The 70,782-nt window shown below is 36.8% G+C and overlaps 8 protein-coding genes and 2 long non-coding RNA genes across 16 annotated transcripts in view; 3 read left to right on the top strand and 7 right to left on the bottom strand.

Moving 5' to 3' along the window:
• LOC147524785 (uncharacterized) overlaps window positions 1–805 on the bottom strand; it is a 1,769-nt gene extending 964 nt beyond the window's left edge. The window contains exon 1 of the mRNA XM_086563734.1: window positions 1–805. This exon is cut by the window's left edge and continues 415 nt beyond it. Within this exon, the coding sequence (XP_086419860.1) occupies window positions 1–740 (740 nt within the window). The 5' untranslated portion in view covers window positions 741–805.
• Window positions 1–8,561, bottom strand: part of LOC147524784 (uncharacterized) — a 10,312-nt gene extending 1,751 nt beyond the window's left edge. The window contains exons 1-6 of one of the 5 annotated variants that reach the window (XR_015220869.1): window positions 8,331–8,558; window positions 8,153–8,244; window positions 7,987–8,057; window positions 6,447–6,712; window positions 6,239–6,301; window positions 4,989–6,144 (exon numbers count right to left, since the gene is read on the bottom strand). Coding sequence is in view for 1 of the 5 variants with exons in the window: in XM_086604302.1 (XP_086460428.1) it covers window positions 6,498–6,712; window positions 7,987–8,057; window positions 8,153–8,244; window positions 8,331–8,333 (381 nt within the window). In the remaining 4 variants the exon portion in view is untranslated. Of the gene's footprint in view, window positions 1–4,109; window positions 4,179–4,988; window positions 6,713–7,986; window positions 8,058–8,152; window positions 8,245–8,330 lie in introns of those variants that run through there. The other 4 variants (XR_015220871.1, XR_015220868.1, XR_015220867.1 and 1 more) reach the window with 4 other exon arrangements.
• A 2,219-nt stretch (window positions 8,562–10,780) lies between these two features.
• Window positions 10,781–11,164, top strand: LOC147524783 (pentatricopeptide repeat-containing protein At5g48910-like). The gene has a single exon (XM_086576421.1). It carries the CDS (start codon window positions 10,781–10,783, stop codon window positions 11,162–11,164), a length of 384 nt encoding a protein of 127 aa, XP_086432547.1.
• An 8,989-nt stretch (window positions 11,165–20,153) lies between these two features.
• Window positions 20,154–21,008, top strand: LOC147524782 (uncharacterized). Its single transcript, XR_015197269.1, has 3 exons — window positions 20,154–20,261; window positions 20,354–20,439; window positions 20,536–21,008. It is a non-coding gene; the product is annotated as an uncharacterized LOC147524782 (long non-coding RNA).
• Window positions 21,009–23,427: 2,419 nt separating this feature from the next.
• LOC147524781 (uncharacterized) lies at window positions 23,428–24,760 on the bottom strand. Its single transcript, XR_015197260.1, has 3 exons — window positions 24,564–24,760; window positions 24,357–24,488; window positions 23,428–23,755 (listed from the first exon to the last, which is right to left on the bottom strand). It is a non-coding gene; the product is annotated as an uncharacterized LOC147524781 (long non-coding RNA).
• Window positions 24,761–31,604: 6,844 nt separating this feature from the next.
• Window positions 31,605–35,037, bottom strand: LOC147524780 (uncharacterized). Its single transcript, XM_086604296.1, has 7 exons — window positions 34,854–35,037; window positions 33,999–34,369; window positions 33,606–33,833; window positions 33,168–33,522; window positions 32,958–33,085; window positions 32,697–32,832; window positions 31,605–32,163 (listed from the first exon to the last, which is right to left on the bottom strand). Exons 2-7 carry the CDS (start codon window positions 34,340–34,342, stop codon window positions 31,924–31,926), a joined length of 1,431 nt encoding a protein of 476 aa, XP_086460422.1. The 5' UTR covers window positions 34,343–34,369; window positions 34,854–35,037; the 3' UTR covers window positions 31,605–31,923.
• Window positions 35,038–35,507: 470 nt separating this feature from the next.
• LOC147524779 (uncharacterized) lies at window positions 35,508–46,932 on the bottom strand. Its single transcript, XM_086576412.1, has 5 exons — window positions 46,774–46,932; window positions 46,542–46,701; window positions 45,876–46,453; window positions 45,130–45,804; window positions 35,508–36,275 (listed from the first exon to the last, which is right to left on the bottom strand). The coding sequence occupies exons 1-5, from the start codon at window positions 46,930–46,932 to the stop codon at window positions 35,508–35,510; spliced, it is 2,340 nt and encodes a 779-aa protein (XP_086432538.1).
• A 122-nt stretch (window positions 46,933–47,054) lies between these two features.
• On the bottom strand, window positions 47,055–47,642 carry LOC147524778 (uncharacterized). Its single transcript, XM_086576404.1, has one exon. The coding sequence runs from the start codon at window positions 47,640–47,642 to the stop codon at window positions 47,055–47,057; it is 588 nt and encodes a 195-aa protein (XP_086432530.1).
• Window positions 47,643–51,535: 3,893 nt separating this feature from the next.
• On the bottom strand, window positions 51,536–60,723 carry LOC147524777 (DNA-directed RNA polymerase II subunit RPB7-like). 3 transcript variants are annotated; one of them, XM_086604290.1, is made up of 7 exons: window positions 59,027–59,151; window positions 54,521–54,657; window positions 54,266–54,431; window positions 54,134–54,184; window positions 53,581–53,646; window positions 53,425–53,493; window positions 51,536–51,855 (listed from the first exon to the last, which is right to left on the bottom strand). In XM_086604290.1, exons 2-7 carry the CDS (start codon window positions 54,634–54,636, stop codon window positions 51,790–51,792), a joined length of 534 nt encoding a protein of 177 aa, XP_086460416.1. In that variant the 5' UTR covers window positions 54,637–54,657; window positions 59,027–59,151; the 3' UTR covers window positions 51,536–51,789. The 3 variants fall into 3 exon arrangements, with proteins under 3 accessions (XP_086460416.1, XP_086460406.1, XP_086460413.1); XM_086604280.1 differs by lacking the exon at window positions 59,027–59,151 and adding an exon at window positions 60,581–60,723 and having other exon boundaries at window positions 51,655–51,855; XM_086604287.1 differs by having other exon boundaries at window positions 51,655–51,855; window positions 54,521–54,660; window positions 59,042–59,155.
• On the top strand, window positions 59,183–67,480 carry RPL3P (ribosomal protein L3 plastid). Its single transcript, XM_086604276.1, has 5 exons — window positions 59,183–59,703; window positions 59,787–59,996; window positions 61,208–61,312; window positions 65,844–65,957; window positions 67,013–67,480. The coding sequence occupies exons 1-5, from the start codon at window positions 59,359–59,361 to the stop codon at window positions 67,184–67,186; spliced, it is 948 nt and encodes a 315-aa protein (XP_086460402.1). The 5' UTR covers window positions 59,183–59,358; the 3' UTR covers window positions 67,187–67,480.
• The last annotated feature ends 3,302 nt before the right edge of the window (window positions 67,481–70,782 follow it).

The following is a 70,782-nucleotide window of genomic DNA, read 5'->3' as shown; positions in this document are numbered from 1 at the left end:
AACAAAGATGCAATTCCCGATGATGCCACCATGATGACAATAAGACCCATGCTGCAGGCCTTTGCAATTGTTTTATACAAAAAAGTTTTCCCTGTACCAGCTGCTCCATTCAAAAAGAAAAGTTTGCCCTTGTCACCATATACTGAATCAGTCACAACAGTGTAAGCATGAAGTTGTTCGTCATTAAGACGACTCACATCAACTGCAGTCTCTTCTCCTATGCCTTCATGCTGAAGTTGGCGTTGCTCCCAAATGAGCCTATTGCCAACAATTTTGCTCCAATCCTCTTTTTGCTTTGGCATGGGCGGGAAATCTTCCAATGTCTTCCCAAATTCTAAAAGGATTTGTTCCACCAGATATAAGCCGTAATCTGTTATTTGCTCATCAGTTGGATCTGGGATGCCATGTTTTGTTCGAAGCCAGTGTCCAAAATCATCACATATACTTGATGCAAATTTGCTCCAAAGTAGATCTGGTCGTAACGGATGACACTCTAAAAGAATTACATAAAACAACCTCCGCAGTTGATATCCAGTTTTCATTATCGCCGCCTCTTCTAGGCATTGTATCCACTCATCATCAGCTTCCAACAGCCCATGGGCAAAACATGCTTCTTTGTATGTGTTGTACACGGTATCACCGACTTTATAAAGATATGCAAAGGAGGTAGGCCCTTTTACAACAGTAAGTAACAAGCGTAGATAAAACCTCTCCCCGGCATTAGGGCTTGCAAAATACATCCTACCAATGAAAGGTCCCTGAGTCCTAGGAGTCCACTCTTGAGAGTTTTTGTGGAAAACATAGTGTCGTGGAAATTCTTGATAGGTATATGCTCGTGCATCTGGATCTTCAAAGACAACGCTTAAAAGAAAGTCACGATCTTTGAAGTTTGGTCTCTGGCTCGGGCAAGAATTGCATCCATGGGCTCTTTGCTATTGAAAACAACCCTATGCATGCCTTCCAAATGAAGCGCCAATCGTTGGACACTTGAAAACTCTTTATGCATTGGATTCTGAAATAGAGGTCATGCAGCTTCTGTTGGTCCAATATACCTTGCATCGATATATTGCTGAATCTCATCATTTGTTCCTGCCGCCACCACTGTTGCTTTGTCATAGCCTTTGTAGATGTACTTGTTAATATATTTAACAGCTTGACACGATGCACAAACTTCAACATTGATATGGCAGTCAAACATTTCATACAGATATGCATTGTAGGGAACAACATCTCCATTATCAACTTTAACCATTTTATTCTTCCTCTTCACAAAATATTTCTTGCTAGTGTCGCGCCTTCGGTAAATGGAGTACCATTTTTTATCCATAATTGTTTCCTCCACAAACTCTTTTAGATAGCCTTTGGTGCATCAACCATTTTCCATACATGAAGTACTCGGATCTCGATCACCACAGGGGTCATGAACCATGCACTTCTTCACTGTTTCAAACAATGCAGGGTGGGTGTCGGGATCTGGGAATTCAGCACATACAAATTTATCCACTTGCTCACTGTTTCAGATCTTGTCATCATACGCGAGAAATAAAAGGCAATGCATGTGTGGAAGACCGCGCTTCTGAAATTCAATGGTATAGACATATGCAACCACCCAGCCGAAGATATCATTCTTCAAGATTTCTTTCATAATTGTTTTTCGTTTCAGCTCGAATACCCATGCAACTATTTCAGGCCGAAGTGTCGAAGTTTGGTGTTCTTTGAGCGCATCTTTAATTTCCTACCAATTAGGGTTTGCAATCACCGTAAGAAAAATATCTGGGTGCTTATAGTGCCGGGTGATAGCCATTGAATCCTGAAAAATCTCGTACATGTGCCTTGGACTTCCAACATGCGAGGAAGGCAAAATGAACCGTTGGCCAATTTGATCAGGACTTAATCCCTCAAGTGCAACATCTATCAAGCACTTGTACACATCCGAACGGATGGTGTCTTGATTTAGTCTAATGTATCGCAGCCGGTTCTGTTCATATGCAGCCCAAGCATCAACCAAAAATTCATGCAACAATTTACACCCCAGCAAGATGGATGAGTACTCTATGGGTCGTTTAAACAAACGGTAGGCGTAATACAATAATTGGGTGAGTCTTGTATTGCTTGGAGCATTTCTCTTGATGTCCTACAACTTCAAATCAGGTGACCAACCCAAATCCCCATAAGGAAACAAAAGAACATAATGCAAAGGCAAATAAGCGGGATGACATTCGCTTATCCGTTCCAACTCATGCCATCCTCTCAAGTGAAGTAAAATATCACGCATGGCATCAACCTTACTCCCATCTCCAGGCAATATCACTGCAATCTCATCAGTTGTCGGAAGATTGTACCTTCGTCTATCCGAACGTGGATCATAGTGTAGATGGACCGGAACATTGTTATTCTCAGAAGCATTTTCAGTTAAAACCTCAAATGCTTGCTTATAAATATCACGAAACTTGTGGGTCTGCAGAAGAGTTTCTTATACAGTTTTCAACACTTCCCTTGACAAATTCGGATTACGATTGTGGCGGTGATCCAAAGCAGCTAGGGGATCATAAATATAAAGCTGTGAAAACTTAGGTTCCATCTCTGGATCAGGCAACAATGAACCGATTTAATGCTGCAACTCTCCATGAACAGTGAATGAGGTAGGACCACGTCCATGTAACACACGATCATTAAATTTGCAACCAAGATTGGTAAAGGCATTACACACGTTGTATTGCCGAATCTGCTCACGAAATAATCTTGCACGTTTATTAGATCCTTCGAATAAAGATTTAAGTGCCGGAGGCAGTGGAGAAAGAAGCGGTAGCTTAACTTTTCCTTGTAAACAGCAAGTTCCAAATAAAGGTCGATTGCGCCTTGATTTCGATAACTGTTCATCTTTCCAATGAAGGGCCGAACAAAATAGACAAAGAACATCCATCTTTCCTAAAAAGTGACGGCAATTTGGAACTGGAAGCGCATGGCCACTATGAGGATTAAGAATTTCTTCTTCACTTTCGTCAAATCCAGTCATATCATGATCACTGCAAAAATAGACCTATGATATATCACGCTTTACGATATGTTAAAACCTAACATAAGAGTGAAAATTTAAACACTTGACTTACATAGTGTTATCCTCATAACTTTGCATTGTTACATCTTTTGTGACTGGAGGTTGGTTTTCTCTGTGAGAGATATCATACATTGATGAAGAGGACCCAACTTCATACATTGACCTCGTCTTCTTAAAGGAATCTGCTATGTAATCAGACATAACATCTTTTTCTCTCTGTCTTCGATTTTATATAGATCTTTGACTGGGAGGCACAACAGATAACATATTGGGAACCGCAATAGAACTTCGATTAGGAGGCACAACATATAGCCTAGTGGGAACTGCAGTGGATCTTCGATTAGGAGGCACAACATATAGCCTATTGGGAGCTGCAGTAAATTTTCGATTAGGAGGCACAACAGATAGCCTTTTGGGAGCTGCATTAGATCTTCGATTAGGAGGCACAACAGATAGAGAAGGAGGAGATCTTCGATTATGAGGCACAACAGATGGAGAAGGAATACGTAGATCTTCGATTATGAAGCACATCAAATGGAGAAGGAGTAGATCTTCGATTAAGATGCACATATACCAGATTCGGGGGCGTAGCATATCTTCGATGGGGAGGCACATATATTGGATTGGGAGGCGTAATAGGATGTCGTGCTATGGAATTGACTGTGTGAATTAACGACTCCTTTCCCCTCTTTCATTTCTCCAGTTTGTGGTAATGAAGTTGCGACCTAAGATACGCCCGTTAATATGTTGATAGATATGTAACTGGACAAATATATATGTGTGTGGGTGTGTGTAAATCTATGTAAAAAAAACACAATTTCGTTACTCCGGACTATGTTCAAGTGATATTTAAAAGTGGTTATGACACAAAGTGAAATCACATAATAGTATTTCATCTTTGTTGCAATTAAACTCTTGCCGCGGCCTGAATTAAACTCTTTCACCATGATTGCCTAGGAAGGAAATTATGCAGAAAGTTAAATAGTATCATAACTGAAATGATGGTTTAATAAGGAGAGTTCTAAGAACAAAAGCGGGTGAAATATTTTACCTGGAATATTGGTTTATGGGAGCTCTAACCAAATTCTGTGAAACTCAAGAGAAGCTCATGAATATCCTCCTGAACAAAACCATGAATACCATGAACAAAACCACACCACTACAATCCTCTCACTTGGAAGTAAAAAATAAAATTCAAATACTACCTAAAAAATGGTGTTGACTAACAACATGAAGTAAAACAGTTTTCTATTTAGGTTTGATAAATAATTGACAAATATCTAATGAAAGCAGCACCAATATAAAGCAGTCCAAATTGCTCCCCATGACCCATGTCCACTGTGAGACTGAGTACCTCCTTAACAGTGGTTATAAGCATAGTGACAAATCCAAATAATTTATACCACACTGAATAACATCTGACTTCCAATACCACTTTAAATTCTCGCCTAAAGACATCAAAACCGAACCTAGACAAAAAATATAAAACCTTCTCCTAATTCGGAATTGTAAACCATGGGAGCGAGTTATCGATGTTCACCAGTAAATGGTTCCCCCTATCGGTTAGCGGGAATTAATAGAGACGTAAGTCTACGAGAGGTTACTTGTGATTTCAAGATAAGAAATTTCACTTTTCAGTTTTTCGAAGGATAGATATTTACAACATCCTTGTTTCTTACTATCTTTAGAAGGTAATAGCATTTCTATATAGCAATAAAAAGTGCAATCGACCGAAGTAAAATGGTGATAGGAAGCAAAGTGAAGCAGAGGCCCAAGCTCGCCATGTTGAAAAAGAAGAGAAAAACAATGCCATGGGCCTACTTGAAATGTGAGTGAGAAATGGAAAGAGCAAAGAGAAAGCTTAAAAGCAATCAAACTATTTGATCAATCGCACACTAAATTCCAAGATATACAATGAACTACAAAGATGTGAAAAATAAGGCATTCTGCTTTGGAAAATTCATATTAACCAATTCCAAGTAAGAGAAAGATATAAAACCTACTTCCGATTCATACTCACATTACAGTTTTCATTAGTGAGCACTTGCAGAAGAATATGTAGAACGAAGAGACACAGTACTTATCATTATCATAACCACTGCTTCAAAACCACTGTTTTTCCCCCCTACTACAAAGACTACCTATGAGTATATTATAAGTAACCACATCAAGCAAATATCCTCGGTCTAAAACTTTGGTTGCAAACTCAATCCTATTTGCCTTACATGGCCCGCTAATTAACGCAAACACATCAGGCTCTCTGTATAACTCCAAAATCTCCATGACCCGAACAGCTTTTGAGACATTTCTTGAATTAAAGAAGCCTTTCATGAGTTTTGTACAAAAAATAACATGTGGTTTGTAGCCATTACTCACATTAGACTCAAGAATATAAAGTGCTTCAGTGTAGTTACCTTCTTTGCAAGATCGGTTAAGGAGTTTTATAACATGAGTCTCTTTGGAATCAAATGAGTGGTACTGAGCTGAACTTGGTGTCTTAACTCTAGGTGGGTTTCTTGAAATGGTGTCATTATGGTTAAAGTTGTTGCAGCGGGGAAGAGTAGTGTTTCAACTGGGTGTTGTTGAAAATAATGCAGTGAGGGAAGAAGTCGGTAGAAATGACGAAGGGTTCAAACTCAACAGCCGTTAGATTTTCTTAAAATAGATCTGGACCGTCCTTTGTTTGTAATTTTGTCCTGTAGTGCTAAAAAAACCCTTAGCTTATTATATAGATAGATAAGCAAAAGTGATCCGCCACAAGTGGTGAAGCCCCAGCCCACCCTACTTTTAACTCACAAAAAACAGAGCCCCAGCACAGTACGATGATCGCGGCTATCACCAATTTGTATGGTAGAAAAAAAACAAAACACCTTCTATAAGAACAATTAATAATATAAACACAAAATGTAGAATTGAAGATTAAAAGTCATCAACCTTAAATCTGTGAGCAAGTAAAATGACATTGAGCAGATACTGCGAGAACGCAAAGGCACCAAAACACTATAAAACTTTCATCCCCGTATGGCCATATCTGACCTCTCCAAGTTACTGCCATAAAGCATGTCTTGCTATTCTCCTGAATTTAACTGGATGTACAAAAATGCACACACAAAATAGTAAAAACTAATAAGAAAAGAAAGGCCACTCGGGTCTTAGCATTAGAAATAAGAAATCTCTGACCAAGCCGGTGAGATTTGGTCGTTGATGCCGCCTGCTGGGATCTTGCCTCATCCATGACAGCCTGCTTAAGAAACCACCAATATGCAAATTTTAGGCAAATTGAGGAAATATATTTAGGAATTCAGATAAAAAAACCGCTGCAACAATGCAAATAGATGCTTCCACATCATCACTTGCTTTTAATCTTAATGAGCAACCAATCCCATCTCTAGTTTAGCTTCAAATAGGTCCACTGCCGATCCTTCCATTTTACCAATATCTAAAAGCCCTGCAGTTTGTACGTTTGGTTCACCAACTTTGTGGAGGGAAGTTTGTACATTTGTTTCACCAACTTTGTGGAGGGAAGTTTGTAGATTTGGTTCACCAACTTTGTGGAGGCAGTATGGAATGCTTGGCTCCAGCTCTTCAACTCGCTCACAGCACAAAACTTGATTCTCCATGTCTCCATCTTTCCCAAGTTCCTCATAAACAGCCCTACAAATCTAAAGAGTGTTATCCAGCTATTATACGAATTAAATCAGATAAGAAATATGAACTGAAAGATTCTAAATATATCATCTCTGGTTTCAAAAAGAAAAATGTTTAAATGGTGGTGAACTGGTGATCAACTGCATGGTTTCAAAGGTCAGTTAGACAGTATCACAGCGACACCCCAGTGGGTGTTACTGGTAGAACCGTAGAACCTGTTATGGTGTAATTAACACAACCCAAAGAATAATTAAGATCTTAAAAGCAATGTAACAAGAACGTTACAAACGAAATTAAATAACTGCAACAAAATAACCGAATAACACTAAGAATTTAACGAGGTTCGGCAATATTGCCTACGTCCTCCAAAGCACACCAATTTCACTATTTAAAGATGGAAGCTCCTACAATTAGCTCTCTGCCTCTCACTCAAAGCCTTGATTTCCTTAATTGAAATCAGGCACAAAATCACTCAAACAAATATTGATTCTCACCCTCAATCTGATACAATTCACGAATGATAAAGCACATATTTATAGGCTTTTCATTTACCTTCAAATAGTTGCAAATAGTTGTAGCCTTTATTGTTGAATTTGAATCCTTATATTTAGGGTCTTGTATTGTGACTTTTGAGCTTCTGCCAACCTCCTTTGTTGAATGAAGTTTTACCACATGATGAATATAGCCTATCACTAATCTTCAATTCACATTGTAATGATTCAGCTCCATACGTAACTAACATAACCATTACACGACTCCTACGCGCAATACAATAGAGAATACAATAATGCATAAAGGCCAGGCCAGCTTTGTGCTTCAAAAGGCAGCTACGACTCCTACGAGCAATACAATAGAGAAGGGGGTTTTGAGGTATGACGTAACACAGACACCATTATGCCTCTAACAGCTGTTATAACCATGCGTCAAACAGCTACAAAGTACTTTTTTTTTTGGCTCGGTAAAGTGAAATATCATTAATAAAGGAGAAGTAGGCTGAGAAGGCCTACATTACAAGAAAGAAACAAGAACCAAAAACATTTACAATAAAAGAAACTACATAAGAAAAAATCAAGAACTCCACCATCACCCGATGTCAAACAGCTACAAAGTAAATCTTAACAGCCCAACTAAGCAAATAAGAGGTACAGATAGAGATGTCTCGCAATAAAAGGCTGCAAGTTCTACAAACCACAACACTTTCGAGATCGTAAAGAGACAATTTCTTTGCAATTCTGTAGAGCATGATATACGAAAAACAAACAAATAAGTAAATAGAGCACCTGGAAGCTGTCTTTTCTCCATGGCATGACTCCAAGCCCTGTCAGCCATATAAAGAACCACATGGAGATACCTATTTCAAAAGTAAAAAGATTAAGTACATTAAGCTTAAATGTGTGATGAGAAAACTACGTGAACACGGAATAACAAAGACTTAAAAACATATACCTCACTTGAGTGATAGTCGACTCCGTTATGGCCTTGCGTTTATATTTCCCACGACTATGAGTAAACTTCTCAATCGCGCTGTGCAGTATCTCCTACAAAAGCCAAAATATGTACCGTTTTATAGATTATTAAATTCCTGAGAAATAAGATTTCAACAATTGCAATACTAAAGAAATACCATTGATGGAGAATTTGGTCATTCAATTGAAGATTCTTGTCGTCGATTTCCATTTGAGCATTGCTGTCTTTCCGCATTTTGATCCTTCATTACTGAATTCGTGTTTTTTTCCTCTTCTTTGTGAAAAGGTAAAAAGGTTTTTACTGTTTCTTGTAGCGGAAGAAACAGATCTATTTTTGCAACTCTGGAACATCTAGGATTGGACTTCTCAGTTCTCACCAAATGCGCTTTTTTTTTTAGCGTTTTTATTGGGAGTTTCAGACTTGAGAAAAGCCCATGGTTAACAACCACCTTGCCCACTCTATCGACTCTGCTATAAGCAGTCACTAGTTTTCGAATCCGTTCTACGAACGGGTGCTGTTATATTAAAAAATATTAATAACTATGCATAGCTATAACATATGAAAATTATTTTAATCACTCATTCAAATTAAAAGGGAGCAGCAGACATTAATAAAATTCATTATTAATCTTTGATTTTATTTTTGTAATATATATGATTAGAGCAATTTATCTCTTCAAAGATACCTGTCATTCTTTCCTTGTGGTTTGATGATTGGGGATAGCTTTTAAACTCCATTTGTACACAAAATCTTGGCTAAAAAATGAATACGTTTATTACTAAAAATATGATTTCATATATATAAAAATGTTTGATAAGTCATCTCATCTCCAAGATCGAACATATAATTACGTAGAGAGAATCATAACTCTACCATTCCCTATTTATAATTGTCTTTAGATAATCAATATCTTTTCTACAATCTCAAGTTTGTTGCAAATTTCTTCTATTTGTTTGTAGTTATAGTCTACTACTTCAAAGCCTATCTCACTGCGCAGAAAATTAATTGCTTTCTTCGATGCTGAATTTTGTGAATCTTCTCGAGTTGTTGAATTTCCTTCGAATTTGTGATTGTCTTTCATGTTAAAGATTGGAACGTCAATTAATATTTGACATCTGTATTGATTTTCTCCCAATATTTCATTGAGAAATTCTTGGTCATCTATCTTTAATATTTTGGTGCAGTGCATCAGCATATCTTTGAATTTTAGAGGGATAAGTTTTTGAAATTTATAGATCAATTTATTGTTAGTAAAACACTTAAAAATTACAATTTACTAAAAAAATATGAATATTAAATCTGTTTGCCTTTTTATTGAATTTGTTGAGAGTCGAGTACCGTTCTTTATTCTCCTTGATCATGAGTTTGGTATTGTCTAAAATAATACTTATAATATCTGTACTGGATATTCCGCGACGTGCTTCAATTCTTCCAACCTAAACTTTAAAAAGTTAGTGATATATAACATATGAAAAATCATATTAAATAAAAAAAACTTGCCTCTGTTCGTTGTTTGATATTCATTGATTTCTCGAGGAATTCGATTCTTTCTTGTTGTTTGAGTACCTTTCTTGTTGTTCGTTGTTTGATATTTCAACTCCTTAAAGTTGTAGTCAACAACTTTGAATTCATTAACTTTTTGTGTAAATTCAATTGTCCGTCTTGCTGTAGTGTTTTCAGTCTCTTCAATGAATTTTGATGGTACTCCTTTAAAACTTATGATTTCAGACGCACCTTCCACACCAACATCATTTCTCACCCTAATGCTTGCATTGTACATTTCGTTATGTAATGAACTTTCGTAAATAGGTTGATCCAGATTTAGCTTTTTCATTATTTCTTCTAGCATAGGTTTGAATGACACTTCAATCCCTCCTGAATATTGCTCTGTTCTCATCTCCATAGTGATCCTTTTATGTGTTTTTGTATAAGATAGCCAAGAAAAAATGTTATGTTCACATTGTAGTAAGTAGAAGATTATTTTTTTAATCGAAATAACTAAATGTAGCAATACACATTCAGGGGAAAAAAAAAAAGATACTTGTTTTAAAAAATTGTACCTTTTATGCTTCTTGTATATCCATATTTAGAACAATATATCAACTTATTAGACATGATATGACATAATTATAAAAATTTGATAGGCAATATTGGAAAACTTTATTTGATTCATGTATTGTTAAAATTACTCTGCTTTATGGATGTGGCATTTGTAGTAAAAATGAATGGGTGACCATATTGTTATTGCCTTTGAAGCTAATTCTAATTTGTTTTAGGCTGAAAGGTATGGCAACGAAACATTGGGTATGAATGATTTATTAGTTAAATATTGTGGGATTAGTGAAATTTGGGTATGACTGTTTTATTTTCTGCTTATTGCGGTCACTGGTATTCCTACCACCTGGTGACCTCATGGTTTGCAACAACTGCTATAAGATTGGCCATATAGGTGTTAACTGCACAAATGATAAGGCATACAACAATTGCAGGAAGATTGGCCACCTGGGTCGTGATTGTCTGAATGAGTCATTTGGCTAGGCAGTGCCCAAAATCTAATATGCCCAAAATCTAGATATTAATTTTCTTGGTGTTTTTTTTGATGTAGTAATGGTAGATCTTCTTGGTCGTGTTGGACACTTGGAAGAAGCTTTAAACCTTGCAGCGACGATGCCTATTGAGGCGTGTGTGGAGCACTCTTTGGTGCTTGTCGGATCCATGGAAATCCTTATTAGAGAAAAAGGAGTCAGAAAGAACCCTGGCTACAGCTTAATGGAAGCAGAGGATGAGTTATTTGTTGGTGACATTACGCACCCAAAGTCAAAAGAGATCAAGGAAGCACTAGAGGATCTTTTACAGACATCATTTGGACTATTTACTACGACTGCTGGAATCCCCATTAGGATTGTAAAGAAACTCAGAGTGTGTGAGGATTTCCACACTGTGATGTGTGGTGCGTCTCTGATTATGAGGAGAGAGATTGTTGAGGGATAACATGAGGTTTCACCATTTTCATAATCGATTGTGCTCTTGTGGTAATTTAGGAGACTTTATATAATGGAGTTGCAAAACTGCCCTGATAATACTAAAAAAATCTAGACATCTAAGAATGTTGCTGACTGCCTAATTCTTTCGCACTCCCAATGGTGTTTTTTTTTTTTTTTAAAACATCTGGTATTTGGCATTAGAATACTGAAAGAAGAACTCACTATCTCATTAATATTTGGAAGACACTGTCCAGTATTTACATTGTTGAATGTTCAGGGCATCCACTTATTTACAATTACTCACTTCTTTTAGAAGGTCAGCAAACGAAATAATGTTATGATACGAATACCTACTCCAAAGGTGACAAATGACTTATATTTTTTTCGATATCGAACACAATAAAACTTAAAGTAGTCAAATTGGAAAAGCGAGCGTGCTAATATTATAAATTTAAACTAAAAATTAATGGACTCAATAGTTACAAACTTTCATAAATAAGAAGCGTTAAACCTTGGCCATTAAAAAAATACTATGTGACCAACATAATAAAGTTTTGTTATTAAAGTACTAATCCTCATGGTTTTCTTTTCTTTATTATGGAACTCTCCATTCCCTTCATTCCTTTAATTTTTTTCTTCCAGATAATATATTTTATCTTTGTTGTGTTTATCATCAACCAAACAATCTAGCATAATATTTTTGAGGATATCGAGTTGATTCTGTTTCTCTTCAACTTCTATTCTTTTCTTCATAAGTTCTTTGAAATTGAAGTCTTCAATTTCCATATCACGTTCATCATTTATAAACTGTATTGCATGAAAAGCTGCTGAATCCTCTGCTTTTGCAACAGAATATGTTGGGTTTCCATCAATTTCTTTAACTATGACGTCTTCATTGTTAAAGAATAAGTCTTTTGGTACCTTTAATGTTACAGTGCTTTTGAATCGTCCGCTCTCTAATTCTGTGTTGTAGACTGGATCTTGTTGAATGTTAAGTCCTGCTTCTAGAATTTCCTTTAGCATTTTTTTTTACATAAGCTGTAATTTTCATATGCCATTATCTGCAATATACATAATAAAATGAAGTCAATAAATAATTGTAAATAATAGAGAAGAGGAAAAAAAATAGGCTACCTGGTTTTTCGATATGTGTAGTTAAATTGTTTTTTTTAGGTTAATAGATTATGTTTTACTAAGTGATTGGAAGTTCACTTTTCGTATGTTTTTAGTTCTGTATATCTCTTAAATTTTGATATTTTGGAATAGCGAGGTTCTCCTTTTTTGCAGCCTCCACTCTATTAGAAGCATGGATTATAACATGTGTCAGGTATTTTGAAATTTGGTTTTTGAGTTTTATGGTGTGGGTACGTGCAAAACGTGTGAGGGGTAGTTGTTGCATTTTGAAAGGGCATAACACCAGACACACCACAATAGATGGTCAAACTTGGTAAATGAATCGTTAACTAACGATAGGGTTTCCTAAAGCTAAAAAACATAAAACTTTGGTCCAATGCAAATACCCATATTATTGGGACGACCTAAAGCTAAATCGCCTTACTTTAAATTAGATTTTTTTTAAAAAAAAAATAGGTAGAAGCTATTGGGTTTAGAAACCTATAAGTATACCATTACTGTTGGGCCTGGGACGAACAAATTATAACATATGTTTTAAGTGGGTATTGTATCTCAAATTCAATTCAAATTTGAATTGCTACCTATTTTTCCCACGCAGCTTCCTTTCAACTAAATTGCTCCAATCTTCATGGTAAGATATGTATCTGATTATGTGGATATGTTCTCAAGAATTGTATCTTTAGCTTTTCTCTTAATTTTGTCATTCACATTTTTCAGGCTAGGGGAGGCCTGTTATGGAATGGGGAACCACGTCTAAAGTTGCTGCTTGTTCAGCTCGTGGAATTGCTTATCTTCATGAGAACTGTAAGCATCGTTTTTCTGAGAGGTGGTAAAAAGCTGATGAAACCGTTTGTGAGGTGTCAGTTTCGAATGTTACCTATTTATATAACTATGCTATTTCTTCTCGTATTGAGCTGTTTCCGTTTCCTGTGTTGTGATTCCTCTGAGTATTGTTTGAACTGTGTAGCTCAAGCAATGTCTTTCCCCAACCCCTCAGCTTAAACTTCTGTGGTTGCAGGATACGTATTTGTGACCATTGAAACCCACTTAACAAAATGCATATGCCTTGACAATAGGTTATTTCCTTTCAATTTGGTCTTACTCTCGATCTATACTTGAGAGAGTGAGTGTGTTATTTTACAAATTTACCTAGCAGTGTTCGCCCTTGTAGAAATGCCCAAAGAGAGTGCTTGCTAGTTTACGTATTCTTCACTGTAAGATTTTCTATTTCCTTTCTCGTTGGGTTTTATCTACACAACGTTCTCTACTTTGGTCGAGTCTAGTTTAATCAATAATGTTGCCACTCTGTCATATTCTCTTCTTATTGTTGTTTGACTTTTTATTCTTGTGACTTTTGATCTGTTATTGACACACTTAATACTTGTCGTCCATCAATGAGGCGCTATATATGTCCTAAAATAAATATTTCATTAAGTTATGATGAACTATAGATAATTCAAATTGAAAAAACAAAAACATAAATTTGATGGATCTAACACTGTGCTAATCCTCATTCAATATAGAATTCAGCTTGAAAAACACTACGTTAATCCTCATCCAAATCTGATGAATTATTTGGGATGCTTAGGTAGTCCATATCCCAATTTGGTCCTCCTATAAGCAATGCTTCATTTATTGACTTCAAATAGGCATTTTCTTTTCTCAAGTTTTCAATATATTGATGAAGTTGTTTTTCTCTAGTATTTGCTTCATGTAGCTCTTCACGTTTAGTAATGACTTCTTTGTGGTTGACGTCTAAAACCTCAAATTTGTATATTGATCTGCTGTAGAAAGCAGATAGCGTTTCCTGCAGCCGCATTTTTTGAGTCCACTTTCTTAGTTTGATACGTCCCCGGAAATGATTGGCTTATAGGATAATTCGGATTTTTGAAGATTTCTCTCATTATCGGCAAATCTATTATGACATCTGCAGCGTATCGGTTGTTTTCAATCTTTGATATGTAAACTGGTTCTCCCTGAATTTTTTCCTTGATTAGAATTTCCCTCAACGCTGTCTTGAGTGAAATTTTGTGTTTGGTTTCATACTCCATGAGCTGCATTTTAAAAATTAAATTAGTTTATATAATCCAGAAATATACAATCTCACCATTGTCAGGGCATATAGTAATTTGGTATTTTTAGAACATGCAAATTTTAGGTTTTGTTTTATTGATGGATCTTTTATTGTTTTGTAGGCTTTGTGGGAGGATACCAAATGTGTGTGAAAGTGGGCTATAGCGAATAAGTGCAGGTATATATATACCACTAAACTTGGTTCCAGCATTACATAATTTTGATATAAAAACATGCATTTTCTTATACTCTAGTTACATATATATACTATACCGTACCTTATACACACACACCTTTCCCCCTTGAAATAAATTTTAAAGCATATGGATGATTTGAAAGTTGATATGTTCTCCTTAGGTCTGCTCTTATATTTCATATAATTTCATCAATAATTGTCGTGTTGGATTGATTGACTCAATAGCTTCAACTCGAGACTTGTCTCTCCCATAGTCCCACTGATTTCACAATATTAAGAAAAATTATAAAGAGGAGGGGTAAGAGGGGTTCCAGGAACAGTTAATAGTGAGTGGTTGTTACACTAATATAGGTCTTAAGTTCAATATAATTTTGAATTAAAAGAATCATAAAAAACAAACCGTTACAGGCTTACGCTAATATCTCATGTGTTTAAACTTTAATATTATTATTATTATTATTGTTTTTTTATCATCAGTTGAATCATAAAAGAGAAATCAACAAAATTATTAAATAAGATACTGGAAAAGAAATAGTTTACCTTATCCATTTTTGTTAACTCTTTCTGAAGCCTTGATTGAATATCTTATATTGTATGCAATGAAAAAAAGAAAAAGAACTCAGTTATATATGTAAAACTAATGTAAATCAGGCTAAAAGAAAAAATTGAAAGTTTACCTTTGTTTTTTGTTTTGTGTTAGGAGGATCGTGGGTTTTTTTATATATATAGGTTTGTTTAGGTTTTCTTATGTCATTAGAAGTTTAGTATTAATAGGATTCTTATTAGATAGGTTTGTTTAGGAAGTTAAGTATAAATAGGATTCTTTTGGTAAAAGAAGTCTTATGTAGGCCTGGGAATTAGACCGTATACTTCCTTGCTAGTCCAGGAGATCTTCCTCAAGCAGCAACATCTCGAATTAATCATACTTTGTGGTACACTGTCCAGCCAGTAATATAAATCAAGCGCCTGGCTTGACTAATTGCATTGAATATGTCATACCAACATTTCCCGTACTCATAAGGCACCCCACCTTCGAGCTTCAAAGCTGGAAGTCAACCGTCAGGAACATGGGCATCTTTGTATAATGTTAGCTTCCCTCCTTGTCTGAGGGAAGTATGTACCTAGAACTCCTGTGTAAAAGCTCCAGGGTTACATGGCTTCCTATTTGACATATTAAGGACTTGAAAAGATCTTTCAATTTTGTTTCCTGATATTATATTTTCTACTGTGATTGCCACGACTCCAATAACTTGGGACCCCACAATATCACTGTCTTTAACAACAAAATGCGCTTCTGCAGCGTGATGCGCAACAGGACCACTAAAATGTTGTGTCCAAACTGGGTTATCGTTATTACTAATAACGTAAGTTCTGCTGACGACAGCATTGGCCACTCAAACAGTGACATAAGGATCACTGTTTACCTTTGATACATGCCCTTCAATTTTGTTTGTAACATTCCCAAGCCGCTTCGCAAACATATTGGTTAAGGTCTTATGAAACATATCCATGTTGCCCAAATATTCAAATTCCCATGTAAGAGCATAACCTTCAAAGATCCTTTAGACGATGGAGCTGGCATAATCTGTAAAGACTGACCATGGCACAATCACAGAAATAATCTACAAAAGCCCAAAAGCCAAATATTAGAAGTGATCCATTAGCCAAGTTGTAATTAAAGTCCAAAGCACTCACGGATTATGGTGCATCAATAAGGGGCCATAACCTTCTGTATTGAAAAAATGTAATAGCCTTCAGCCTTGTGAAGTGGCAAGCTGTAAATAATTTAAAATTTGTATAGTGAATTCACCCACTACTATGTGTTGTACTTTTGGGTGCACTAAGAGGATTATTTGCATCTTTATGTATTAAGAGAAACTATATAGGCATATCAAACAAATATCAGGTATAATACTTTGTTCTTTAATGTACTATCCTACTTGGCTACCCTATTGTTTATAAGAGACAGCAGTTGAAAAGGGTTGGTACATTTTTTGTTTTGTAGTATATTATTTTGAATGGTATACTTGGGGTATGGTTGTACGTATCATTATTCTTTCTAGTGAGTTGTGATCACCGACCAATATGATACCACTTATTGTGTTTGGCACAAAATGGAGATATAGAAGCATCAAATGCGGGATGTTGTTTTGGAATATGATGTTACCAGCTGAACTTGTTGAGGTGAACACATCTGTTGAAAATATGAAAAATCCTAGAAAAGTGAATAAAACACCTGGTATATGGTTTGACAGTAGACAATAGAATACGTCAGACGGTATCAGTAAATAAGTTTGATTTAATGAAATGAAGGAATGTTGTTGGATATCTTAACAGAAATATCTCATATAAAAAGATGATTTACTTCAGAATTTAGTAAGGGTGACATAATAACATGAATGCTCAAGGATTATTGTAATGGTGTTCTGATCACAACTTGCTATCCATTTCAGGTCCAGTTGTCATGTATATTTGAGGATACTCAGAGAAGGGTTTTAAGAGAAAACTTGATGTGCAGGCAATCTTTGGGAAGATATTTTATCTATCTGAGGTAACTGTGTGAATACATCTGCTTTTTGAAGTTTGTAATTACATTGATAAAACTTATTGGACTCTATCAATTTGGCCATAGACCATAGTAGTTGAAATTTTAATTATTAGTTGGGTCCTTGGGTAGAGATGTCATTTGATTGTAGTTAGATTCTCCTAACGACTCATTCTGAGTAAATGTGCTCAAGCTGTGTTCAAAGTCACACTCCGTCATGGATACTGGATCTTGGTTTTCATTCTTGAGTTGCTTGATTTAGTTTATTTTGGACGACATTGAACTGAAAAGCATCTTCTGTGTATATCACATATTGAACTGATTCCTTTTGTTGGGGATTGTGGACCAGTTGCCAGAATTTTGTTTAAGGGAGAGCTCCTTAATCATCAAGGAGATATTTGGAGTTACAGAGTATGGTCCTTTGCTGGAACTCTTGTACAATCTAATTGAGCCATCCTAGGTTATCTATATTGATCTATAATTTTCTCATACGTAGCGAGGGCGCAGTTACTCTTCAGACACACACGCTCTCTGAAGCTGGGGATGTTGATTCAATTCAGAAGATGGTTGACATTTCAAATTCAGAACAATCTAATGGTGAGTCTTCTATTGCTTCTCAAGAATGTTGTGTCCCATGGTTAGAGTTATGGCGTGAGTCGGAGTGGGATTGTATCCCCATCGAGCAATTTTGATGAAGTTGTCGATTAGTACTTTAGAGATTTTAAGAGAGAAAGAGAGAGAGACTCAGTCAGTTATATATTCACCCTTTTCATATGAAGGAACTTGTGTGCTTTATACTTCCTTGGTAGTCCAGGAGATTAAAACAAATCACATTGGTATCTTCCTTAGGCAGTGAAGTTTGGGTACAAAGTTGATAGACACTTTATGAAAGGTCTGTGTAAGATAATACATTCTTGTGATATACAAAAATATCTAAAGTAAAGAAAATAAAAGGAAAGAAGAAAGAATCCATGCATCAGGCAAAATGAATGTCTAGTACGTGCAAAAACAACACTGATACTCTAAAAGCACCAAGCTTATTATTAGATAGGCAGATAGCAATGATAGAAAAACCCTAATACAGTAAGCAATAAGATAGTTATTGCGGAATACTTAAACTTTCAGTTTGAGAAATAGCAACTTTTTTGAAAAACCCATGAAAAGGCGGTGTTATTAGAAATAAGTTATGATAGAGAACTTTTGGACTGCACATTTCTAAGTTCTAATTATGACAAAAGTAGAAACTCCGTTCAAAATGCCTCAGACACCTCCCCACGTACCCCTTTCTAAAGTTAATTCTCAAGTCTAAGTACTATTACTCCATAGTTCAGCTCTAGCCCCTGCTCACATCCCAAGGAACTAATGCATATCCATAGATGAACCTTGTTGCTCCCTCTGTGTAGACTGTAGTCTCCTTAGGCAGTCTATTGAAAGCCAGAGTAATCATATTACTATAGGCTCAAACTATCAATGTGATGATTATGATAAGATAGCACCGATGAAGATATCAATACAAAGTGAGAAAATCTAAGATTTTCTGTCGACTTTTGTTTTGCTTGCTCATTTATTAAGGTTCTTGAATTATTTTATTTCAATTCTAGGTTTGCAAGATCATGACATTCTTTAAATCTATCCCTTGCCATTCTATAAGTCTTGGTGAGTTCGTTGGTAACATTCAACATATTTATCAATCCTTGAACAATGCTAGAATCTAAAGCATATTTTGGATTCCTCTTAACAATTTTCTTACTAAGAGAGTTCAACCTGTGGGTGACTTCATTTTTAGTATCATGTATGTACAACTGTGCAAACCTTAGACGTACTCCTTCAGATGGAAGCAATGTTCCAATTTTGTGGTGATTTTGCCCTTTTATTTTATAAACAAAGGGTGCATTTCCATCATTAACTGAGCTCTGAACTTGTCCACCAGTAGATATGAACGCGAACATTGAGTTGTAAATGCTGATGTTTTCTATGTAATTTAACGATTTTGACCCTCCATTGCAATCCAAAAGATTCTTCAAAAATTATGGAGTATCTTTTAGAAGAGGCAATTGAACTTTTCCATTCTGACAACATATGGAGAATTTAGGATTAATAGGTTTTTTGCTCCTATCATTCATTTCTTCGTACCAGACAATAGCTCCACAGTGAGAACATATGGATGTTGGACATCCAAAATCCAAAGGCTTAAAACAACTTCCTATAAGGCAAAAAGTTAATTAAAATTAAATAATTTAATTATAATAAGAATATAAAACATTGATGTAAGAAAATTACTTTTAAGTAAGACATCTATTCCACGTGAAATGGAAACTTCAGTTTTATTGTCCACTTCAATGTCGGAATCTGATCCACTCATTTGTGATAGGTAATCATCATCACTTTCATCGTCAATGTAATTATCGTTTCCAATGCTCTTCAAATTCAGCATCTCTTTTCGTTTAGCTCTATTTATTTTAGCTTCTTCTTCACTTGTTCCGGGCATAGATACTGTTTAAAAAATAATAATATGTCATTTAATAAAGTATTTGATGCTATAAGAACAATAAATTGAATACATAAGAAGAAAATATTTACCAAAATGTTTCATTCTACTAAGACGATTAGATTTATAACTTCTCTTCTGTGTTTTCCTCCTCTGTTTTCTTTTGACTGGGGTAGACTTTGTAGTTGTTGTTTTTCTAACTGATACTTGATGTTGACCTGCAATTTAAGAGTAATATTAGTATGATGAATATATAAAGTACTTGTCAGAATTGTTGTAAGTTAAGACATACTTTCTTGTGAAGGAACAATGTCACCAGAAGTTTCTTCCATATTATTAAGCTTGGTCTTCTTTGGAGAAATTTGAATCTCTACTTGAATTTCATCCGAATCTTTCTCTGCATTAATGAGTGCTTTTCTTTTCAAGTTAGCACGCATGTTGCAAAACCAAGTAACTATGTTTTTTTCTGAAACATTACGGTGTTGATTTAGTTCAGCTTTCAAATTGTTAATTATCTCTTTATTTGGACTTCCATTGAATTGATCAAATACTTGATGCAATTTTTCAAGTTGGATTGTTGTTGGTGTCCATCGCTTTCTGCTGGATAAATTCTCGTCAACCGAAATCATGTAGAACAGAATACTACTGGAAGCCTGGAAAGAAAAGGAGTCAGTTAAAGCAGATAATCAAACAAATATGTGAATTTAGTGATATTTCTTGTGCACGTGGTAGTGTTACTTACTTATTTATCTATTATTAGGTGCTGGACTTCTAATCTCTCAAACTCTTCTATATCCAAGAGTTGAAAGAATTCTTGGTCCTATCATGGTTGCTTGCATTGCAGCAGTATGTTATCAAGATCTTTTTCTTTCTTGTTTTGGAGTTTGTCTTTATTTTTAACATGGATAACTGAGAATTTTGATAGGACTTTGAATTTTGTAGAGGTTGAAGAGGTTGAAGAAGCTGAGAACTAAGATGCAGGAGGGTGTTCTTTCAATTTGAATTGCTACATGAATATTCTCTGGACAACCAGTGCTGCACTATCAAAGCTACATTCTCTGGTGGAACTCCGGTTCCAGAATTGTTTGTGTTGCAATGATACTGGACCATGTTCTAAATCATCCATTGATAGACCAAATCCTCTTGCTTCTAACTCTAGTTATTTGGATCATCTAGGAAATTGTTCTCCTGGTAGACCATCCCTTGCTAATAACGGTCGAGAAACTCAAAATTCACAATATCATCTTAGATAGGGAAGATTTAGGCATTTATTTTTGGATGCCTTGATTATGGGCCAGAATCTCCTTGAAAACCCAACCGAGGAATCATCCGATGATAGTGAAGTGGAATTTTCAAGTCCACAGCAGAGACCAGGATTAGGCGATCTATTGTCCAATATGTTTCCCGAGTTGAGTACACATCTTTATTTGGGAGAATGAGGTATAGTACATTCGATTATTTCAGCAGAACTATATACAGCATTGCATTTGGCTGATGGATCTTTTTTTTTGGTTAGCAGGAAAACTCCAGCATGTTCTTTCCTACAGAAGGATCGGTTTTGGCTGGCCCATTCAATTCAAGACAAACTGTAGGTGATGCAGATGCCACTTCAAAGAAGTATGTGCCACATCATCCTTCTCCAATTTGTTTTGAGAAACACTACAGAGAATACATGGTAGCATCTTTGCCTCGTTTGGAAGTTTTGGACAACTTGTCCATAACCGATCTGAGATAGAGAGGCCCAAAGTTATTTGTGCTCAGTACTATGAATGCTTACCTTACAACCGGCAGAGTAAGGAGAATCTTGTTAGTATATTGCAGAAGCGTGAGAAAGGATCATTTATAGGCCAGTCGAGACAATGTTCCAATGTAAAGTCACAATTTCCTCTTTGTAAAAGTCAATATTTCTTCTCCACGTCAATATCTGCTGCTAAAGTGGGTTCTTCGGCATGGCCGTCTATTGATCCGGTGCCAAAGCTAAGCAGCGTGACTGGGGAAGAAATTAAAAGATTTCGTCCAAGGCAATTTGAGTACCATCCATCTGATCCTAGTCTCATGGTTTTTGGTACTTTGGATGGTGAAATAGTTGCCATGAGCCATGAGAATGGAAGTGTTGTTGGTTGTAGGTCTTCAGAAACACTGAACAGTGTGGTAGCGCTCTGTTGGCTTAAAATACATCCATCAAAGGTTTGTGAACAACTTGTGATCTATAAAATGATCTACATAACAGTTATAAGAAATTTTGTTGTTTAGCACTCATTATAATTTGGACACCCTCTTTGTTTAAGCAGAAATCCCTAGTTTAAAGGAGATATCTATGTTTTTTAGGCTAATGACCAACTCAAGGAGGAATTTTATCATGCTAAATGCAAATGTGTGAGACACAATCCACTGTAGTACACTTTCGAAAATCTTGCAACTGGTAGCCAACCGTACTATATTACTTCTGAGTATCTGACCTCCTTCATTCTATTGAATGAGGTGTATCATCTTACTATGATATAACCTGTTGAATTTGCATAGGAGATCTTAATGTAGCACATCAAATCATGACCTATGACGTGCATCTGTGCTTTCTAGTTCCGCCTGTTTATAGTTTAAACCGTTGTTGAATGTTTGGTAGACATGTTGATGTTTAGAATTTTTCTTCCTTGCTGTTCAAATTCTGAAGTTTTCTTATCCAGAAACAGAAAAGGTTTGTAGATTTTTTTAACTTTATGAATCCTTGCTGACATTATTTTGATTTAATTGAAATAACAGCTCATTGTTGGCTCCGATAATGGCTCCTTGCAACTATATGATGTTAGTCAAATGCTCCCCACAGTTACAAAAATACACTGCTGTGTGATTAAGTGTGTTTGTATTTCTTATGTACCAAAAAATATGTACTAATAGTAAAAAAATACTAACCTTCAGTGGAAAGAATTTGGAGTCCTTTCAAAGATGGTGTACGTACCAGGAAAAAACCTTCAGTCCAGGAAAAAAAACGAACCTTCAGTAGAAGAAAGTGGAAGGAATTAGTAAGCCTTTCAATGATGGTGTGTGCTTTGTGAATATTGATGTGTTTTCTTAGGATTTCTTTCTGTATATTGGCGTATGCTTTCAATAGGTTTTTGTTGAATGTTTCATGAATATTGATGTCTTTATATATATTTTAATATGACAGCAGTTGTATAACATAAGAATTCTGTTGTTGATCCATTAACTAATTCGTATCCATATCTATTAACTAATCCATATCCATATACAATAACTAATACATATCAATTAACTAATCCATATCCATATACAATAACTAATACATATCAATTAACTAATCCATTATAGCACTATAGCACGGAATAAGTTGTGCATTTTAATGGATCACAACAAAGCAAAATTATGCATTAGGGTATCTTTTTTGGTTTGGTTGTTTCGCTGCATATATGCATGGTGCTAGATCATCATTTCGCATACACTAATGATTTTCCGAGCTTAGGGTGAAATTATGTGATCAGTTTGGTGGTCATTTCTTCATCTTGAAGAGATATGATTTTGTATAGAGATTTGAACAATGTGGTTCTTTATTTTCTTTTAGTCATGCTTGTAACATGGCCTGTAGTAGCCATTGTCAATTGGTATAAATTCAAATTCATGAACTCCTAGTAAGAGAATGTGACATTTTTTTTTCCAGTCTAGATGCTTTCATTTATCATTACGCCATAATGAAAAATCTTCATCTGTTTAACTTAAATCGATGAATGACTTTTGACACTCTGCGGTGTTGGCGCTTACATATGCTCTCAAGTCTGTAACATCAAATGTTCTACTTAGAATTTGTAGAAAAGCGTGGTCTTTGCTGCTGTTTTATTTGTAGGTAATGGAACTATGTAACAGTAAGTGCCAAATGTTGATTCGCCATTTATAGCCTTCCAATTGTTTAGGAATTAGGACCACCAAAATCCACAATTACTATTTGAATTTTGAAGTCGTAACATAAATAAGCCCCAATTTTATCCTGGTAGTAATGTGGGTCCACCACTGATTAAAGGAGGATATCTGAACTCCATCTCTAGTTGGCTATATACGTATAATCTTTTCTTGAATTCTCATTCTGCAAGTTCCATTAATGAAATGCATGATACAGAAGCAGCATATATTCAACTAATGTTACCATTTGACCCTGTAAAATTCGAAAGGAAGAACCGTGAGATCCATGAAACTTTACATGTCATTTTAATTTCACCAAGCATTACAAAAATATTTCTGGTGGGTAAATCGAGAAACACTCGTTTCAATTGGAGGTTTTTACTCTCATAAAACAATAGGATTGGAACTCGGCAGACAACAGGACACATAACAGGAATCATTCAGGAATTATTGTACTTTTGACAGGATAAGTTTGAATCAAATGATGTCAAAACAAAGTTAGGGGTCTCTTCCCTCCACCTTGGTGACAGGACTTGACTTGAGACTCGAAACCGTAGCAGTTCATCGGCTTAAGAGGTGGGATCAATGGCTAAATGTGCTGTCTTTCTTCAATATGAGCAAATCTCTTGAGACTTCAAACTTCCATCATGTTTGAAAGAATCTTCAAGCTTTTTTTTTTGCTTGTTTCGTGTAATTTAACAGGCTAACATCATGAAGGACAGAGTGCAACTGTGCAAGTTCCCAATGTAGAAATTCATAATCAGCAAAACAAAGCATTGCAGTTTGGTAGTGAAATTAATTTACTTGGGACTTAAGTAATGGTTATAAGAACAAAATATATGAGATAAACTAACCTCAGCTAATTCTTTCTGACTATTGGCCTGCCATAGTTAGGTTCATATATACGACCCTCTTTCTCAACTCCTCAAGAAAGGGAATTCCTGAGGTTGCAAAGAAGATACCGCAATTCCAAATCCAAGATGTGCCTGCAAATTTTATACTTGATGAATCTGAAAGAGATACCTAGTCTCGAGCAAAGGAAATAGATAAGATGAACTGACCTGAAGTATCTCCATCTTCATATTTGTCTGTCGTAGTTGAGTCGACTGAAGGTGCAACTGTCTATCAGTTTTCACCTGTAATTAATTTATGGTTTTTTATTTTCTTAACAATATGGGAATGAAGTTTAATAATATAACTAGTTCTAACTGTAAAATGTTATGGTAGGTCAGTTGTCTTGCGCAATGACATCCATGAACTCCCTTATTTAGTTTGCCTAAACAGTATTAGGCTCTTATTATATTATGTTAGTTGATTATCATACCTCATTCTTGGCATCCCGAATTCAAACACTTTTATGTGTCTTCCCTCTATGAGGTATCTCAGATTCGCGGGTTGATTTGAAACCTTAATTATTGGGAGATTGCTTGCGCAGTGTCCCTTTTACCTAGCCTTACTGATTTTCATCCACCCATCTGGTTGGATAGATGTGGTTTTTTTAGCATTTTCATTTCTTCCTCCATCTCCAAACAACGTCCCATGAAAAACTCATTTTCTTTGTGGAACTTCTGATCCTTCCAAATGGGGAAAAATTTTAAAAACTAAAACAAAAATAAAAACTCTGTTAGAGTTTATCTGAAGTTACCCCTAATTAGAACAGATATACACCTCAAAAAGTAAAAAAACTATGGTTTATTAGTTACGAACTGAAATGTATCACAGTCCGAAGCCAGAGAATGTCTTAGAAATGAAAATGAGACAATGAGTCTAAGCCTATGTATGAACCGATAACGACATAGTTCTTGAAGAGATTTACCAATGATCTCGCAGTTCGAGCTATGATCCTCTTAAGTATGAGTGATTGGCCTCAAGCATCGCACGCATCTCTGTCATTGTCACATGCTTTTGAAGATCATCTTGTATTGCCCACAACTTTTTGCTCTGAGCTTCCAACTTACTTTTCAGATCAGATTTATTTGGTACATTCCCTACGGGAACATGTTCTTCAGATTTATGGACTTTTGATTTTTTGACCATCACTGGTACTAATTTTACGTTTCATTCCACCTTTGGAAGGTTTTTTCAAAAGTTCATCATTCACATGTGCCTCAGAATTCAAATCTGAAGAGGGCATTTAAGTTTTAGTAAACTAAAATGATGAAGCCTCAAACTTTAAACTAACATTAGCAATACTTTCACAAAATTGGATGAATTCATACCGTTTTTGTTGGTCTAGTCAGGGAACTAACAACTTCCTGATCTGAAACATAAAGGCTCTCCCACCCTAATAACTTCGTTCTCTACTTGGGTAGATGGAGATGATTCCACAAAACAGCTTGCATTGTGCCATGCCACCCCCCTTGCACCTTGCTCTTCTGGCTTGGTTGATATGCGAACCTAAAAAAAAACAATAAACCATCTCAAAAAAATGGTAAAGAAGACAATTGAAATATATGGATCTTAAGGTCTACTAAACTATAACAGCCCGATTTTCTAAACAATTAAAATAATGAATATTTGAAATATAAATATCTCAAACATCACTATATTCAATTGTCTAAAAACCCAGGCTATGACGGGGGGATACAACACATGTCAAAACCTAACCCACATCACAACAGGATCAACTTAACAACAAAAATCTCCAAATTCCTCAACTATCATATTATTAAAAGACTTTCTTCCATCCCAATAAAATATCAAACCACTCTAAGAATAACAATTTCCAACATCGTATTCTCATGTCATATAAAAATGTAACCTACGTTATTACATCCTTACAATAGGAATCAGACCTAAAAGAAAACTAACGAACTGCTCCAGGCAAGAATCCCAATCACACGCCATGGTTCCACTGCCTTCCACCTATGTTCCCAAGAACACACCCACGTTGCCAAAACAAAGCAAACATGGGTCAGCAAAATGGAATTTGCTGGTATGAGTAGACTAACTACATATAAACATTATCATACTTTAATTACTCAAACAATCACTTTATATTATCCCATAACTTAATCATTCACAGCTTGGAAGACAGGTAGTTCCGTCATTTTAACCGGCATAATTTCTTCCCAAGCAAGACTTCCATTATATAACTCATTATAATACCTCATTTTAATATCTAAACCATTGAATTAAAACTTACCGATATCCATTTCATGCCAGTATAAAGGGTAGGACCCGGCGTCCTCAAGACAAAATGTTATTAAGTCCTACCCTCCTGCAAAAGAAAGTTAGAACTTCTATATATCATATGTATATATTATATTAGGTATTCAAAAGTAAACCCAAGCACACTCGTATAAACAAATCAATTTCTCTTGTCAATTACTCAATTACTTTTCTTATACACCCACCCTTTAGTACCTACTCCACGATTTGCACTTCACACATTTGCCAAATCACACATTCCTGTGTGCCTCTCTCCCACCGAATACCACAATATCATAGCCATCTCTGGGCTTTCATACACATATTTCACAGCCTCTTTGGGCACAAAAACTCAGGTCATTCATGGCACATTCAATGAATACCTTAGGTCATTCCCGCCACATTCAAGGAATACCTATCATATCACTAACGGGCCATTCATGACACATTCAATGAATGCCTTGGGTCATTCCTGCCACATTCAAGGAATACCCAATCCTACATTCCCGTACACTCAAGGAATACAACTAACCCGCAAGGCGAATACCTTAGTTCCTCTTTAGGGCAGTCAACTACAATCTGGTCATTCATGGCACATTCAATGAATACCCGGGTCATTCATGGCACATTCAATGAATACCCTTATATAACACTAACGGGCCATTTATGGCACATTCAATAAATGCCCACCTACATATGACATCATCAGTCATAAAACTCAATTCCAAAACTTGAGGCGTGGAGAGTTCTAAAAGGGTGCGGTAAATTTTGTTTACGCATTATTGAAATTTATTTTATATATCATTTTAGAGAACGAATGAGTATCTTGATTCTTGTATTTTTGATTTATGCGTTATTAATTTCAGGGATGTCTTAGTGTCATAACGTTGCATATCATAAAATACTGCAAAATCACATAGTAGTTAATACACATACACACGTATATATAGAGGTCTTAGCCTAAAATCAAGTATGCTAATAGTTCTAGACCTATCTTAATAACCCAAATCATAATCCGAGTTAAAAGGTCAAATTGGGTCAACTGGTCAAAGTCAACCCTGGTCAAAGTCAAAGTCAACCATCATGGTCGAAGTCAAAGTCAACCATCATGGTCGAAGTCAAACTGTCGTTTCTATATTCAACAGGTTCATGGTCATAGCCATGGTTCATGGCTAAGGTCAAAAGTGCATGGCTCATGGGCTCATGGTTAAGGCCATAGTTCGGACCCAACTGGCCAAACCCAAACCTTAGAACCCGAAAGTCCAAACATGTAAAGACCCAGAAAGATCTATTTTAAGTCCAATGGACTGGCCCAAGCAATATCAGAAACGGGCCCAAAACAGTTAAGTGGTTCGGTCCAAAAACTTTAATTTAAACTGGCCCAAATTAAACAACCAAAATCGGGCCCAAAACTAAAACAAAAGAAATACAAAATGGCCCAAAGACTTAAACCAAATTGGTCCAACTTAGTTGAACTGGTCCGGCCCAAGCCCCAGGCCCAAACCGAAATCCCTGTTCATCATCTCCCTCCACCTACAGCAGCCCAAATCCGGCCACCACCACCTCCACACAACCACCAATTTTGACCCACCGATTTTTCTCCTCAAGAAAACCCCTCCAACTTTAATAAAAGCGAAAATCGAAAATCATAACATCAAAACTCTTCTAAATCTAGATCTACAAATGGCGACCGCCATTAATGCTTGCTACAAGCTCTTACAGCCCTCACTCGACAGCCCCACACCATCCCACATCAACAACCCACTAAATTTATACAAAAACCGTTCAAACGATTGTAAGAATGCATAAGTACCCAATTCCCAGTAATGGCAGTAACGCCATTAACGATGGCTCAAGTTTTCTCCAAGCTTCCCTGCCCCCACTCGACCCTCATCAGTTCAACAGCACACGATACAACCAAATCACAACACAAAAACAAGTTCAACCCGCCGCCCTCAGTACGGTTTCACAACCACCATCCGGATGGTTTCAAACAAAAAGCTGGCGCTTCCTCGACGCCATTAAGCGCGCTATTATTCGTGAGCGAGCTACCACAGTCAAAACCACAACTATAATAAAAAGATAGCCAGTTCATGGAGCTCAAGGCCTCCATTAACAGAGTTCAAGCTTGAACCGTTCCAACGGTTTTAATCAACGGTTCAACAGTTTAACAGTTTAACCAAAATATAAAACAGAAACCTATACATCGATATACGAAAACTATAACTTTCGGTGAAATAGCAAAATAGCTACTCACCTGTCTTAACAGCTCCACGAATTCCTCCGAGTCCGAGCCGTTGCGCTCCACCCTCCAGAAATCCAGCTTTAAGCTCTGCCTCCATTTTCATTATTTTATTATCTTCAAAACCCTATTCTCTAGAACAATGTGTTTATATACTTGGGTCCGAAACCCAAACCCAACACCGACTCGGGCCCAAAACCAAGCCCACGTATCCCGAGTCCAATCCGACGAATTTTTAAAATAAATAATTAAATTAATTAATTAAATAGAAAAATACGTATATATAAATAAAACACAGGGTGTTATATAAACCTTCCTTTCTAAACTTTTGAGTACATTTAGTACCAATCATATCAGGACACTAAACCCTATTACCATAAACATATACTACAATGAATCTTTTTCAACTTTCAGGTACCCTAAGAAGTAGGTCCTTTTTCATATGTGACTTTCTAAGATTAGCACTAATATGGTTTTTTATTGTCGGGGAAAATATGACTTACCTCTCCTCTTCTGCAAATTTAATAAAAGAAAAGCTGAATCTTTGTTCTTTAGTTTTCTCTAATGCTTCATCATCTCCAAATAAGCCATTTAAAATGGGGACCTCGAGGAAGCAACTGATCTGTGTGCAAAATGCTTCTCTTATAATTTTCTTTTTGTGAAGCAACAGAACTTCAATACATTGAATCCATTGCTTCCTTGATTTGAGCAAGATATCTTCAGTTCCATGCATAAGCACCCTAGGCAGAGTTTCCACACAGGCAAGTTGAACTTCTTCTGATGACTCATCATAGAGAAGATCGAAAAAGAGATATTGTATCTTCTTGATTGGCAAAGGTCTATTGAGTTCGACAATTTTCCGTGTTTTTTTTTTTTTTTTTTTTTTTGGAGTTTGTGAGAGAGTTTGGGGGTTTTGTTGGGGTTAGATTCGGGCACAAAAAAAATAGCTCTCCCTATTTTATTGTAATTAGTTTTGCCCACGTGGACACTCTCAAAACTCTCCCTCAATTGATGAGGGGAGAGCTATAATATATATATATATAGACTTCTCCTGACGCTCGAATTTTAGTCATCGTATTGGTTATGGTAGCAAATGTTAAGCAATCTCAAAAGCTCGAGCTATCAAGGAGGTGAAAAACCAATTACACATCCAAAATTCTGGCATTATCATTTGTCCGCACAGAGAGGACCCAAGTTTGGTATCCCCATTACACATATGTCTGCGTCTACTCTGTCTTGAAATAAGACCGCAAGACCGACCCCACATCAAATATTTTACTTTCTTTCTTTTAGAACATCGACTACAGTTAGGGCATTCCGAATGCAAGTCACTTTTTTTCACCTCCACCTAGGACTATTTCTCCTTTTTACTACCTTTGTGCATAGCTAATAATTCGCCGTTTAATTTGCAGAATTATTCACTATTATAAGGATTCCCATATAAAACGAACAAGACGGAAAATATTTGAAAAATGGCCGTTTAATACACGAATTTTTTGGACTGAGCTTATTATTGCGGAATTATAATGTCCGAATGATTGAAATTAAAAAAAAAACAGGGCTTTTATTGTAAAAATTGGAAACTGGAAATGGAAACTCTCGTACTTTAATACTTGGAAAAACTCAACGGACTTAAAAAGTAGAGATGAAAGAACCCCTAAATTCTTAGACTAAAATTTTGAAAAACATGTGTTTAGTTTTTGAAGGCTTTAAGTCATAGCTAGAAACATAGATTCCACCATTTTTTAGTTTTTGAAGCCATAGAGTTGAAAATCAAAACTCAAAAACAATCTTGTTTACCAGGAATGGATGTGTTGGTTGTACATTTTTAATTTTATTTGTGTTAGTAATAGTAAGTAGAACCAAAAATTTGACATTTGTATTATTTTTTTCATGAATAAAATTGGAAAAATAAAAATAAAAACGTTATATACTTATATATCAAAGTTTTAAATGTAAAATATATAGCCGAATTTTAAAGAAATGCATTCTTATTATACCCGTTTAAAATAGCATTTTATTGGATCGAATATTTAAAAATATTATTGTTAAACATTTCGAATCTTGGGCGAATAATTTCCGTATCGAACTTTTGTCGTCCATGAATTTACTAGTTATGCCTTTGTGGTGAAAAACAAGAAAATGTTGCCCAATGCAGAGGTGACTTTAAACCTCAGACGGAATGTTTTGATTCCGTCTGAATATAAAAACAAAAAAAAGGGGCGGATAGAATGAAAAATCTCATTAAAAAGAAAAAAAAAAAAAAGTTGAAAAAACACGCTCAGACATTCTGTCCGAAAAAAAACCCAAAAAATATAAAAGAACACACGAGTTGTGACTTAGTTATAAGTAACCATTATTGTCACCCTCAATTTCCGTTCATAGTGACTTGCATGGCTATGGGTTTTTGAACGTTTGCTGATTAAAGGAATCAGACTCGGTCTAAGTCATCAATCTTAACTCACGGCGTTAGTTGTTTGAGTAGTTCATAGATTATCAGAAGACACTCGCACCAATTTGTATTTAGGGCAATCCACCATGTAGAAAAAGAATCATCTGATCACTAGAAAATTTTCAGACCTGTATGGCCATATCAGATTATCAGGCCTCTCTAAGTCACAGTTACAAGTCATCTACATTGCTAATCTGCCAAATTTGACTGGGAGTACATATATGCAGGCAAAAACTAGTAAAAACTAGAAAAAGAAAATAACAAATTGGGTACATATATCCCATTTACCAAGGAACCGTGACATTATAACTCAAGATACACTTAAAAAGTAACATCATATAGAATTTTCTTCTTTTTTTCCTCACCAAAACTACTACACATCGGTTTCCAAGTGTTCCCAACATATCCAAATTCCGTAAAAGAAAGTGAACTAGAACAAAAAAAACAAAAAGGCTAACTACCCTGCAATCTCCAACGATTAGTGCGCTAAATGGGGAATCTACGTACACCTCTCAGCTCACGAAAACTGCCAGGTAGCTGCTTGACATTATCAAAAGTTCCACATAAACAGTCTGATTCAGAGACCAAAGAAACCGAGTTCACTTGCTCTCTCCTTCTCAAATGTCTCAAAGTACTGATAGATGATTGTGACAGCAAGCAGGATTCCTGTGCCAGAACCTATTGCTCCCATGAAGTCTGCCAAGACCGTCAAGGCGCCAATACACATGCCTCCAAAAGCTGCTGCTGTGGGTATGTAGCGGTTCAATTCCTTCTGCAAATTTGACTCTCGGTGTCCAGGCATCACCATTTGTTGCTCCTGCAGATAAACAAAGGAGGAAATAAGACTAACAGCCAAAAATGTTAAAAATTCAAACCAGTTTTATTTTGATGATAATAAAAATGTGTTTTGAGGACACACTTTCAATAACTAAGAAAGCCTTGGGGAAAAAACTTAAGCAAGCAAACACCCAAATGTAAGCTTTACATCCAAACTTTTGCACAACACACACACATGTACTGGAAGGGTGACAGAATCAATAACTTACATATTGTAATACATATTATAAAACAATTTCGTATAGCTAAGTCCTGTAAAAAGATGCTCAAACTAAGTAAACGGTACTCAACATGGAAGATGCAAATTACTGTCTTTGCACATTACAAGAGCAATCTATTTCCCAAAACATATCTCACCAACCACCACATGATGTTTGTCAAACAGAAGATCCCTTGTCTAGAACTTTAATTCGGTTGATAAGTTATGGTAGAGCAAATACATCATACACTAGAGTGCCAGAAAATATCAAATAACAAATATGGGATGTAAGAAATCTAAGAAAAAAAAAATACCTTAAGCTGCTTAGCTACATCTCTAGCAGAGGAACCTGACACTTCAATCCAAGTTTTTGAGAACAGAGCACAAGCTGACAGCATGAAAACAAGATAAAAGAGCGCATGGAAAGGATTTGCTGCCATATCCGCCAAGCTGAAGAGTAAAAACATAAAAAGATCAACCACCAAACCGGGATGATAAGCACATATGTCTTCCATCTAATGGACAGGATAACATTAAAAAAAAAACAAGAGAGGGAACGTGGGGAGTTCAGTTACCTAGATGGAGCAGTTATGTAGTATGCAATACCACCAACTGGGATGAACTGGCCACCTGAATATTCAGACTCCTTCCACTTACCAAGAAGATTAACAAGGAAATTTCCACTATACCTCCTGTATAGCAGCTGCACAAACAAACATGATATCAAACATTTTGTGCTATTTAGGAAATATGAAATTTTACCTTCAAGTTTCGAAACTGCATACCTGGGAAATGAAGTATAGATTGGACACAAGTGCAGACTGTAGAATGATGGGCATGTTGGAAGTGTAGAACAATTTGATTGGATATGAACCTTGTTGTCCACGTGCATTCTTCGACCTCACAGGTAAAACAACACGGAACCCTTGGAAGTATATAACAATCAGAAATATCAAGACTGTAGCAAGTAAATTCGTCACGTTCGGAAGGTTTTGTCGATAGAAAGCCTCCCGAAGAGCCCGAACCTTGTCTGTCCGAGTAATAAGGAGATGGAACAAAGCAATAACAGCACCTTCGAATTCAGCACCTCTCCCACTGTTTATGGTTGTCGGGCTGAATGCCTTCCAAATGATGCTTTCACTACAAGGAGCATCATAAAACATGAGCCCCCACCTTCAAAGGTTTGTAAACATAAAAGCTATAAGGAAAATAGAATTGCTTACCAGATATTGGTTGCTATAAATAGTGAAATACCAGAACCAAGGCCATAACCTTTCTGCAAAAGTTCATCAAGACAAATCACAATGATACCGGCAAAGCAAAGCTGAACAATGATGAGAATAGCATTCCCAACTCCGAGTTGGTTGACACTGCCATACATTCCAGACAGAACATAGGCGACGGCCTCACCAATAGCTATCAAAATTCCCAACAACTTCTGAGCTCCATTCCTGGAGGACCATACGCAAATGTCAAACTTGAACACTATAATGCAACAGACCATACACTGAAGATGTAACGGATAGAAATACAATTACAGAGGCCCATTGGTCACAACCCACAAGCAATGTACCAAAAAAATACATTTAGACAAATTTAGACTGATATAAACTTACAGAAGAGCACGATCCTCTCGGACACTGTTGTCCACCTCAATGATTTTCGAACCAGCCAAAAGTTGCATAACAAGTCCAGAAGTCACGATAGGAGTGATCCCAAGTTCCATGACAGTACCACGATTGGATGCAAGAATGACACGCATCCAATAGAATGGATCTGCACCCGTTGTCGAGTGTATGCCATACAGAGGTAGCTGACTGCATACAAGGAAAATGAAAAGAGATATCACAGTGTATATAACCTTCTCTCTAAAGGGTACCTTCCGGTCAGCGCTCTGAACCTCTGGCAGAAATGACAAAAACGGTCTAACCAAATGCAAAACTCTAAATCCTCCTCCCATCCTAACTTGCCCAAAAGTTTATCCAATCTGCATACACGACAACATTAATTATTACCCTAACTATTTAATCTTTTACCAAAAGAATACAATTCATAGCTGCATTGCACATGGTTTACCGACTACAATCTATTATATCTCAAAACATGCTTGTCTAAACAGGTTATTGATGTTAAATCACACTTTTATTACAAGATTTAATCTCTAATCATATCATGTTACCTCCAACAATAAAAAAAATAAAATAAAGTTAGCAATTAAATATCCAAATTACTAGCACAAATGATTCATCAATATTTACACAATACCTAATTATACAAACAGATCTACAACATCAATATCAGATCCACATCTCGAAACAAAAAACAATAGATCGATCTCGTTTTAAAACAACTAAATCTTGAAATCCAGATCTATAAAATAACAAACAGAAGATAATCTGATCTATATAAAACTCTCTCAAGTAATAAGATTGAAAGATTTCAGATTCAAAAAAAAAAAAAAAAAGGCTTACCCTAAAAATAGAGAAACACAGAAGAATCGTGTTTTTATTTTTCCTTTTTGTGGCTCGTCTATAAATCTCACTCCGTTCTTAACGAGGACAAAATGAAGTATTGTTTTCCAAATGTACCCTTTCGGTGGAGCGTAGAGTAGTCTTTTTAGGTGACGTCAGAAGTCGGCCACTTGCCAATGGGCCCAACTGTTACCAATTTTGACTTCTCTTGATTTGACTGATGTTGACGCACTTTTCTTGAATGACATTTTATTTATTTATTTATTTCCTAGAAATTAACCCATGGCTACGCCACTCACGCTATTCATTTTTTTTTTATTAATTAAATTAAAAGCTACAAAAAAAAAATACAAAAATCTAATAACTATTATTTACAAAATTAATATTGAGTGCTTATGGAGGGTGTATGCTACTTAGATTGTTTTGGATTAGAATGACCTTTGTTATATAAATATATGCATCAAATTCATTCATTTATCAGAAAATTTAAGAAGTCATTATCCTATCAAATATTATATTTTTTTTATCTAAAAAGATCTAGATTCAAATCCTCACATACAATGAAGGGTTCCTTATTTCCTAACCATATGTATAAAAAGAAATTGAGAAATAAACATCAAAACTCAAAAGTTACGAAATACACCTTCTCTCAAACTAAAGTAGGACTTCAGGATACACGATATTAGTTGTGTGGTTTGAAGAATCAGAAAGGAGGATGACACTGATTCGTTTTGAAGAAGTGCATCTTGATAACGCCACATATAATTGTTCATGGCTAAATACCTGGTTTCGCAAATCAATACCAACGTACTTAACAGACTGCCCTTGTGATTTGTTTATCGTCATTGCAAACGACAATTGAATTGGAAACTGTCGTCTGGTCATTTGAAATGGTATTTCATTAGTCGAAGGCGTTAATGATATTCTCGGGATAAAGCGTACATTCCCTGCTTTTTCTCCAGTTAAGATTAGAACTTGCACCACATGTGGCTTTGTGCACACAATCATCAGGCGCATGCCGTTACAAAGTCCATCTGTTGGTGCTATATTTCTCAGCAACATTACTGGGCATCCCTTCTTGAGAGTAAGCTTGAATGGAGGCAACCTAGAAGGATCGAGTGAGTTCAAGTACTCTGTCGGATAGCTATTTGCATTTCCACTATCAACAACACTGGCAGCGCCTAACTTGTCAGCACCTAAGCAAACAATTTCTTCCCCAGGAAACATATCTAGTGCAGTTTCATTTATAGTGTTAACATCATCGTTGCGTGCTGAAAGGATAGTCCACTCGGTCAAATAATTTGGGTCGACTTCATCGCCCCACTTTAGGCCGGGATATACATTATTTAGCAAGTCATGAAGATTGCTACAATTTTGAATCTCTGACGGCAATTGAACACTTTCTTCTGGTTTCATTCTAACCTGAAAATTTCAAATGAGAGCATATGAGATGAGTGATTGTGTATAATTTAAAATGGTCAGCAAAAAACATTATTTTTTTCAAGAAATTAAGTAATACATCCATCAAGAAATTGGAGAACAACACGTTCTCTGGCAAGTCACTATCTAATCTCATATTTTGCACCAAAGATAAAACATTGATGTGTTTCCAGAGTAAAGACCTTCTCAATGATTGATAAATCATAAAATTTAATAGTTTAGTCTACCTACGAAATGAACGATGAACTCAAAACGTAAGTAAACTAAAACTAATTTAATGTGTCTATATTTATCAAAGTTTCTACTCTCAATTCTATCGAAATAGTGTGGAGTAACAAATTCGTTCCACTCCTAGATCTCTAGCATAGAATGTTTTCTAGTCTAATTAATCGGTCTTAAGTCTAATGAGAGTTTTACGAAGGGTGTTATACTATGATACCTATATGAAATTTATTATGTTGAATTTAACTACGAATGCTACGGAAATATAATTGTTTTTAAATCTAGATAAAGGATTAGAGGGGAATTGAATCCACCTCGAATCCAACTTAATAACCTAGCATAGATTCTTGTATCTCGATTCTTACGTTCTTACGGCAAGAAATTCGAGTTCTAATCCCTAGTGTTCATGGCATTTCTACCGAATACTAACTAGCATGTGAGGTCGTCCACCCATTCTCATGGCGAATCACGACCTTCTAGATTTGAATAGATTCTACAATGCTTCTACACTATACCACTAAGTTTTCATCAAAGCTTCATCAACCCCTCTAATGGAGGTTTTAGCCTTGAGTCATCAAACCATCATTTCCCATTGAATTATAACTACACATCATATTAAAATTCTAACTTAACTAAATTAACTAACAATGTTTCAATCTACTTAAACTACGAAATGATAATCAACAAGAATTAAAACTAGATCTATAAATTGAGATGACAAAAATCGAAATTGAAAAAATAACTATTTTATTTATCTAATCAATCAAGAACAATGATTCAAATACTTAATCTAAAACAAAAATTGAAAATGGAACTAAAACTTAATTAATCTACTGAAAACTAGATCTAGAATTATCTATATTGTTTTAGGTCTAACTAGCTACCATTAACAAAGAGCTAAACTTTGGTTTTTATACTCTCAGATCCAAAAATCGTGCATGGGCTTGGAGCCATATTTTGGGCTAGAGAATCAGGCCCAAAACCCAATTCTTTCAGTCTAAAAAGGCCTCTTCAGCTGCAGTTGGCTTCAACAGACTTTTCGTCCACTTCTGCTCCTCTGATTGGGTCAAGGCTTAGACCATTGGAAAACTCTTTCCGAGCCGGTCGTTTTGACATAAGGTAGGCCCAATTCGAGGTCCGAGTCCAAAGATACGGCCTTTGGAAGTTTTGCTGACTTGTGTGGCTGTTTCTGCCCGCGTCGACTTTTCAGCTTTTGACCGGGCTTTAGAAAGGCTTTGTCTTCTTGAATCTTGGCCTTTAATCACGGAACTCCTTAGTAACTGACCTTTGCTCCTTTATCTCGCTAAAGTGGCACATTTCTACACAAAATGGACTTTGAAACCTGAAATGCATAAAAACACGTAATCAGTGTTAACTCTTAATTATTACTCACATAATTGGTCTAAAAGTATGATCATTCTAGGGTTAAAACTACAGTTTTGGCTCTTATCAAACTACCCCCAAACAACATTTTGCTTGTCCTCAAGCAAAGATGAGAAATTAGAATAAGTGACCAAAATGGAGTTCTATCTACTCGTTTATTTGAGTCGATTGTATTGACCATATGCAACAAGGCCTTAAACCACTAGGAATTCCCTAGTGGACGAGTTATAGCCTCATGAGAGTTTTCCAGTGAAGGTACTCACAAACTTCATCTATACTACAACGACTAAGAAATAAAACTATTGTTTCCTCATTCATGTCCCAACTATCTATACATCTCACTAGCAAATGAATAAGAATAACCAAGTCAAAAACCTAAGCTAATATATGCATAATAATCAATCATCTATGATACGAATATAAATACTATGAGTAATACTATGAAATGCCTAGCAGGTTCGTTTCTGAAAACTCGGAATAGCGTCCTTAAGTAGGTCCTCACATAAATGTCAAGGCGAAAACCACTCATTTTTTTTCCTCTCAAGTTTCATTACTCCAATTAATGCAAGTGGGCACTTTACCTTACAATCTCAATGACAATAAGGAAGCCGGAGTCGATCAAACACATCTGCCACTTACTATCACACTAACCTATTCCTAATTGAGCTAGAGGTCTTTATTAGGTGTTGCGGGGATTAGGAGATGGTTTAAGAAGGAAGGAAATGGATATTCGAAAGGACAAGTCTGAGATAGTAGAGTCTTCATATTATGTAACTTAGAGAAAACCTTGTTATTTACTTTTGCTTCTACGCTTTGTTTCCATCCTTAGCCATATATTTTTTTTTTTTGGCTTTTAACTCCTTTTATTCTATTTTTTTTCGGAGTTTTTATTTTATTTCTATTTTTCTTTTTCTTTTCTTTGGATGGGAACTTCTTTTCTTTATTTTCTGAAGCAATTAACTAACTTTTGTTTACACCGGTTTTTCTCTTCTTCTTTCTTCACTCATTCTATTCTCAGACTTATTCTAGATTGGGTAGGTTGATTTTTTTATTTTGTTCTGTTTTTGTAACATGGTAAAGGATTTGTGGGTTATGAAAGGCTAAAGAAAGGCTCAGAGGGGCGACTAGCGGAAAATAATTCATAGGTTTGAATTTCTAGCTATATCGATCCAAAGAGGGCCTAAATTCTCGCTTAGGATATGGCATAGTGATCAAGCAAGTGGACGTGTGATTTCTCTATCCGGATTTTACTTCTCCCTTGTGTCATTTCTCAAATGTTTATTTCATATAAGGCTTTTAAAGCTATATTCTCACGGGATTTGTAGAATAAGTACTCTAGCCTAGCTTTTCGAAAAACTTATCGCTAACAATCATAGATACTCATGTAATATATTTATAGATAGATGCAAAGATTATTACCTACATATTAACCTAAGTTTCTAACAATTGTTCTGATGCAAAAGCTACGTGAGACTTCTAGATTGTTAAGAGCATAGAGAAAGAAAACAATACCAATATTCCTAAGTGTATAGCATAAACTTATTTATTTATATTTTTAAAAAAATTTAACTTGAAAACAAATGCATATCATACATTTTTATATCTTAACATATGCCTTAATTACACGTGTTTCTATGCCCCCCAAACAAGAAGCATGCTTTGTCCTCAAAGCATTTAAATAAAGAGGATAGAAAAATACCATGGAAACGCGTGAAATTCTGGGACATCTGCAAAACAAGGTTAGAACATACTAATATAGGAAATAAAAATACTGATGCAACTCTATAAGAGTTCCACCCATTATGGGGTTAACAGTATTAAATTTGCTTGGGACATAAGCGCATAATAACAAAACTAAAAACTTACCTTATCTCCCCGCTTTTAAGCATCCTCCTCCTCATTAAAGAGATGAGGTTCCTTCGCATCCCCGCCAAATCCATTATAACTTGCCAAGCTTGCCGCCATTTATCATCTACTAATGCTAACCTGTTAAGTGTTATTATGTCCGATGGGATGTACGGGGCTTACCAAATGAGGTCGCACTCGCCATCCCGCCAAGTCATTATTCGCAATGAGCGAACCACCCAATTGGTGGGTCTCATGACTTCAACCCTTTTCCAATCTGTGAATTGTGCACGAGAATCACAGTAAACAACTACGCATGATGCGGCTTACCAACACAGGCATAAGAAGATACTTTACGCCTCATGGTTTGGGCTCTCTTAAGACTAGCGATTAAAACCCGTGGGATGTCATATCGGCGACGTCCCTCAGCTAAAGCGAGGAAAATGTCACCAGCAGTACTGTTTGCAGAAATGAACTGCCATTCCCCCCAAAATATTCATCGGGATGAATAACATGGTGGTGCCTACGTTTAGGGAAAGGCTACCGCGGCAATGCTATATCGCCGGTCCATTACTCGAAATACCCTCCCCATAATACTCATGGAAATATGTATAATCATAAAGATATGCATTATCGGTCATATATGCCCATGTGTGAACGAGGATCGTATTGGTAATCCGAAAACTAAAGCGACCACATTTTTATTGAATTGATGTGTCGTGGTCATCGACTACGACGGAGAATTCTTGTTCTCCATCCCGATTACAATATAATTTAACGTGGTCGTAGAAATAAGCAAGAAGTAAGTGGTGAATATGAATCGTCATCACTTACCGATGATGGCGTCATCCTAATCGCGGGATCCCGTGGCCGGAACCAATGTCCATAGGTCTCCGGTTTCCAACACGCCTTCGAAGACTATTCGTATATGACTATAGGAGATGTCATCTCAACGACTCTTTGAACAATTCCAAAAATCCGGAATGACCCTCTAAAATTGGAATTTTCCGCGCTCATTGCGGTAGGCGTATGCTGCGCTCGTTTAGAAGCGCCGGTCATTCGTGGGTTTTTGCAATTACAGGTGTTTGAAGTCGCGCAAAGGAGGTCGCTGGTCGCTGCCGGTTTAAATTTCCGAAGTGTAAAGAAGGCAGCGCCTTCGTAAGAATCTTTGAAACAGAAATTTAGAGGAAAAAGAAGGAAAAGCTTGGAGTGAAAGGTGCGGGATGATGGTGTGGGGTGTATTGTGGTTTGTTAGTGTAGAATGAAAGGAGTTTAAATAGGTGCTGGGCTCCCAAAACGAATCGGCAAGTTCCCAAATTGTTTTAAGGCAATTTCCGGAAATAGAAAAATTCCAAACCCGAAAACGGAAACAAATCATTTTCGTGATTTTCTAAAAATCCTGGTATCTTTCATACTGGATTTAGAATAGTAACTTCTAAACTCCCCTAGATTTCATGCTACCACCACACAAATCATAGATATGCCAGTATCGGCCAAATTCTCAACCTTTCCTCCAAGACTACTTTACCGCGGATGATCATATAACGAATTATGTTCGGTATAAATATTACCACCCCCAAACAAGTCGGGAAGGTGGGATTAATGATAAAAACAAGTAGTACTCGAAATTAACCAATTATATTAAAAATAAAATTTAAATCCAAACAACATAAAACAAAGACATTAATATTTAAATTTAACTACTTAATTAAAATCCAACGAATAAAACAAAATTATGAAATAACAGCGAACACAACCTGACGGTGAACACCTAGTTATGTGATGAAGATGGACCCTGAGATGGAGATTGGCTTGAACCATCTGTCCTTCGGCGACGACGCTCATGCCTGTCGGACTCGGCTAAAACAGAGTCCTCCACGGGTGGCATGCGTTGTAGCATCTCTATTCGGAACAAGCGTTGTGCTTCCATCTCAGTCCTGAGTACTGCATACTGGGCTTGTTGATGCTGGTGGATAGTCTCCATGTTAGACAGGATACCGTCCTGAACTCCTTCAAGCATTTCAAGTCTCGTCTGAAGGTTCGTTTGCTTCTTTCGAATTACAATCTGTCTATCGCGGATATCTTCACAAATACCATAAACGCAACGCAAGGCAGTTTGCAATACTTGCATGCGTTCTAAATTAGAACTACATTTATCTAATGCATCATCATCCAGACTTGTCATATCCTCCCTTTCATCCTCCGACTCAACTATTTTTTCTTTAGACAACGGCCAAGTCTCTTGGATGCAATCCATATAGATACTTGCATTAGAATGCAATTTGATCTTAATAGGAGCAGATCTTGCGATAGCTCTAAAGGAGAGCATGATCTTAGTGATCAATACGGGAAGAGGCGCCAAGCTCTTCCCCACTCCTCGAATCACATTAAACATTAAATCGAGGATGCAGAAATTATACTTATTTGTTTGCAAAATCCAGAGAACGTCTGCGCATATCATTGCGGGCCGATATCACCGACTTTGTCTTTCCCCGGGCGTTCCTACCAATCCACCGAGCTATAGCCATTGATTGGTTCTCGAGGTTGATTAGCGGACGAATGAGATGTCGGATTGTATTCACCCTCCACGACAAGTATCCTTTTCATCAAAGCGGGAACTCCGGTATACTAGGATTCCCCGAATTGTCGCTACTGTGTTGCTTTCAAAGCGTAATTCCCTACAGATTCACCAACAACCGCCTCTCCGTTACTTCCTCCTCGTTCCTCGCTACCTTTATGAAAATCATATCCCCCTCCAATTCTCGCTTCTTATAAAAATGTTCTACCAAATCATAGTGATAGAACTCCTCAGTCGAGTACCACAGTCCGTTCCAATGTCTCCTAATCATCTCCGCGTCGTAAAATGGCGCGAAGCTATCGGACTCAAACGCGTGCTCCGGCAAAATTCTTCGTCATAGCGCCATTGAAGTTTTTGAGACAACTAATGGGGTTGTAGACTGTGGGGGAGGCGAGTTTGAAGAAAAATTACTAAAAACAACGGTGGTGGCGGTAGTTACTCGAATTGGTGGCTGTTTTTCGGAGTTGGGGTGGTGGCGGTAATGGTTTAAAGAAGATTTTAGTTGGATTTGATTATCTTGGTGTGGGTGTAGTTAGGTTTTCTTCTCTCTCCCTTTTTTATTTATTTTTTATTTTTTATTTATTTATTTATTTTTTTTTTTTTTTTTTATTTTGGTGTTTAAGGCTTGTTTTACTTGATAACCGGCGGGATTGAAAAAAAAATAAAGAAACCGTGCGTTTTTTTTTTTTTGGGAAGGAAGGAGACTGACGACGCGTCGCGGTTTTGGGCCCCCAATTTTTGAATTCGAAATTTTTCGATTTTTCGCAATTTTAAATTCAATTTGCCGCCGTTCTTCGCCCGATTTTGGCGAATGAGTTATGGAAATGATCAGTAGAGAATTTCCAATCCAATGATCCATAAAACACTCAATTCCAACCATGGGTGACATATAAGAGGGTGGAAAAACGCCTCGAAGTGCGTGTGTGACGTCGTTTATGCGAACGAAGGAAATCTAAGTTTAGATTACGTCAACCCAATTGAACTACCAGTAATGGGCCTAAGCAACACAAATGGAAAGTTCGAGCAATCCAGATGGAAAAACCGATTGCCCACCCCCAAACAAATTTTTAAACACAAAATTTGTTCTAACGCGGGTCGTTTAAAGTAAGATTCCCAAGACTTGTTGGATTGCTATTTCTATGATTAAGATTTTTTTTTCTTATTATTTATTTTTTTTTATTTTATTTTATTAGTTTATTATAAGTAAAACGAAAAACAATAAATACATAATTCACCCCATAGAGGAACATGACTCAAAAACCGAGAAAACATGCAAAAGTGGAAAACGTGAATTATGTTAACCGTGGACTTAGGTTCCGGTACTTACGAAATGAAATTTAATAGTTTACCTACGAAATGAACGATGAACTCAAAACGTAAGTAAACTAAAACTAATTTAACGTGTTTATATTTATCAAAGTTTCTACTCTCAATTCTATCGAAATAGCGTGGAGTAACAAATTCGTTCCACTCCTAGTTCTCTAGCATGGAATGTTTTCTAGTCTAATTAATCGGTCTTAAGTCTAATGAGAGCTTTACGAAGGGTGTTATACTACGATACCTATATGAAATTTATTATGTTGAATTTAACTACGAATGCTACAGAAATATGATTGTTTTTAAATCTAGATAAAGGATTAGAGGGGAATTGAATCCACCTCGAATCCAACTTAATAACCTAGCATAGATTCTTGTATCTCGATTCTTACGTTCTTACGGCAAGAAATTCGAGTTCTAATCCCTAGTGTTCATGGCATTTCTACCGAATACTAATTAACTAGCATGTGAGGTCATTCACCCATTCTCATGGCGAATCACGACCTTCTAGATTAGAATAGATTCTACAATGCTTCTACACTATACCACTAAGTTTTCATCAAGGCTTCATCAACCCCTCTAATAGAGGTTTTAGCCTTGAGTCATCAAACCATCATTTCCCATTGAATTATAACTACATATCATATTAAAATTCTAACTTAACTAAAATAACTAACAATGTTTCAATCTACTTAAACTACGAAATGATAATCAACAAGAATTAAAACTAGATCTATAAATTGAGATGACAAAAATCAAAATTGACAAAATAACTATTTTATTTATCTAATCAATCAAGAACAATGATTCAAAGACTTAATCTAAAACAAGAATTGAAAATGGAACTAAAACTTAATTAATCTACTGAAAACTAGATCTAGAATTATCTATATTGTTTTAGGTCTAACTAGCTACCATTAACAAAGAGCTAAACTTTGGTTTTATACTTTCAGATCCAAAATCGTGCATGGGCTTGGAGCCATGTTTTGGGCCGAGAATCGGGCCCAAAACCAATTCTTCGAAATCAAAAGGCATCTTCAGCTGCAGTTGGCTTCAACAAACTTTTCGTCCACTTTTGCTCCTCTGATTGGGTCAAGGCTTAGACCATTGGAAAACTCTTTCCGAGCCGGTCGTTTTTGACATAAGGTAGGCCCAATTCGAGGTCCGAGTCCAAAGATACGGCCTTCGAAGTTCCGTGACTTGTGTCTTTGTTTACGCCCGTCGTCGACTTTCAGCTTTTGACCGGGCTTTAGAAAGGCTTTGTCTTCTTGAATCTTGGCCTTTAATCACGGAACTCCTTAGTAACCGACCTTTGCTCCTTTATCTCGCTAAAGTGGCACATTTCTGCACAAAATGGACTTTGAAACCTGAAATGCATAAAAACACGTAATCAGTGTTAACTCTTAATTATTACTCACATAATTGGTCTAAAAGTATGACTGTTACAGGGTTAAAACTACAGTTTTGGGCTCTTATCAGTGATGCACCTACAATATCCTCACGTTCACCTTGTGGTACAACTGACAAAATTTGTCGAAAGTCACCGCCTAGAAGAACAGTGATTCCACCAAATGGTCTTTCATTGTTACAAACATCCCGGAGTGAACGGTCAACTGCTTCAATACAAAATCTATGCTGCATCGAGACTTCATCCCAAATTATCAGTTTTGTTTCTTTAAACAGACCTGCTTGGAGCGAATCCTTTTTGAAGCCGCACATAGAGTTCTCCAACACATCAAAAGGAATAGAAAAAGTTGAATGAGCTGTTCTACCACCATCTAATAAAAGCGACGCAATACCAGATGAGGCAACTGCAATCACAATATGTCCTAGATGACGATATTTAGCTGCAATTGTATTATACACAAATGTCTTTCCTGTACCTACAGCTCCATTTAAGAAGAAAATTCCCCCTGCATTTTGCATGACTGAATCAACCACGGTATCAAACGTATGGCGATGCTCATTGTTAAGATCATCAATGTTACGGTTGATTTGTTCATCTTGTAAATCAAACTGGAGTTGGCGTTGCTCCCAAATTAGTCTATTTCCAATCCCTTTGTTCCATTGTTTTAGTGGTCGGGGCATCGGGGGAAAGTCTTCTAGAGTTTTATTTTTAGATTCCATGAGGAACTGGTCCAATAGATGCAACCCGTAATTTGTCACCTGCAGTAAAATTGTGTATTAATAATATAATATAGGCTACATAAAGGAGGCATTAATATAATATCTATCACCTGCTCTTTTGATGGATTAGGAATGTTGAAGATAGTTCGTAATTTGTGTGCTAGGTAGTCACATATACTTATTGAGAATCTATCCCACAACAAATGTGGTTGCATTGGATTGCATTCCAACAGAATAATGCCGAACAATCTCCTTAGCTGATATCTAGTATTCATTATCGCCGCTTCTTCTAAACAATATATCCACTCTCCATCATCTTCAAGAAGTCCACGTGCAACACACGCAGCCTTGAATGTTGGATGAGGAATACCTTCAAATTTGAGAAGATCCTCAAATGATGTTGGGCCCTTTACGATGGTCAATAGTAGACGCAAGTAAAACCTCTCTCCCTCGTTGGGCTTGGCAAAATACATCCTGCCAATAGCATAACCACTGCTTCTTTTAGTCCATACCTTTTCTGTTTTGTGCCAAACAAAGTGCTCGGGGAATTCTTGGTAAGTATAGGCCCGAGCATCTGGATTTGAAGCACAACAGTCGAAGAATAAAGTGAGACTCGACTTTTGTCGTTTCGCCCTCTCAAGAATATTCTCCATTGGTTTCTTAGGGTTGAACACAACATGATGCATACCTGGCAACAAATCATAACTTAACAGTATGGCATTCCAGTATAACTTAATAGTATATTGATGAAAATTGTTTAATCAAGTGTTAAATACCTGGCAAGTGAAAAGATAACCTTACAACAGTTGGAAACTCTTCATGTAAGGAAAACCCAAATAGCCACCAAGCTGCTTCTGGTGGTCCAATATATCTGGCATCAATGTATTGTTTAATCTCATTTTCGCCGTCCAACACTATTGTTGTTCTGTCATTGCCCTTGTAGATGTACTTAACACATTACAATCCTGCACACACTTCGACATTAATGTGACAATTAAACATCCTCACCAATTGTGGATTATATGGGACAACGTTCCTATTGTCAACCTCTTTGTCTTTCACCATATAGACACGTCCCGTGTTGCGGCGATATAAAGTGGATAACCGTCTTTTTTGTATGGTTGTCGTCTGTAAACTCATGTGGAAAATGCTTTGTGTACTTGCCATTTTCCATACACGGTGAGTTCATATTTTTAACACCACACGGTCCATGGATCATACAACTCTTTATTGTATCAAAGAGCAAGGGATCCTTATCTGGGTCGGGAAATTCTGCAGATATAATTCGATCAATTTGGGGCGTGTGCAATTTTATCTTCATGCTTGAGGAAAAAGAGTGCATGCATGTGCTGGAGGCCACGCTTCTGAAATTCAATGGTGTACACATGAGCTACTTCACGGCCAAACACATTTTTCTTCTTGATAAATTTCATTAAAGCTCTTCTCTTCAGTTCAAAAACACGGGCAAGAACATCAGGTCGATCAAATGCATTTTGGTTCTCCAAAAGGGCTTCTTGCACCTCTGGCCAGTGAGGATTAGCCGTCATCGTAAGGAATATATCTGGATGCTTATTGTAACGTGTTATAGCCATCGAGTCTTGAAAGATCTCATACATGTACCTTGGACTTCCAATGAATGATGATGGCAAAATAAACCGTTGACCAACCTGATCAGGATCCGTACCCTCAGCTAAATCTGTCAAACTCATGTACACTTCAGCACGAAGATCCTTTTGGTGGGTATAATGATAGTATAGCCGATTTTGCTCAGTAGAAGCCCAAGCATCACACAAAAACTCCTGAAATAATTTTCCACCACGGAGTATTGCTGAATATTCAATATGACGTTCAAACAAACGATATGCATAGAACACCATTTGAGTCAATCACCTCGAATCGTCGTCATTGACATCATAAAGTTTCATTTCGGTTGACCATCCAAGCTCACCTCGAGGGAAAAACGAAGGATAATGCAGGGGTAGATAAGCGGGATTACATTCATCAATCCGCTTCAGTGCATTGTCTGATCTATAATGAAGAATGATATCCCTTGTGCTTCTGATTTTAGTTCCATCCCCTGGTATAACAACTGCAATTTCATTTGGTGAAGGAAGATTGTATCGCCGTTGGTCAGTAGATGTATTATAATGGAGATAAGCTGCCACGTCATTTTCCTCAGCTGTGCGAGCACTCAATATATCATATGCTTGATGAAATTTTTCAGCAAATCTATTACAATCTGATAGTGTACTCTGAATGATATCTAAAACATCACGTCTCAATTCTGGATTTCGGCGATGACGCACATCAAGGGCACTGGCTGGGTCATAAACATATAGTTGAGCATAAATCGGATCTTTCTCAGGTTCTGGTAGTAATGATCCAATTTGATGGCGTAATTCACCATGAACGGTGAATGGAATAGGACCACTACCGCTGAATATTCGGTCATCCGGTTGACAACCGAGTCTGGTAAATGCATTAGCCAAGTTATACTGACGAAGATGTTGTCTAAATGACCTAGCTTTGGCGTCACTACCATCATATAAATCTTGAATTGCAGGAGGCAATGGACTAAGTAGAGGAAGACTGACTTTTCCTTGTTTGCAACACATCCCGAAAAAGGGTCTTTTGACTGATGTATTTGCTAGCCTTTCATCTTTCCAAAGGAAGAGCTTTTTACAAAATGAGCATTCCACATCCATCTTTCCAAGATAATGACGGACATTGTTGTGCATATTAGCAGGTTCTTCCATATTGACACCAGCTGTAAGAGGCTGAAAATAATCATCCACATCCATTTCGCTTTGGGTGTCACTAACATGTAGGGAAAAAAATCCTAATGAGTTAGGAATGGATTTTTTTTTTTTTACTGAAAACAATGCTATAGAAAACACAATGAAATTCAACTTACATATATGAAGACACTGATACTGGAATATTCTGAAGGTCTGCTTCTAAGTTCTTTCTAGTTCGTTTGTTCATTCTACCACTTATGCGCTCTTTTTCTCTTCTATTGCGTTGGGCTAACTTGCGTCGAGAAGTCTGAAAAGGTGTATAAGCATTGGTCGGACTAACACTAAGATCATCCACTTCCATTTCGTTTTGGGTGTCACTAACATGTAGAAAAAAAAATTCATAATGGGCTAGGAACGGAAATATTTTTGATTGAAAACAATGCTATAGAAAACACACAAAGAAATGAAACTTACATATGGGAAGACATGGACACAGGTATATTTTGAAGGCCTGCTTCTAAGTTCCTTCTTGTTCGATTGCTGCTTCTACCACTTATGAGCTCTTTTTCTCTTCTATTGCGTTGGGCCAACTTGCACCGAGAAGGCTGAGAGAGTGTAAAAACATTGGCCGGACTAACATTAAGAGTGGATTGTGGAGGAGTAACTACAACCTCATTTTGCACAGGAGGTGATTGGACTTGATGGCCTTTATTTCCTTGTTTTTCCAAAACCTGCATTTTATATTTGATAAAACATAACCATCAGAAGGCTGTAAACAACCACCGCCTATAATGAACGTATATATGTTACATACCTTAGCAAGGGTAGCAAGCACATGGTCAATGATCCGTTGTTTATGCTCACGTACTCGAGTTATATAATCCAATTCTCTTTGCTGCATGATGCAATTACATGAAAAGCCGCATAAAAAATTAAATGAGAATGTTGTCAAATTAACAAAAGAGTTTTTCTTTGTTACAAAATTTAAAAGTTTGAAATCATGTAAGAATCAAACATAACCAAACTGTGAAAAAGGAACTTCAAATACCTGAACAGATGCAGTAGGTTCATTGGTAGATTTAAGTGGTGCGTCGACAACAGAAACATCAAATGCACTTGCAGGTGGTGCCTTATCCATGGCTGATAATCAAACATTGATAAGGAAATTGCAGCAAATAAATGGAAGTGGTATACAACTATGACCAGGAATAACTATTAAGGGAGGTTCTGAGTCGTGCAAAATGCAACCATGTCACCAGTACCTCTAATTAGAGTTATCGACTTTTGTATAATTAAAATATAAAGAGTTCCGATCCACTGGAACTTCTACCAAAGCTACACGCATGTACTATACTTTAGTGTGCATAGCAAAAGGGTCTAAAAGCATAAAAGCGGCAAAGAAAGAAAGTGCAAGAATTGAATAATGGCAATGTTCGTCTCGCAAAAGAAACAAAAATAGCATATATATGGGTTTCAATATATTCTATAATGTCTTTCATGAATTAAAAAAACCGGATCTTAAGGAAGTTGTATCCCTTGACAAAATATGCTGCGGTTCAGTTTCAATGGTAACCAACAGTGAAAAAAGAATTGGGTTGATATAGATATCATCAAAAAACGGTATATTTAATTTGAACAGTAAAAGCTGATACCATAAAGTATGAGATTACATGTTAAGTACGACCAAATTATGTTCAAATATTAATCTTTGGCAGGTTCATCAAATAAGGCTATAAGAGAAAGAAGGTAACCTAAACTCAAGTACCTGAACTCGTGAAGTTCCCCAAGTGCAAAGAAAAGTTGGAAATAACGAATGGTATACCAAAAAAAGCAAAGGAAACATAATCCAGCGTCGAGTGTTAAAAAAAAAAAGTGGCTAAATATTGAATTCATAGGTTGCTCCTGCTGAATTGGGGAGAATCCTTCTAACTCATCCCTCTGTTGAAGACGCAGTAGTTGTGGGGTAAGCATCATCATCCCTCAAAGCTGTCACCCTTTTGCCAACTTCTCAATCGATTGGAAAACAAAACCAGGTACTCAATTAATTAACATTAAGAATCTTTCGGATGAGTATTCACGGGAGCAAGCAAAAATATTGAAATTGAATTCTTTGATTGATATAGAGCCGAGCTTATAGGTATATCGGGAATTCTGGTATCACCGGAAAATCCAAAGGGTCATTTGCTTCTCTTGAGAACCTTGACAAAATATGCTGCGGTTCAGTTTCAATGGTAACCAGTTTCAATGGTAACCAACAGTGAAAAAAGAATTGAAATTATGTTCAAATATTAGTCTTTGGCAGGTTCATCAAATAAGGCTATAAGAGAAAGAAGGTAACCTAAACTCAAGTACCTGAACTCGTGAAGTTCCCCAAGTGCAAAGAAAAGTTGGAAATAACGAATGGTATACCAGAAAAAGCAAAGGAAAAAACGTTGAACTTTTGTCTAGAATGAAATTTAGTTGAATTCCAAACCAAATTATTTGTTTGTTTTGAGTGGAGTTTTGGAGGGCTTTTATAATGATACATATGTATACTTTAATTAAATAAGACTAGTGTTCAAATTGTTTTTATCTTTTATAAGATTTGTTGTGATAAATAAAAGGAGGGATAATCGTCCCAAAAATGCTTTCTCCCCGACCGCTTGATATAACAGCATAAAAAAACCAAGCTGCTTTATTACATAGATTAACAAGAATGCCGTAGAAGCTGTCCTAAACAATCACTACTGGTATACATTCAACTATTGAACTAATAAATCAAAACGGACAAATCCTTGTGGACACTGAATAGGGTCAGACCAAGGCACTAGATCACGTGTGTCACTATGAACTCCTTGCAAATAGATTGCCAGAAAGTGTTGCATGGATACGGTGCAGCAGATTTTAAGAGTGAGAATAACCATGTTAATAACTTAATTTCATTGTGATGGCTATGGATGTGCAAGTATCATGTCTCATATTGTTGACCAAGGTTCTTCCTATATGAAGCGTATGAGCACGAGGAAATCACAATCAGAAAGTCACAACGGTAACAAATTAAAGCGAATCCATGCTAAAAGATAGTTGTTTCCATTTCTGAATAGCAGTTAACAGAACATATAATGGAGCAACGACTCATTTCACTTGGATAGGAAAAGGAAAAGGATGTAGCAGCTATAGCTCTTCAAAGAAGTCTCAATGGACGGAGCCTGTTTTTTTGGAGACTGTACAAGATACAAACTAGGGAACAAGATACGCCTGCCAGTCTGTCACTCCATGCAACATAAACGGCTGACCGAAAGATCCACTATGCAGCTGCTCCTGGATCATTGATGACACCCAAGAAATCATCCTTTATGGTACCAATGCAGAACTGCAAGGACATAACAAAATGTCAGATGATAATCAAAAGGATTTAATTATAAAAATTGTGAATATATAATATATAAAACAAACCAAAGGAGAAAGTAACTCCTCAAGGGAGCACTTTCGCCAACAACCATGTTCATGACCACAGATGCTATAGGTAACCAGAGGATCAATGTTTGGTTGGATGGAGTCTAAACGTTACCAACAGTAAAGCTCCATCCTACTGCAATAATTGCCTCCTGGAGCATTTAAACATATGATATATAGTTGGCCTATCAGAGCTTAAAGGAAAACCTCAAAGTTCGCACTTTGCACGGTTAGATCAAAGGAAGTCATATCATGGAACCTAGGATTGCATAACGTTTTAAACTAGTAATGACCCGTCCACTCTCACTTTTATGTGATTATATGGAGACGAATATACCTATGGGTAAGGGATATCTAAAAGTGTGTTCTTTATTCACTTATCACAAAAGTTCACCTGAAACTTGAAAATACGGTGACTGTATAATAAAAAGATCATATTGGGTGTGCGCATTACAGGGAACTCACTAAACCGGATAAGTGCCTGCGGCGTGCAAGATTATTCCACCATAAGATTAAAAGGAACTCACTAAGCCGAATCAGTTCAAGGCACATAGAATATGTATTAAGGAACTCAAGGCACAATCAACATAATTATTATATTATGATTTATGAAACTAATTTTCAACTGTAACCTAGCCGACTTAATTACAGATGGATGGATATCTTAGTTTCACTTCTAAATACGTTGATTTCCATCGCATACACCAAAGTTTGAACTCTGCAAATATTAGAATCAGGCATGTCCATTCGGGTAGCCAAGTCGATCGTATCTATTTTTATAAGGTTACACCATTAGTGAAAAATGACTAACAACAGTACAGCACAATCAAGACAATTCCTAAGCAACACAATGCAATACATTAAACAAAAAACAATACTATATGAAAATATTGAAGAAGTCATCCGACTCTTATGTCACAAGAACTTTGAGTGAAAGTTTAATGGTGAGAAGTCCTTTCTACACAATCAAGAAAATTCCCATCTTGTCCTAATGTGCTTTAAATAGTCTTATAGTCCTTACGGCCGAAAACAGTTTCCAGACTTATAGTTCCATAACTCGCCTCTTAATGTCTTCGGGACATACTACTACTATGCAAAACAAGTAAACACAGCTACAGATCTACATAGATTCAAACAAAAATAATGATGAAATCATAATGTATATGGATAACAACCTTCACTTAATTTATTTTATTGGAACTCTTTTACTGTATCACCAATCCAATACCTAAATGACATGAATAACATAATGAATGTCTAAATAACTAATCTAGTTTCTAAATGGCATGTCAAAAAACAAGTTATAATGATCTAGAGTATTTTCAATAAATTTCTATCATAGGGATCATCATGTAGAGGCGTGTACGAAAGCAATCAAAAATGTAGAGCAGAGGCCATAGGTTCAGCATGCATTGTATAACTCTAAGTAGGTTTGGGCTCATTAGTTGCTATTTCGTGCTAAAAGAAAAAGTATTTGAAGGCATACAATTTCTGTGGCATCGACTCGAGTTCCAATTATCTTCAAACGCACCTCGCTCTCTTTCTGTATCTTAACCTACAATCAGCCCAAAAGATAAACTCGATTGTACGTTGTACACTAAAACGTATTAAACTGTGTAATGATATCAAAAGTAAGACTTACTGATCCATCTGATGTTGTGTAATTAGGAATATCACCATACTGGAACTCCATATCGTCAGGTATCAACTAAAAACCGAAACAAATGGAAACAAAATAAGTATTACACCACATATAGGGTATGCATCATCATGCATACAATCTTTGGTATTTATGTGTATCCCAGTCCTTATATTAAATAGATTCAAGTTTTCATACTTTGCAGGGTAGCCAAGGATGCAGTAAGACTATCTATGCTTGTAGTAGTTTGGGGACTTCGAAAATAATGTTGATAGTCAAGGTGAGTAGCGATGATGATAGGAGAGCGGAATATCCTCAGTAGATAGTCTAACTGTTTTTTTTTTTTGGTTGCCGGACATAACTCATTCTAAACTGCTAAGCTCATCCATTACATGGAAACTAGCAAGCTAGACATCTACCTCTAATCTTGGTTGTCATTTAATACCAAACTTTATAAAATTATAGTTCATAATACTATCTTTCCTTAACATCTTGGACCTTTTAACTATAAACATGTTAAACTATTACAAATGATGAACTCTGTTAAATCACTCACATGATTAGATACAAATATCTGAACTGGTCCAGCTTCAGCGAAAAACCCCATCTGCAAGTATTCAAGATATACACAAAAAAACATACAAACTGAATTTTGACTGAAAATGAAAAAAATAACGAAAGAATGTACCTTATTAACCATGGTAACCACAGCTTCCAAAATCTCCCCTTTAAAAGGTCGAAAAACCACACATTGGTACTTGACAGGGAACGTGACAAACCCTGTTCCATCACGAATTAGCCCTTTCCCAATGCTATCCACACCAGTAATCGCTACCACAAATCCATGCCGACCACTTTAAACACATACATTAAAACAGCTCAGAAAGTTATTCCTTTCCAATAATTACTACGCATCAATTAGGGCATACGGTAATAATAATACCTGCAAGTGCCTTCGACATCTTTCATAAGCTTAGCAACAAGCTTTTCACGCAAATTGGGGCCGAAATGGCGAGGATGCAATTGCATATTTCGTTCCAACACTATGTGGAAGAACATCTTTATACTGATAATATAACCCTGCACAAATCCAATATCAAATTAAAGAATCAATATAATGTTAGAATTTGATGTCGAAAAACTTAGAATACTGGTGTGATCTCATTTAAAACAGGCTTGCCAATCAATATAACACGAGCACTAAAATTAATGAAGTAATTTGTTTTTGTTTTTGTTTTGTTTTGTTTTGTTTGTTTTTGTTTTTTTTTTTTTTTTTTTGTGATTGGCAAGCCTGTTTTAAATGAGATCAGTAACTCTTTGATACTGGCGGGATTCAACCCCCATACCTCTGGCATCATCACCCAAAGGTTTTACCGACTTTGCTAGTCGGCACCTGCAATGAAGTAATTTGTTGCTTATCCATTTATTGTTTTTTAGCAATTTTGTAACTTTTCCTTTTTACTTTAAATAACAATTATACTTCAGCATAGAGCATTCTGAACATTTTAATGTTTCGTCGGTGCAGTGTTTTTATGCCCTTTAAATATGGAGACTAAAGCATACTATAGTGAGACACAGATTCCAAGTGACATTTTGCCCCCCATTACAAAGTCATGGACAAAAGATAGCTACGACTCACAGATGAATCCTTCACCAATAGTAAGCAAACCAATTACTCAACACTTTGTACTATACCTTAACACTTGGAAACTAAAATGACTATGCTTCAATTTCATCCACAAAGACTCGGTGCAAGTTAAAACCGACCATGCGCGAAAAATATAGGTAGTTCATTGGGCCCCCATTCAACAACTTCATGTTAACTATTGTCAGTACCCTCCACTCTCAACCACTCGTGGTAGACCACGTGTCCAGACTACAAGCAAGTCGTGCATACGACTTAAGGTCAGGTCGTCCAAACGACTTAGGAAACGTAACCGCTGCAAGCTAGTCAACAACATCATTAATGAGAGATCATTACTTCGTAACGGAAGGAGTAAAAACAATCATCAAGACAGCGCAAAAGGGGGATCTATGCCTATAAAAAGAGGCATCTTCTCCACTCTCAAGAGGGGGAGGGGGAGAAGGCCAATTCTCCGTCTTCTCGATCAGTTATCTCCATCTCCCATCCAATCAACCAATCAAAAGCTTGAACTACATCCGACTTGATTCGCGTTCACTAAAGAACTCGATACGTAGGCAGCTCAACATAACCGAGTTCAGTCAAACAAATACCACCTCTATATTGGCGCCGTTTGCCGGTTCGTTTTCTTGAGAAAAAACATTCACACTATTTTTTCAAGCACACGAAACTTGGTAAAACCACCATGGAAGAACAGCTCAAAACATTCTTCCATTCAACTATCAATGGCAGCAAGCGAAAAGTCAGCGTTTTAAAAGATAAGTCTACATTCAACTATCCTTCATTTATACTAATCTTTAATCTTTGGATCAGTTCGGATAATCTGTGCACAATTTTATATTGCAAGATATACTTTATACTTACAGATTGATCACTTGTAGTCCATGCAATACCAACCGGAGGGCTGCAACTACCACCATGTCACACGATCCTTTACGGCGAATCGGTGACAATACAAATCTAGGAATCCAGCTTACAGCTCGCTCCTGACCAAGTCAACTAAGGTGTTGGTTCAACCAATCTCAAACAGAAATTTCAGAGCATGCTAATCTATGGACCTATATCAATGAGGAGAAGCGCACACCAGCACAACTCATCACAGAGCTATATCACAACCTCAGCTAGATCTCATGCAAAAACCTCCGCCAGGTCGTCATCAGTCATGTCTTCCATCAACCAGGTCGTCCATCAGATTAGCGCATCATCAGCTCAGGTCGGCCTCAGCTTAGGTCATCAGATCAGCTCATCCTCAGATCTACTCATCCTCAGATCAGGTCGTTCTCAACTCAGGTCATCCTTAGATCAACTCATCCTCTGATCAGCTCATCCTCAAGTCAGGTCTTCGTCAGATCAGGACAAAAACAGAAAAAGATGAATTTGCAAGAGAAAATAGTGGATTTTGATCTCGAAAATGGCCACCACGGTGCGGAGCTCAGTGGTGACAGCGTGCGCGCCACCGAGATTTTTCCGAATTGGGATCACACGCATGATTCTGACAACTGTAGCCAAAGTTATGACCAAAATACCAAAATGCATCCAAACTTACTCCAATTAGCTAAAGATCACGATTAGTTGTTATCTTTGCGCTGATCCACCAACTCATGATACTTTAACTCAATCAATTTGCAATCTGACAACTCAGCAGTCAGCATCATCTGACTCAGATCCTCTTGTATCACTCAGCCAGGTCGTCCTCAGCTCAGGTCATCCTTCATCCTCAATTCAGGTCGTCCTCAAGTCAGGTCAACCTCAGATCAGCTCATCCTCAGCTCAGGTCGTCCTCAGATCAAGTCATTCTCAAGTCAGGTCAGAGCAGGTCTACAACTTGGAAGAAGCAACCAATATTCAAACTATCAGTTCAACTCGAACACAATCAACTGTCGGTTCGGCTTTTGTACCGCGTTGTTGTCATCGGTTCAATCGGAGCTTGGACGAACATCAATATTCCAGGTCATCCTAGACTGACCACACTGTAAAACTTGCGTCGATGATGTCAATCAATATATAAAAAAAAAAAAAAAAACTCGCTTGCCATGGTATTATACCACACACATAAGGTTGCCAACATATCCATCATCAATTGAAATAACAAATCAAAGGGAAGCAATACTTTGTCAAATCAAGGAATAAACAATTCCAAACCGAGAAGTATCTAAGTGTTCCCAAATCAGATATAACAATTTAAAGCACGCAGTTCCCTCCTCGACAATTTGCATATACTACAAACCAGTGAATCGCTTGAATTGCAAAATGGAAACTCACTCCCTTCCAGTTTATTGCAAGCCAATCAAGCTAGGGGGCTAGCCATAGCCATTTTTGAACTGGGACAAGTTATTGCTATCTAAACATGTCAATCAAGCTCTAATACTGGGGCTAAACAACATTAACACCCACAAAGGGCTGCTTTTACTACGAATTGGGGGTTAGTTACAGCCATCTCCGACTTGGTCGCTCAAAGCTCCAAAACTGGGCTTAACAACATATAGTCAATTCAAGACTAACAACCATAGTGACACCCCCAAAAAGTTAAGTATCAACAAAAACGCCCGCAAAAGGCATACAAATCAACTTAACACCAACGCCAGGATTAAACTTGATTACAACTCAAAAGGCTAGCTATCAACCATAGTAATGTCCAAAAATACTAGCTATCAACAAAAACGCCCCTAAAAGGCATACAAATCAACTTAACACCAACGCCTGGGTTAAGTTTGATTACCACTCAAAAGTTAATTATCAGTCAAATCCAATCCACAGTACCCCCAAAAAGACCACAAATCAACTTAAGGTCTTTGATAGGGTTAAGTTTGATTCAACTGTAATTACCACTCAAAAGTTAATTATCAGTCAAATTCAATCAAAGGTGCTCCCAAAAGGCCCACAAATCAACTTAGCGCTTACACAAGGGTTAAGTTCGATTCAACTGTAATTACCACTCAAAGGCTAATTATCAGTCAAATCCAATCTACGAACTACGATCTAGACCTAGCACATTAACCCACAATAAAGCTTTAAACAACAAACGACATCCAGCTTACAAACACAGAAAATTCAATTCGCAACAATCTCCATTTTCAACCAAGTAAGACACGCGGTCTCCTTTATTATCTTTTTTTACACCACTATTCTACAAACAGTGATATAAAGAAAAGGGGCTGTGTCAGTACCCTCCACTCTCAACCACTCGTGGCAAACCACGTGTCCAAACTACAAGCAGGTCGTACATACGACCTAAGGTCAGGTCGTCCAAATGACCAAGGAAACGTAACCATTGCAAACTAGTCAATAGCATAATGAGAGATCATTACTTCGTAATGGAAGGAGTAAAAACAATCATCAAGACAACGCAAATGGGGGATCTACGCCTATAAAAGGAGGCGTCTTCTCCATTCTCAAGAGAGGGGGAGGGAGAGAAAGCTATCTTCTCGATCATCTATCTCCATCTCCCATCCAATCAACCAATCAAAAGGTTGAACTACGTCCGACTTGATTACTTGATTACTTGATTTGAGTTCACTAAAGAACTCAATACGTATGTAGGCAGCTCGACATAACCGAGTTCAGTCGAACAAATACCACCTCTACAACTACAAAGGCCTGAGTTATCACTAACACGATAACATGCAGATAAACAGATTCACTAACATGATATTGTAAATGGTTGAAGAAGTTCATATAAAAATGCAGACGTTGAAAAATTAACTCTAAGTCATTGGAACTCTTAATCTACAAGTGTGCTCGGTAATAAAGTAGAACAAAAAAATGGCCCATTGGAAGAAAAAATAATAATAAGAATAATATCATTACTATTTGTTGTAGCTGAACTAGCCAAATATCAATGAGCAGCAGCAATAGAGAAGGTAGAAAGTAACATCAGCGCGCGAAACTACTTGATCCAATCTTCTACGGAGAGAGAGGACGAGCCTTTATTTGGTGGGGGGTGAAAAGTTAAAAAAGAGTTCTTTTTTATGTAATGGGTTCGGCACTCGTGGGTCGGGTTTGAGTTTGTGACCCACCCATTCATTCATTACCATCATCATGCCCTAAAGTCCTAAACCCTCTCTCTCTCAGTAAGTAGCATTTATTTGTATTTTGTGTATTTCCCAGGGGGATTTTGAGTCTAATTTTAAACAAAAACCATGTTGGCTGCATCAAAGAATATCATTACTCACTTAAGTTTAAGAACAACAACATCAGCAGCAGCAAGTACAAGTATATTTTTCCATTTGAGAAGAAGAAGATTTAGTGGTGGGGAGTCATTAATACTTGAAGACGATTACGATGGATCAAATGTTATTAAAGCAGCCAAGCCAGGTATAATGACACCCAAGTCCAGGAGAACTGGTGTTATTGCTGTTAAATGTGGTATGACTGCACTTTGGGATAAATGGGGTGCTCGAATTCCCATTACGGTTCTTTGGGTCGACGATAATATCGTTACCCAGACTAAAACTCTTGATAAAGAAGTCACCACTGCGTTACAGGTTGATTGTTTACTTTCTTGTTTCTTCTTGTTACTTGTTACGTTAGATTGTTTACTTACGTTTATGGTTATGGTGTTAGTTAGATTGGTTGCGGACAGAAGAAGGAGAAGCATTTGACCAAGCCTGAAGTTGGCCATTTTCGATCTCAAGGTGTTCCTATGAAGAGGAAACTCAGAGAGTTTCCAGTCACTGAGGATGCACTTCTTCCTGTTGGTACGCCTATTACTGTTCGCCATTTTGTTCCTGGTCAATATGTTGATGTTACGGGAATTTCAAAAGGGAAAGGTTTTCAGGTAAACAAACAATTTCTTTCCATTCAACTTAGGTAAACATGTATGCTAAATACGTATAGTAAAGAAATTAAAAACAGCATTATCTTTTGGCTTGGAGTACTTGATGGTCCTGCAAGATGAGCAAAATGTTAGGAGGGCCAAGTACATACCAGATTAGTGATGGCCCTTGCCCCTCTGTCACTCAACTCAGATTTGAACAGAGAAACAGAATATTATTCTCAAGCAAGAAGGGGCAGAGATAGTAGATTGTATGCTCTTAACTTGTAGGAATTTTTCTCCTTAGGGACCCCCATATGGTCTTCCTATTCTGAAATATAAGGATCACCTCTGAATCAGAAGTTATCTCCATGGAGTCTAGTGTGATCTGGGTTCAAATTAGAACCAAGGCTTCTATTTTCGAAGGGAGTATGCTTAGGGACAACTGATTGAAAACCCTTACAGGCGGAGGCCTTCTAAAGTCTAAACTGAATAACTGATAAGGAAGTGATGATTTAGATCCAAACCAGTTGTAGAGCTGGCTCGAGCAGTTCCAAGAATAATTAAGTAAACAATTGAATAATTAAGTAAACATGTGGAGTAGTTACCTTCTTGTCCGCTCCACCTATCAGATTACTACTTCTGATGTGTTCCATTTCTGCCACAGGTTCCTTGGGTCATGGGCAGATACACTCCCAGAGGTCTTATAAATTAGTTGGATATGAATTTCCACTGTGTCTCGTACTGCCACCTCGCATAATCTCCCACCATATAAGCCAGATATACTAAAAACTAGGAACTTCCCCGAAGTTTTCGCTCTAGCAACTGTATCATCTTGCTATGGAAGCTTTAGTAATCGTGTTTCTGTATGTAACATTGGATGACCCGTGGCCGTGAGGGGCTTGTAGTTATGCTTTGGTTATTAAAACACCCTGCCTCTTGTCTTGGGTTGCTTAAAATATTTAGGAGATTTATCTATATAAAGTGATAATTTGCACTCATTTCTTTTCTTTGTGGAGGACACTGTATAATAAATTTTCCAGTAGTGTGACATGAAGCAGTCCTCTCATATTAATTGTCTTACTTTTTACTACTTGCTGTTTACTTCTCATTATTCTGCTACCAGTTTCGGAAGGTTTCAGGTTTGGCTTGCATAGATGCTGAGTTGTTGATCTATTTGTTCTAATTAAGTAAGACGATTTAATCTAATCTTCCCCTGTCAACTTCTTTAACAGGGTGGCATGAAAAGATGGGGTTTTAGGGGAATGCCTGCATCACACGGTGCATCATTATCACATCGAAGTATTGGATCTACTGGTCAAAGAGATGCTCCTGGGAGGGTATATTTTCATTGTTTTTTACGTAGCATGCTGTCTTTTCTGATTAGTGGTTTCTGTTGTTTAGCAACTTGTTTCCTTGATATTAGTTGTCTCCCTCAAGTGATAAAATATTATGCATGTTATAGGATAAAGGCACATAGCTGAATTGGCCAACCCCTTCCAGTTTATAGCTCTTAATTTTTTCATCGTTTTCCAATTCTTCAAAGTCAACTAGAAAAGATGGTACTTAGATGGTGTTTGGTGGACTAACTGTGCTCTGGTCTTCGTATTACGAATTGATGATGATCACGATATACATGTAGTATATAGCTCAGATTGGTTATTATTCAAATTTCATCGTTTAACTTGACACAAAATCCATAATTAAAACAATGCTTGTGACTTGGAATGAACCTTTCAGCCCTTTCTGGATGGAGGAAAGAAATGATGCTTATTTCCTCCAGATATGTATATGTTTAACATTTTACTGGTTTCGTCAATTTCTCCAGATCACTGTGCTTTATCCAAAAGGTATTGTGCTCAAGACCATTCAGTATATAATTTCTAGATGAAATAAGCAAATGACCTGTGTTTGGTTTTTGGATAGAGAAATGTGTTATTGCAAAAATTCAGAAGAGAAGGAAAACGACTTATCATAAACAAGGAGCGTGAAAAATTAAAGACGACTATTTCTTCCCGAGCTAAAGCATTACTCCTTTTTATATTTATTTTTTAGGCTCACAACATTGTTTGTAGTGGCAAATCGGGTTCTTAAATGAGATAAATAAGAATCCCTCCAAAATGTCTCAAGTATAGGTGCATCATAGAGATCTTATCCCAGTTCATATTGATTCTATCTGTAATCTGGACCATCTTCACCACTGTTTTTGGAAGTCAAAAGAAAACCTCTTAAGAGTTGCTTGTTTAATTGAAAGCTGAGGAGATTTTAACATAGTTTTAAGAGCTGCGGAGAAGAAGGGTGGGAGGGGCTCTTAGTTGCCTGCAGCAACAACTTTTAGTAATTGGGTGGATACATGTGATATTATTGAAGTGCCTGGCACAGGTCTCAAACATACTTGGTGTAACCACCAAATGGGAGAAAGAAAAGTTTTTAGTAAAATAGATATAATCTCTTAGAACCAAATGTGATGTTAGAAATTCTATGTTTGGAGATATAGAGTACATTAAAGATTGCAATCAGATAATGCTCCCCTAGCAGGTGGCTGTTGGGACATCTCCAAGCCAATGAATGGTCCATTAAATTTAATGCTGCCTGGCTACTGTGTGAGGACTTCTTTAGGACAACGAGAACTAGTTGGTTGTTACCAATGAGAGGTGCACAAATTTTCAGGTTCCAACAAAAGCTATATTGGCTGAAAAAGGTTCTAAAAAGTTGGAATAAGCAAGTGTTTGGAGATCTGGAAAGAAATGTGAAGGAAGCTGGAAAAGAACTCTTGAATTGGAAATTGCTTGCTGAAGAAGATGTTGAGAATGACTACACTAATTTGCTGGTTACTCAAAAACAGGAGTTACTTAACCGGGCCATGAACCGGGGGGATGCCTTTTGACAATAGAAGAGCGGGTCTAAGCGGGTACATGGTGGAGAGAGGAACAGTAGTTACTTTTTTTTTTATCGGCATGTCCTCTGTAAGGTAATAGGTAGCCAGAGAGCTATTGTAGAGATTAAGAAGGAAGATTTCAATCAGTTAATCACTGATCAGGAGGAAATCAAGCAATCACATATTGTCTCATATTCAAAGAAAGTTTAGGTACCAGGAGGTATTTATTGACTTTAAGGCTATAGAAATGGTTCCATAGATAATAAAATGCTAACTGAGATATCAAAAACGAGGAGATTGTTGCTGCTGTTTTTCATTTAAATCCTGATAATCCACCCGGGCCGGATGGCTGCCATGTTGGTTTTTATCAAAGATACTAGCCAATCAGTATGAGGGATGCACGTTTAATAGTTAAGTCCTTTTTTTTGGTGATGCGGCGTTGCTTAATGGGGTTAATGCTTAATTTTTAGCACTAAATCCCAAGGAAGAAAATGCTGAAAGGATTACTCAGTATAGAGGCCTATCTATATGCACGAATCATTTTTTTTCTAAACAACGATGTGGTTTTATAAATGGGAGACCAACTCAAACCTGTATATCTTTGGCATTAGAGATTGTGAATGAGCTGACAGTCAAGAGACATGGAGGGAATTTGGGCATGAAGGTTGATATTGCACAAGCATACGACACACTCTCTTGGGACTTCTTGCTAAAAGTCCTAAAACAGATTGGGCTTAATTTAAGTGGTGCTCTTGGGTGTTGAGCAGCTTTTTTGATATGACATCTGGTACTTTCTCAGATAAGTACGTAGGCGTCTCCTTAGTGCAAGGTAGAGTAAAGAAAACACACTTCTCCTCCTGTCTTATTGATAAGATCAGAGAAAGAGCTGAAGGTTGTGCTTGGTCGTTGTTATCACCCCAAGGAAAGATCAGCCTAGCTAAATCTGTCCTAGCAAGCATTCCAATTCATAATATGACTCTGTATAAATGGCTTGCTGCCATCATTAAACAAGGAGCGAAAATTCTAAGGGACTTTATATGGACTCGAAATCCTGCTATTAGAAAAGTGGTGACTGTTACTTGGGCCAATACTTGTAAGCCTATTGAAGAAAAGGGAATAGGGTTAAGAAGATTGAAGTAGGTGAACCAATCCGTACTGATGAAGATGGCTTGGTCTTTTCTGAATGGAGAGGATCAGCTCTCATGCTTTTCAAGAAGCAAGTATAGAATGAGATGTGGTGATTTAGTTCAGTATCATAAAAAACCATCTATTTGGAATGTCATTAAAACTGGTCTATAAAACTCTTAGTACCTCATACAAGTTGGGTGTCAACTCAGGCCAGTATATTGACCCGTGGAGAGTTAGTTGGTGCAGTGACTCTATCCAGAGTAGGTTGCACTTATCTGATGTTGATATAAGGGGGTATAGAGCCAAGCTAGCTGATCTTTATGTTTATCAAGAGTTGCAAATTGGACCTGACATGGAGCATGTGTTGCAACTTACTGAAATTGGTAATGGTCATATGCCTGTTTTGAGGTGTGATGCAGAGGACTCTATGGTGTGGAAGCCTTTCAAAAAGGGTATGCCACTGTGGTAGGGGCTTGGGAACACTAAGGAAGAAGAACAAGTGTGTTTGGTGGTTAGTTTGGAATGCAGCAGTGTGTGCACCCTAGGTTATCAGGTCTTGCATGGAAGATATGTCATGGTAAGGTGTGAGTTGATCTAGTGGTTCAAATATAAGGAGTCTCCCTCGCATCTAGATAAAACTTATGTGGATTGCAGGAAGAGAGTCTTGCGCATCTCATTTGGGACTGTACCGTAATTAATGAAATTTGGAGCTTGCTTACTGAAACTTTTTAACTTCAGATATAACTTTGTGGATCTGCTTCATGCTAAGGACAAAGCTAGATGCTCAAGCTCTTTTATCAAGGAGTTATGGTTTGTTGGAACTGTGGCAACAAAGGGGGAACTGTGGAAGGGTCGAAACAAGGGTGCATGAAGATAAAAGATTTTTTACAGCTAAAAGCAGGCAAGCTTTAGAAGATGGTTACAGTATGGCCGTATGGGGAATGCCTAGCTAAGGGCAACTCATACAACAGGTCAGAGGATAGTGTGGTGCTTGCAAAGTTAAAACATGAAGATAAGATCACCAACATCTAAATGCATCAGAGTAAAAATGGATACTCCCAAGAGCACCGTATATCAAGATGAATAGTGATGGGGTCTGTAAGGGATACGAGTTGTCTTTGGGGATCACAATTGACATGTATCAGGAGCTTCAAGCAAGGGACTAGCTAATACAAATGCATACGTGGCTGGGCAATGTTAAAGGGGCTCAGTGGGTGGCTAGGCAAGGATGGTCAATCTTTGGATTGAGGTGGACTCAACAGCAGCTGTTCAGAGCTTTGTAAATAATGATATACTATGGAGGTTGAGAAGTAGGTGGACTCAAATACTCTCTTCACTAAATCATGTTACAATAATCTCAACATGGAGGGAAGTGAACTTTTCAGCAGTATGATGGCTAACTAGGAGCTGGCAACTTGGAGGTTTATCTTAGCCAGCCTCTACTTCAGATTTAGATTTAAACACCTGTAGGTGTTTGTACCCAGGTCATACTTGACCTGTTTTCCTTTTTCTTTTATTTTCTTTGCATCTTTATATTCTTCATCAATAGATTGGCTACTTACCCGGGGAAAAAAATTACCTTTTAAAAGATTCAAGAATAGAAAAATAAAAAGTACATTGTATTTCATATATTCCTGGTTATTTTGGAGTTTGGGAGCTAAAGTGATGATGTACATATGTAGTTTATTCGTGAAACGTGAATATGGGCCTAGAAGTAGTAAATATTTATTGTGCATTACATGACTAAATTGATTATGACCCACCTAAGTTGGTATTTTGGTGTGTGATAAGGAACAGTTTCTATTTCTTCAAAATTTAGGTATTTGCTGTTGGGGTGTGGTCGTGACATATTGTTTCTTATGCAGGTATTTAAAGGGAAAAAAATGCCTGGGCGCATGGGTGGGAAGCAAATTACAGTGAAAAATGTGTGGGTTTACAAAATCGATCCTGGGAGGAACCTGATGTGGGTCAGAGGCCAGGTATGACCATCTCAATATGTTTTGTTAAAACACTGTTGGACTTGTCTGAATACCAGGGAGGAGCCCAACACTAGAATCGCTTTGCTGAATAGAGGGGAAACCACTAATCTAAAGTCGATTCAGCACCGTACGGTATACCATTTTGCTGACTGCTTATTTCTGGTTGAAAGAAGAAAACTCAATCAGCATTCAGCAATATTTTAGAGGACCACTACTCATTCAGCATTCAACAGTTGAAATGATACCACCTAAGACCGGCCAGAGTTTGCTAAAAGCATCCCATGGTCATGACTATTAGGATATTCAGTTTTTCTTCTAGAGGAGTCCTCTTTTGGTAGTTCTTCAAATAAAACTAATACTGCATGGTTCTACCCTCGTGTGCACGCAGTGTTCTAAAAAACGCTAGGCGGTAGTCGGGCGGTGGGAGAGCGCCTAGCGCCTAGGTCTTCTAGGCAGCGCCTAGATGGGCTAGGCGCTAGGCGGGTATTTTTTAAAATTAATCTTATAATATATATAGCAATACACACCTATACTACAATAAATGAAGAAAATCATTTACCATAACTCAAAAAATAAACACAAACAAAGATACTTATTACAAAAATGCATAATAGTTTAAGAAAATCGACTTCATATAAAAACATATTCTTTCTTATAGTGACATATAATTTACATTGAACTTTAGTCTTTTAAACTCATTCAAATCTAAAGCCTACATGGGTCTTTAATTTTCAACATTTAATCAATTCAAAAAAAAAAAAAAAAAAAAAAAAACTTGAGTGGACCGCCTAGAGGCCGCCTAGCCCGCCTAATCGGTCCGCCTAGACCCGCCTAATCAGTCCACTGATTTTTTAAACGACTTGGGCCTAGGCGAGTCGGTTGGGCACTGCCTAGCGCCTAGACACCGCCTAGGCGGCCGCCTAGACCGATTTTTAGAACAGTGTGTGCACGCTTTTGTGCACTTTAGGGCAGGTAGATACTGGCACTCCATGTCATACTAGAACATTATATTCTTAGATAATGTTCATAAACTTTTGTGTTCATAAACTTTACAGGTTCCAGGAGCTGAGGGAAATTTTGTGTTCATAAAAGACGCTGTTTACAAAAAACCTGATCATTCAATCCTTCCTTTTCCAACCTATTTAAGCGCACCAGATGGGGAAACTGCTGAATTAGAACCTTTAGTTGCCGACCTCGGGGAGCTGGATCCATTCATGGCTGCTGATTGAACAAATAATAGGTGAATTATCACAGTAGCTGTGCTTTCTTCTTCTTTGGTGCTAAAGTAACTTGGTGATACTCAGTTGTAGGCTGACGATCTTGGAACCAGCTGAGAAATGTTGGTAGTTCCATTCTCAATTTTTGTGATTTGAAATGCTCAGGGATGTGTTTTTTTTTTTTGTTCTCTTTGTTTTGGGTTGGTCCAGGCAAGTTTTGGAATTAATCCCTATCGAAACATTTGGCGCTTAAAAGTCATAGAATTTCTGGTGAATAATTAATTAAATAGGAAATGTTATGCTGCATGGATTACACAGATCAAATTATGTTTGAAGGTGGTGAACAATTCCCCTTGTATTTTCAGCTTCTATGATTTATTTTTCATGAAGGGAAAAACTTCCTAGTACTGCAGCCATTGTAAAGGGGAGAGGCATATTGATGAATGTAGAGTGAATTACATTAAGAACGATGTGTGCCATCAACGCATATGTTGAGTTCATAGAGAATAACCAGAAAAAGAAAAGAAAAAAAAGTGATAAATGGAGAATGAAATTTGGTTAGGTTGTGGATGAACTCGGACTGGCCCAAACCTCGATTTGAGTTTGATCCGAAAAGACTTTTTGAATTTGAAGCCCGTTACTGATTTGGTCCTAAAGAATTGCTTGTGTTATTGTGTGTAATATTCTAATTTCAAAACCCCCTTCATTACTCTCCTTGAAGGAGGATCTAAACCCATATGCACTGCCTCGATACCTTTTTTAGGTATTACTCCAACAAAAGAATCTAATGGATGTTGCGAATTAATGCAAGTAAAATGCACATGGACTCCTTAGATTTTGTATACTTTGACTTAAATCTATAGTTAGGCACTTAGGCCATTTAAAACCAGGGCTGTTCCTGAGATTTCAATGGCCCTGTGCAAACGGTGAAATGTGGCCCTCTTCCATCAACACCAAATTTCTTTCAAAACCTTGTGGTTATTTAAGAATGAATTTATCAAGGGATATTTTTTGTTATTTAGTTAGTTTTACAAGCCTTTTCCTCTTTTTGCGCTTTTCTTTTCCACATTAATACTTTCTAAGAAGCATTTTTTTTTAAAATGAAGTTATATAAGGATTGAGTTGGAATAATAGAACCTAATATGCTTCAATAAATAAAGATAGTGATCTGGTTGATGAGAGAAGAATGAGTGATCACTGTGTCCTTATTGCTAATTGAGCTAAGAGAGCCGTTCAAGCTATTATTGCTTCTAGTCGTTGAGACTATGGCGAAAAAAAATGTAGTCATTGAGATACTAACTGTTATAAACTATGGATTTATTTTTATCAAAATAAATAAATAATAATAACTATGGAGTTATGGAGGGGACTTATCTCATTTATTTATTCTTCTGACATAGTGGCCTAGTGAGTCACATTATGGGTCTCCGATATTTATTGTATTGTTCACTTTGTTTTGGGTAGGTTCAAAATATTAGGCTTTTTGGCAATAAAACTAAACATATTTTGGGCCCTGCACATCATGGGGCCCTGTGCCATCGCCCACAATGCACCTGGTCAGGGCCGGGCCTGTTTAAAACTAGAGTACCAGAGCCATCTCTCTTCTCTCTGTTGATGGTGCAATAAGAATGAGAAAAATGAAGAAAACGGTGTATGGTCATTGCTTATGTGGTTGCCACTAGAACTATTTAATCTTAGTCCATCGAGTATTTGCTGCCCTAACCAAGGACCAAAATATCGAATTCGATAAATATCCATTTTTTTTACCAGTCAAAATTTTATTTTGTATGTTGATATATAAAAAATATCAGAAATATCTTCGATTATATCGAAAATATCGTCAATTATATAAAAAAATATCGTTGATATATTAATAAAAATCAGTCAAAGTCAACAATTTATATAATATATTTCAGTCGATATATATCGATATATTAGAAATTACGATATATATCAGTAAAAACAAAATTCAATATTCGATGGAGATATATCGAATATTTCTATCTCATGTACCAAAAAATGAAATATATCGGTGATATTTTGGATATCTTGGAGATATTTTGGGCCTTGCTTACCACGACAACTTGGATAGTTAGATCTCTTGTCAAGCTTCTTCTATGTCAATGTTAGCTGAGGTGGAAGTCCAACAAATTAGACCATGCCAACAAGGGAACGAGGGAAGAAGTTGATAAATAAGACCAATTCACTTTTTTCTTTCTGTTTTAATTAAAAACAACATACTACATACATTATCTAAAAACTGAAAGATGTTGAGGTTGTTAATACGTTTGTAGATACATCTAGTTTATGTGTACAACATGCGTGTTAGGGCATCTTCAATATTACATTCTAAATGTCAAAAACATGTTTCCAATGGGGGGGGGGTGTAAATCCCAGGTGATAAACTAATAGTTAATAAAGAGGGTGGGGAATTCCCCATCCGGCTATTAGTTAATAAACATCTCGGGTGTCACTTGAAGTAACGTCCCAATTAAAAAGAAATTCGGACGTCATTTAAACTCACGCCTGTTTTATTTTTTTTTAGAATTGTAACATTGGCGACGGGTAAAGACCCTCATTTATTGGTTGGGCCAGTTTTAATAAACTAGGGACGTTAGTCAAAGTGATGTGCGTTTTATTTATTTTTTTGGTTAAACCCCTTGCGACGGACTTTGACTGTCGTTGTTTCTCTGTTTTTTAATTTTACAAACTCTCAAATTTTATTGCATTGGATACCATTTTGGATGTGGAAACTATTAATGTGCAAGAGGGGAAATCCTAGTGGCACCTATGTGCCACTTATGTGGAGGTGTATATATGGAGATGCCCTTAGTCACCTACTTAGAAGTTGACCGATTATGTAGATACATCTTGTTTAGAGCAACTTTAACCATTCAGTATCCTAGCAGTCTTCCGTGCTATCAAGATGAATCCATGTCATTTCCTCCGCGGTTTTGGTACAATAATTCACAAGCTACCTGGCATTGAGTTTCTTTTCATTGTGTGCATAGTCAATTTTGCATTTAAGTGCTATGCACGATCATCTTTGCTTTGAATATATATTTTTTTTAATTGTTGGATTGTAAAAAAAAAACCATAAAGTTAGTGTTAACATATATGAGTCTCTAATATATTATTATAATTTACCATTTACATAAGTTCGAGCTTATAGAGAAATTGAGAAATTGACAATTTAACAGTTACTTAAATGAAGTAAGGATAATTCAATGCAAAAATAAAATAAAATAAAATGTGTAGTGGTAAGTGGTAACTCTAATTAGCCCAAAAAAGTTTGTTAGTGTTTTTATTCAAGGTTCCAAAAGTGGCCTAGAATCACAGCTGCCTGATTCTCATGTCTGCGTGCCAAAAAGTCACAACGGCTTCTTATGGTGTATAGTTTCCGTGATTCACTTCATAAAGCGCGCCCTTTTTAAAATGGAAGTTAACTTCTATGATTGTCTCCCTGATCTTACTCAAATTACCATATTATCCACAATCACTCAACTATACCTTAGTTTTGTTGAAAAAAAAAACTTGATCACCTACAACATTTTTCTTTAATTAGCAGTTGAGATTCTTTTCTACAATCTAAATATATACATATTTTT

Source organism: Coptis chinensis, chromosome 1 (genome assembly GCF_015680905.1).
Source record: "Coptis chinensis isolate HL-2020 chromosome 1, ASM1568090v1, whole genome shotgun sequence".
NCBI lineage: Eukaryota > Viridiplantae > Streptophyta > Magnoliopsida > Ranunculales > Ranunculaceae > Coptis > Coptis chinensis.
The sequence above is the reverse complement of the archived record's forward strand: the minus strand, read 5'-3'. Positions and strand labels throughout refer to the sequence as shown.

Coding starts and splice junctions, on each gene's coding strand:
- LOC147524783 (XM_086576421.1), top strand. CDS start 10,781: ATGGTAGATCTTCTTGGTCGTGTTGGACACTTGGAAGAAGCTTTAAAC.
- LOC147524777 (XM_086604280.1), bottom strand. CDS start 60,628: ATGGAACACATCAGAAGTAGTAATCTGATAGGTGGAGCGGACAAGAAG. Junction 53,647..54,133: donor AGATATTTGTATCTAATCAT/GTGAGTGATTTA, acceptor TTCGGTTTTTAG/TTGATACCTGACGATATGGA. Junction 53,494..53,580: donor ACACAACATCAGATGGATCA/GTAAGTCTTACT, acceptor GGCTGATTGTAG/GTTAAGATACAGAAAGAGAG.
- LOC147524780 (XM_086604296.1), bottom strand. CDS start 34,342: ATGGGAGGAGGATTTAGAGTTTTGCATTTGGTTAGACCGTTTTTGTCA. Junction 33,523..33,605: donor TTTATAGCAACCAATATCTG/GTAAGCAATTCT, acceptor TGCTCCTTGTAG/TGAAAGCATCATTTGGAAGG. Junction 33,086..33,167: donor ATCTATACTTCATTTCCCAG/GTATGCAGTTTC, acceptor TTGTTTGTGCAG/CTGCTATACAGGAGGTATAG.
- LOC147524778 (XM_086576404.1), bottom strand. CDS start 47,642: ATGGTGTTCTATGCATATCGTTTGTTTGAACGTCATATTGAATATTCA.
- RPL3P (XM_086604276.1), top strand. CDS start 59,359: ATGTTGGCTGCATCAAAGAATATCATTACTCACTTAAGTTTAAGAACA. Junction 61,313..65,843: donor AAAGAGATGCTCCTGGGAGG/GTATATTTTCAT, acceptor TTTCTTATGCAG/GTATTTAAAGGGAAAAAAAT. Junction 65,958..67,012: donor TGATGTGGGTCAGAGGCCAG/GTATGACCATCT, acceptor TAAACTTTACAG/GTTCCAGGAGCTGAGGGAAA.
- LOC147524779 (XM_086576412.1), bottom strand. CDS start 46,932: ATGGCAAGTACACAAAGCATTTTCCACATGAGTTTACAGACGACAACC. Junction 46,702..46,773: donor TCCCATATAATCCACAATTG/GTGAGGATGTTT, acceptor TACATCTACAAG/GGCAATGACAGAACAACAAT. Junction 36,276..45,129: donor AAGGTGAACGTGAGGATATT/GTAGGTGCATCA, acceptor TGAAATTTTCAG/GTTAGAATGAAACCAGAAGA.